Raw genomic sequence first — 60948 nt, forward strand, 5'->3', positions numbered from 1 at the left:
TGCAGCAGTACCCACGCAATCCTCCCAGCAATCAATTCCTCACCCAAGTGACAACCAGTTCATAGAGTTTACCAACTCGGACTTTTACCAAGATGCTGCCCAGTCCACTGTGCCCTTCATCGACATCCAGGAAGTGATCTCGGAGCCGCCAGTTCCGCTCTCCGGTATTGGTTTATATTTCAAGGGTCGTCACGGATATGGCGGATTCCTCGCCCCAAAGCTGATCACCTACGACTTTACACCTTACGTCCAGTTGCCAACATTAGAGAACCCGCGATCCGGGGATTAGGATATATATTTACCATATTTACCAATTCAGCATAGTCGAAGTTATTAAATATGATAATCAGATACAAAGTTCCTTTCAATTTTCTGTACTTTAAAAACGAGAAACATGTTAAGGACACCCCAATATACAACTTCTAGAAGCTCGCCAAAAAGTTGACGGTGCCGCCATCAGGTCTGACTTTTCTGGTGACCCCAGCGAAGTCTTCTCTCTGAACCTTAACCCACTGGCGACCCCATTCCCTTAACCCCTTGAGACTGCACCAGTTTGGCAAGAGGAAAGAGCAAAACTCAGAAAAAAAAAGAACAACCTTTTTGTCGCATGCTCTGCGCGGATTTTGACTGCATAAAATATGAAATTAAATTGCTAGCCAACAAAATGGCGCCTGGGAAAATGACAAAAATATGAGACACAAGTGCAGAAGCCCCGCCTTTTCCCCACCCCCGCCCTCCGCCCCACAAAAGCTCTTTTGGCACTTTGTTGGGAATTCTCTTGGCGCTGTCGAGTTGATGACTTGCAGCTGTCGCATTTCTTTTCAGACTTTAGCAACTGCAGTGGAACCAAACGAAACGGCTTTTGGCACCTGGTTAGCCACCAGGTGGATGTGGATGAGGATAAGGATGTGGATGCGAGAGATAGGATTTTATTTGACGGCAAATATTGCGGAAACTCGCGGCAACTTCACAACGCATATTTGCCAAAATTCGAAGCTCAGTATAAAGAAATGTAGGAAAGAAACTTAAATAAAATATTTAGCTGGTAGCGTAGCTTTTGTGTTATCAATAAAACTATATAAATATCTTAAAAATGTATATTAATCTATAATCCTTTTAGGAAAAAAAAACAACTGCAAATTTATTTCCAATCACAGTAGACTTTGACTTCTCCGCCTCCTCTATTTTATTTTATAGAACTGAAAGTTGCTTATTTCCAGTTCGAGAGCTAAACTTAGTGGTAGCATGGGAGAGAAAAGCTTCCGCAAACTGGGACTGGGCGTGATCCTGACGGCTCTGATCCTGTACGCCCTCCTCTTCATGGACACGCTGATTTACGAGGCTGGCGGCCGGATACACAATGCCTTCTTCGTGAACACGGACGGATGTCGCATTGTAGCCATGGATGCGATGAACCCTACGATCGCCAAGTACACGGATTGGGAGTGGGAGGACAGGAGGTTCTACCTGGAGTGCCGGGAAAAGACCTGGTTCCGAACGGAGGTGGCCAACGGCGAGTGGTATCTGAAGCTGATCCGCGACATCGACAAGATCCTGGAGGAGAACGACCTCGAGCACGACTGGCAGATAGAATGCTTCTGGTTCCGCATAAGAGTCACCAGCAGGTGGCGAACCAAGCTGACCCACCGAACCAAGTTCCTCCTGGAGTTTCCCTATGCCGTCAAAGTTCCGCGGAATTTGAGGCATTTGCGAGTGAGGTGCATTAACACTCTTACAAACAAATCCTTAACCGAGGATGCCCACTTCTTCGTCCAACCGCCTCCGGAAAAGTTGCTGAAGAAAGCTCCTCCGAGTTTAAAACGCTGGGATGGAAAGAGCTTGTCGGGTGATGGAACTCCACCCATTTCCGTGATGATCTTGGGTCTGGACTCCGTATCGCATCTCAATTTGATTCGCCAAATGCCGAAGACAGTGAGATATATGCGCCAAAATATGTCGCATGTGGAGTTCTGGGGCTTCAACAAGATCGGCCACAATACCTATCCAAATTTGATAGCCCTTTTAACAGGTCTCAGTGCCTCGGAGTCCCAGCAGTATTGGATTAAACAGAACTGCATGGATGACCTACCGCTGATCTGGAAGGAGTTCAAGAAGGCCGGCTACAACACCAGTTTCGCCGAGGACATGGCCATCTACTCGATGTTTTACTACGGAAAGCCGGGCTTTAAGCGACCAACCACTGATCACAATTTCCACGACTACATGGTGGAGATGTATGTCCTTCGGGAGAGCAGCTCGGTGGCCGATACCCATTGTGTGGGCGGAAAGACCTTCATAGATGTCCTGCTGGAGATGAACGAGAAACTGATGCCCCACAAACAACGCTATCCATTCTTCTCGTTTTACTGGTGGGCCAATGGATTTCACGAGTTCTTCAATTCACCGCGACTTGCGGATGGGAGATTCGAGCGGTTGCTAAGGAGCCTCGATGAAACTGGCATTACCAACAACACCATTATCCTTTTCATGAGCGATCATGGCTTGAGATGGGGTCGCTTTAGGAGGAGCTTTCAGGGAATGATCGAGGACAGCCAGCCCTTTGTGTCCGTCTTGTATCCCGAGTGGATGAGAAAGGAGTATCCATTGGCCTTAAGAAACCTAGCTGGCAATGCCCACAGTCTGATCACCACCTATGATCTCCACAAGACCATGAAACACATCTTGGATCTAAGCTCTCTGAAGGATGATTCCATAATTAAGAAGTCTGAGGAGCTGTGGAAACTGAAGGGTTCGCAAGCCCCAAAGGCTGTTAGTCTTTTTCTACCCATCCCACCCTGGAGGAACTGCAACACTTCGCACATTCCCAGTGAATTCTGTCTGTGCCACAAGCAAGTTTCCATTCCCGAGAATAACCGAGGGGTCAAGAAGACGGCCAGCATTATAATCGACTACATCAACCAGTTAATGGTGGAGTATCCCGTCTGTGTTCCCCTCAAGTTGGATTCGATAGTGAGTGCCTACTTCGCAGTTCCCGAAAGGAATGACGACTTCCACGTCGAGAAGGGCCACAAGAACGCGTATCCTGAACAGGGACCCTTCTGGGAGAAGCGAACGTACGAGGACAGGGACATCGTAGTTCGATTGAAAACCAAGCCGGGAAACGCCTATTTCGAGGGAATGACCCGAAAACAGGGTAGCAAACTGTCGTTGATTGGAGAAGTGGTTCGGGTTGGTGACGATGGCAACAAGAACAACGACTGCATCGAGAATCCCTTGCTGGAACCCTTCTGCCACTGCGCCCTATAAGTAATGCTACCCCGAAAAAAAAAATAAAATAAGAATAAATACTACAAAGGGTATAACTATTTGTTCCTATTTAAAGGGCTAATACACTTTATGGAATACTACGAACATACTTGCCTTTAAATATAAAATGTTAAAGAGAAAAGAATATCATTCCTTGTATTTTTTATGGGAAACACTAGTTCTAAAACTTCCTGGCTAAACAGCTAAAAAGTAGACCACTGCACTTTACACCCAACTGAAGCCTAACTAACTTTTAAATCAACTATATATTTTTTGCTGTCATCCCCAAGAAAAAACTGCCTTCGAACTGCCCCCATCAATTATCCGTGAGTTATAACTTTCGATCCTGCACGTCGAAGTTCCACCAATTAGTGGCCACTGCCGCTGGGAGGCGAGTCTTTAAAAGTTTGCCGCATGAGTTGGCAAATGCCAATGTTGCACCTGCGGGGGAACTTTGGCCGCCGTCGAGCGGATAGATAGATAGATAGATATAGTACTATAGGCCATGGCCGGTATGCAGGTGGTCCAGCTGCGATTCCGGACTAATGGCATAAGCCGCTTATGTACCATGTACTCGCACTCGCAGTTTGCTCTTACTTTTAACCCACTCACCAGCAAAAACTTTTTTAGGATTATGGCAGATTTGACCAGCGCACACATACATATATCCTCGCAGAGCGGGACAGATAGAGGGAAAATTAGACGGAGGGAGAGAGAGAGGGAGAGGAAAGGCGAACGCTTTATAGTTTCAATATTTGCCCTGTCCTGTTCGGGGAAAATCCCCTGGGCACATAGAGGAGCAAACGCCGCACGGATTTATAAATGGACTGGCAAACATTTGGCCAAAACTTTAAGAGGAACAGAGACGAAAGGCTTGCAGCGGAAAAGAGACGGAGAAGGAGGAGTGGAATGTTTGCTCCGTTTTAAAGGAGTTCAGTTTTATTGTTTTTGGCCAATTAGTCTTGGTCTCTAACCCGTCTCGTCGGCAATCGTCTTGAATCTCTCCCCAAGGTGTCCTTAGCCGAGCGAAATTTATACACACTCTTTTCGGGGCATCCTTGAAATACTTTGGCGCGGCAAAGGGAGCTTAAATATGTTTTATGGATCACCATAAAATGTTGCGTGCAAAAGGAGCTTCAGTTTGGTCAGTCAATTTGTTCTTTTGTGCCTATAAATTTATATTCACAAATTTTAAATATTTAAATATAACTTTCTGCGTAGAAAAGCACACAAAAATTCTTTAGTAAACTGCAAAATAACAAATACCAAAAGTGTAAAGGGTATTTAACACTTCGATCAAACGTACAAATTTTTCAGCTTATTTTATTTTGCGTGTGAAACTGAGAAACTGAAGATAGCCAGCGAAAATTCCATTTCCATGCTTAAGTTGCTGCTAAAATGATTTATGTGCCGAGTTTATTTATTGCACCTCAATGGATCCAAATTTAAATGTTTCGCCAGCGGAGCAGTAAAACCGGTAGAATTCAATGGACGTCAGGAGGTAGATAAACGTCCGGATGGAAAAATTCAGAGATAATCGAATTGGAAAGCGGAAAATGAAAATGGAAGCTGCCGACTAGAACACAAAATCCGCTCAGAGCTTCAATTGTTAAAATGTTCCAAAAAATATGTATATGCTTATGTGGATTATGTTATTTATGGTTGACTGGGAAGGAATGGGATCAGCAAACAAACAAATTTATATATATAAATTTGCCAAACGGATGCTTTGTTGGGCGCAAGAGGATACATTTTGTGCAATCGATTGGAAGGACTTCGGTTCCTCTTTTCCTGTTCAAACAGATTGCGGATAATGCGATTTAAATTATTCAAGGATAAACAGAAAGGAATTTGAGCAAATGAACCCGAATCCGACTAATATATTTTAGAATTGTTTTTTTAATAAGCTCTGCCTGATTGCGCTTCTTAACTTTATGTGAATTGATTTGAATTTAAGTTCATTAGTTGGTTTAATACTTTTTAAAACTATGAGTAATATTTCCTTAATAATAGTCTTCCCTAAAATGACAAATGACCCTGTTTGAAACTTGTCCAGCAAAGGTGATTGGAAAACCAAGTTTGAATTGATATTTATTGATATTGAATTGATATTTATATTGGCCGAGATAAGCATACTGGCTGTAAAATAACTTGATTATAAGCTCAAGTTAACCAAATTAATTACCTTCCTGAAATATTAAACCACATCTGAAAATTGCTTGCATCAAATGAACAAATTATTCCTATTAATTATTAGAAAACCTCACAAAGAAACAACTAACCAGGACAAAGGATAATTGACACAGACATTGACTATTACAGCGAATACAACTGAAGAGGAGTGTCAAGAGTGGGAAGACGACCACAGAAACCACAGCATAAGGATTCTGAAAACAGGACATGGTCAAGAGGATCCTTTGAGGAGAGGAAAACCGTAGGACAAATTGGGGAAGACAGTGCTGACCCAACAGCAAACCTCAGATATCAATAAGGCAACTAATTGTGCAGACTATTTCCAGAATAATCGATGTGATTGGTCAAACATTTTCAATATTTCCTGAAAACAGCAGTTTTTACCTCTCTCCTCTGCATTTCCCCAAAGGAAACCCCCAAGAATGAAGCATTTTCTACCTTTCCCCTTCTTTCTTGGCAATTCCAAACAATAAGTTGCCATTTTACTGCCGAATGCTTAACCTTGTCCTCAATCGTAAAGGGAGCAGCCTTCTCCTGTTTTCCCCGCTTTCCTCCAGATGTTGCCCAAGATTATTTTCACCATTTTCTTTGTGCTTTCAGTGGGTCCCTAGAAAAGGGAAAATTGTGAAGGAAAACAACAAAGAGGAGCAGTGTTTGTGGGCTGAGCCTAATCAGATATTTACGCCACAGGCGGTGGCTCAAAGTAGAAAAATATCCAAAGGAACACACACCACACTTTACAAAAACAACATAACAATTGTAATAATACTTTAACTGCAAGTCTACAAAGTATGAAAACATTTTCTTTTTTTCATGAAAACTTTTCATTAATACAACTCAATAGCAATATAATGCACATAAGTACGAACTTTTTCATTATACAAAGTTATTTCTTCCTATGTAATCGCAATACATTTGAGCTTTGGGCTTTGACTCTCGCTGGGTGTTAAAATAAATGGCGAGCATTTAAGGCCAAATCCCCAATGCGGACCAACATCCTCCATAGCTGAATCCGAATCAGAATCGATATGGGAAACTCCCCCTTCCACCCGTTTCCATCTTATTTTTCTCAGTTCCCTGGGAAATCCGTTTCCTGTCAAGCTTTCACTTAATTGGCGGCATTTATCAAAATATTTCTTAGCAATAATGCTGGTAAGTTCTGCATAAATTTGAGAGTGGCGGTTAGGCTTAAAAGAAGAGGGCATAGGAGGCGTGGCATAATTCCTTGGACACACACATCTGCATCAGAACGTGTCCAAGTAGGAGAAGCCCAGAAATCAGGTCGCAAGTTCCACTTTCTCTCTACTTGGACTCCTTTGTTTCTCTGTGTTCCCTGTTTGATGTGTTGTGTGTGGAAAAGAAAAGTGGGAAAAGGCTGGTCCTGTAGAAGGAGAAAAGTTTGTAGAGCGCATTTCACTTGACCTGCTTGGCGGATTGAGATCCTCGAGAGCGAATGGAAAAGGGAAATGGAAATGGCACGGAAACGTTTGATGGCTGAATAAAGTTTGCTAAACATTTCCATTGTGGGCCAAGGCGAACTCTAAATACCGCTTGAGGGGCATCAGATCGAACTACAAACATGTATGCTTAATTTACCCTCTCCTATTAATTATCTCCCATTATCAGTGTGGGATTAACACTCGATTGCATTTGAGGCGCTTAAATCGCTGCTCAACCGCAATTTCCCCTCTCCGATTTCCGTTTCCCCTCCCCTTTCCCCCCGCAATTGCACTTCCGGTTCAGATGGCCGACCTCGAGAGCGGAAGGATGTTGCGCCTACTGCACAAATTGGGGGCGTGGCCAGCGGCTGTAGTGTATTGTAAATTGAAAAGCCGAGAAACGGGGTTCCTCCTGCACTTCCTCGTATGAATAAATAATTGATATCCCAATTCACTTCGATGTGGAACTGTGCTACGAGCATTTCCACATTCGGGGCAAAAGCTGAAACAGTTATGAGTGGGAGTGCTCCTGCTCCACTGGTTAAATCCCTGCTGCTAGGGAACCAATAATCCCTGACTGCCCGGCGTTAATAGCCGACCCAACCGCATAAGGATTACGGGAGAAATGTGTTCTGGAATTTCCCCACCTATTTCCTGTGCTCGCATATTTAAAGTGTTTGCAAATCACGGCAACGGGAATTAGTCGGGGCTTAAAGGGGAAAGGCGTAAAGGGAAGAGGTGCCTGCGGATTTCATTTGGCCAGCTGCACAGTTCTGACCAAATTGGCAAACATCAGGGCCAAAGGACGAAGGCCTCCATATGGGAATACCATATATGAAATATCGTGCGGGTTTGCTTTGCATTCAAATTGGAATCAGGTGAGCGGGAACTTGGGAAGATAATAATGGTTAAGCCAGAAGAATGCTTCGTCCAGTATTATACTGAAACTATTATTCATTTTAAAGTGTATTAAATTTTATAAATAGGGTTTATTAGATTAGTTTCTTTAAAATGAAGACGTTGAATGCTGTATTTCTTACTTCTTCCCTAAAGAAAAAACTCAAAGCTTGAATACGGAACTGAGTGGAGGAGAAACTGACTAACAATGGCCAGTTTCCAGTTCGCAGTTTCCACGAGGAGAGAGGATGGCACAGGACATCCAACCAGGACAACCACGAGCAATCCACGTCACAAACAGGAGCAGGACAAACAGCGGAGACAGCCGACAAGGACGATAATCAACTGGTAAACAGCCGCAGTTTCCCCACCAGTTTCGTCCTGCCTTCAAGGACTCCTCTTTTATCTCCACTGCAGCAGCAATTAAATTTCCCTGATTCCGTAATTGCGTCAAGAATGGACGGCGAAATCTGCCACGCCCCATTAGCCCCGCCCACAAGCTAGTGGTGATTGCCTATTAAAATATAATAAATTAAGCAGGGGAAACTTTCGCTTACCCTTTTTAATGTCTTCTATTCAGAATACATTTTTGTTGCAAATTAAGTGCTTTTTGATTGCTGTTGGATGTTTATTGTGACTCACTTTCTTTTTATTTCCTGTATTGCCGTCAGAAGAAGCAAAGAGAATGCATTTGCAATCTGCTTTTGAACCAGTTTCATCGCTTTTTCATAGCCTCAATTGTTAATTAATTTCCTCTTCTCTGGCTTTCACTTCTCAGTTTTCCTTTTCTCTTCGCTTTTCAGTTTGGCTTGTTGAATTGTCTTTTGTTGTTTCTTTTGGCTTCCCCTTTTCTCCGGTTTCCTTATGAAGGAAAAACATTTTCAAACTGATTGCACTCAGCTGATGAACTCTTTAACAATTAAGTCAAAGTTGAAAGACCAAAACGATTTGTCGGAGGAAAGATCCTTAGATTTTCCATCTCCGTTTATTTTTGGATTACCAGATGTTTTGACTCTTGTTGCCTTGCATTTGAGTTACACTTTGTTTTTTGTCACAAAATAGTAAAACTAAAATGTTTCGATGGGAGAAATGGGTGGTATTTTTTATATAGTAATATAATACGTTCATGGCATTTATCAGAGAAGGAAAACAGTGAAACCTGTTATATACTCACCTCAGGTTTTCTTCCTATAATATTTAAGCGACCTTTTGGTTACTTTGCCCCATTCATTAATCATTCCCTTTCCCTCGTTTCCACTTTCGTCACATCCCAAACTTCAATTGGAGCAGAAGGAAATTTTGATATATTACTGGGGACTCCCCCTTGATTATTTCTTTAATTAATGCTTAAAGCAAAATCCCATCCCGCTGAGAGGGGAAAATGTGGCGGAAATTTAATAAAAATGTCACAGCTGAAGTGTGCGAAAGGACCTTCTCATTCTCATTTTCAATTTCCCCGAGGACCTTGGCGACCTCCCACGATAATTACGAAATGGAACTCATTTTTTCAGCTGTCGCCGAGCGAAGTTTTCCAGCTGCGAACTGACCACTGGGAAAGCTTTAAGGTGGGAAATTCGTGGGAGTAGGAAAAGAAGGAGATGTGAGTGAGTGATTTGCATGATGACGCTTTTCCTCTAACCACATCCGCATCCACATGAATAAATTCGAATGGCCAATTTCGGACAAACTTTGTGGCATGTGGAGGAAAAGGAGAAATAGTTGAGGTGGTGCCGCATCAGCCAGGAAACATTCTGTCAATTTGCGGAAAACAAATAGGAAAACAGGAGTTTGAGCTTTCCTGCTGAATTATTCATAAATACGTAACGCATTTCCATCTTGTTTTAGGTCCTGTGAAAAATTCACCTAAACCAATGACAAACCCACGAAAAATGCGGATACAGATTTGTCGAAAAAAAAACTTTGCGACAGAGAGCTTCAAGACTTTCCTTGGTTATTTATTGGGTTTTTGCTCTATGCAAATCAAAGGAAGTCAGTTGGAAAGGAATATATTCAAATTATATTTAATATAATTAATGAAATTGGCACCATTTCTTAAATAGGGTTCCTTCGACATATTAATATTATTAAAAAGATTGGTTTGTATTCCCTTTATATTTAAGTTTCTTTTTCTGTGGTTTTATTCAAATAAATGGTTTAATGTGAATGTCCACAACTAGATTCTCGTTTTAATATTTACAGAGTCTTTGAGGTTGGTACTTATAAAACCCACAGTGTAATTCATTTCATCCTCTAAATTCTTCCCCTCCTTTCTATTTAGTTGGCTTTATCCAAAACCCAAACAGTTTTTCCCTCAACCATTTTTTCCTTGCTTCTCGTGAGTCCCCCTCTGTATTCGCTCCACAGCCGTTTTATGGTTTTGCACTTAGCAATTAACGAGTTTACTTTTTTAGTGCTACTCCCAGTACCCGCATCAAGTGGACATATCCTCCTCCACTCTGCTCTGCCTTTTCTCCCCTCTCAAGCTCCCCTTCTCCACCAGTTTCACCACCCAGAAACACCTCCCAGTTGGCTCGTTGCTCTCAATTAGAGTGTCACTTCCGTTTGGAATTCAGTTCTCCGCTGGACAAATTTACCTATGTGCAGGTGCCAGCACCTCCACTTTTCTCCCCCCTTTTTCCCACCCACTTTTCCGCCTTTCCAGCAGCCATAAAAACGGGACTCGGACACGAACTGCATTGCGGTGTTTTTCGCTTTGGGGGATGCCTAATGGAAACTGGATAAGGATGTGGATCTGCAGGGTGTCCAACTTGGAGTCCTCATCGGGATCACTTTAGAAATTATTGCAGTTGAAAGTTGTTAGTTTAGGAGCGAAGTACTGAAGTGAAGTTCAAGGTCCACAAAGAGTTATTTACTCCGATTCACTTTATCAACTTTCGTCCGTCGGAAGTTTAAATTTAAATTTCATTAAAATCACCATTTATTTCTGCTTTGGATACAAATGAATGCACATTATTCTTGAGAATTTGTTTTCCTCACAGACTTATTACCCCTCATGCAATCACCTCTCCATTTGCATCACAGTCTTTGTCGCAAATGCAGCTGAAATTACTCCAATTGAAAAAATCTAAGCCAAACGGAACGGGAAAATTTCAAAGAAATAAAAGAGGTAAAAAAAGTTTGATATTGGGAAAAGCAGGTAATATTTCACTGAGGACTTTGATTGAATTGGTGTCAAGGAATCGGAAACACAAGCTGTTTGAAAACACAAGATGAAAAAAAAGTATAATAGCCTTCCAAAGCAGTTGCTTTTATTTCCGGAAAAGGTTGCAAACATATGTCGCTTTTCACCTTTCAACGGACCTTCCTTTAATTTCCTTTGCGGTTTTCCCCCGGGCTTTTCATCTTCCTGTGGTTCCTTAGCAGGAAGCTAACATTAATTATTGCCAAAGTGCTTGCGAACACATTTTCACATCATTAAAAATTATTTATGGGGCCAAGTCGGGATAACAGGAAGCCAAGGATACTATTTAAACAATATTCTGTCTTCGCTGTCTATCTTATTCGAGGAATACATAAAGGCAAAAAAGTTGTAGCTGCATTATAGGAGCTGTGAAAGATTAGCGAGTCCGCAAGATCGTTGTCCGTTAAACTGAAACTGGCATATATTGCATTCGACTCAATTGGGAAATAAACAAAAAACCAATAGAGTGGCAGCGAGGAGAAGCCAGAAAATAGGAACATTTCATTTGTGGCCATCGGTAAATAATTTAAAATGGTGGCAGCGACCACTCCCGCCGCATTTCCCCGATGATTTATACCCCTATATCCACGACTAGGCTATTTAATCAACAAATTAGAGGAACAAACAATGCGGGAGGTGGAAAATTAAAATTGAAATGGACACGTGGAAAACAGAAATGACAGCTTTAATTCTATTGTTTTGTTGTGTTTAGAATCCTGGGGAAGCTTTTGTTTGAGGGAGATAAATAAAAGCAAGCCAACTTTTTTGGGCTTCAGGCCTTGATGTCACAGGTCGAATTTCATTTTGGCATATTTGGCAACTTTGCAGATACAATTTTTTGGAGCTTACCAATGAGATTCAGACAATATCCTGTCACAATTCTTTTAGCCGATTTTTCAATTTGCCTGGGGGCTTTGTTTGTTTTTAATCGATTATTCTGTAAAGCCACTGAATCGAACAGAAAATGACTTTTATCTCTTTAAAATCTCCATGTGTCTGTTGCTGTGATAGCTATTGGACATCTCTTTAAGTTCTGAATAATGGTGTTAAGGCATTTAGTATCTCAATTCACGAGTTCTAGAGAATTCCATGCCCGTTCATCATCTTCATCATCCCGATAATCATCATTATCTTCATCGATGAATTGGCACGTGACTCAATGCCATACATTCTCCTCCCCTCGATTTCCCGCAACGCTACGCTGGAAAAACAAAGGAATCGGAAAATGTCAGCAAACACAAGCGGGAAAATCGTGAGCAGGATAAAAGAGAAAAGCGAGCGGAGAAGAATGGTCTTAAGTCAATTCGCCAAGTGAATATTTTGTGTCGCTCTCGTATTTTGAATGCGTATTTTCCAATCCCACTGTCAATATGCTAAGAGTGAAAAAGAGACGGGGATACGAGAGAGAAGGAGACAGAGACACACATGCTCGCTTCCCCAAATTTTCTCCTCACGTAGCCGTAAACCATTTTGAACCAAAAAAACGAGAGCTGCGATAAAAGAAGCGAAACCGAGACCAGGCAGAAACTACAAATTTTGCATGCCACAACCACCCTCCCCTCCGGCATTTCCCCCTTTTCACCCAAAAAGAATGGCCTTTCTCCACACTGAAGCGACTTTATTATGGTCGATTCTTCCCCGAGGAAAATAAGAGCAGAGTCGAGTTGCACGCGACATTTCAACGAAATTAAAAGAAGGCAAATGCTGAGAATGTCCTTCAGAAGTGGAGAAAAGGAGGACAAGCCATCGAGCTTGCCAATTTAATTCGTTTCTGAATTCCAAATTCAGATGGCTGGCTTTTTGCCAAAATAATTTACAATATTTACTAGGAGAAGGGGATAAACGAAAATCTTGGCTACCGAATGTGGGCCAAATCGGCAAAAGCAAGGCAAAAGTAATAAGGGATATGGAAAAATTCAAATGCAAACCAAATCAGAAATCAAGTAAATTATAAGTGGACAAGGAGGAATGCCAATGGATTGACAATCCCCCAAAGAAAATTTATAAATTAATTATTATTACATAAAGAGTTTATATATCCTTTCAACTGAGATGTGCATCAAACTGTCAGGTATTTATAACCTTTACTTAATTTCATTTGAAAACTTTCCTCCGAAGTAAAGTTAACTAACATGGAAGTGAAGCCACATAAAAAACTAATTTGTTTCCCGAAGGAAGCCAGAATATGATAACTTCTATAAGTTCCCTCCTCCCTTTCACCTGAGCAGATTGTTTCGGCCGAAGGCAGTTTCTCAGCCCGAATTCTTGGATTCCTGAAGAAGAAGGGAGGACATCAGGAGGAAGTGGAACTGAGCCACATAATTCCTGGACTACTGACAAATTTGAAACTTGCACCGCGAAATTACGCGGACTGATGAGCAAAGTTGGTCCACAGAGACATTCAGCATTCTCCGTTTGGACTCGCATTCATGGAGAAGAGAAATTACCCGCGGAGAAATGGTGAAAGCGGGGGAGGGGGAGGGGGAGGGTGAGTGAAATAGAGGGTTCCTCTGGATGCTCAAGCATCGTGTAAATGGAAACAATTTCTGGTAAAGTGGGCAGCGTATTTTGAATACCACCCACACTAAAACGCATCAACACTGGCAATAATGTTTATAAAAAATAATACATTTATGCTAAAATATTTTATTTGAGAATAATGATAAACTCAACCAACTCGGATTCCTAGCAAGTCTCTTAAAAAATTGTATTCTAACTTAATATACTAACAGATAAGGTAAGAGGATTTACCTTATCTTTTCTTCTGCCTGATATTTTCCAGTGCATAACACACAGTTGAGGTTTTATGAGAATACGGCTCGCATTATTTAAATTTTCATTCTTTCAAATTTATTTCGCCACAGGCTCGTAATTTAATACAACTTTTTCTGTGGCACCTCCCCCTCTCCTTCTTTTTCTATATCTCCTTCTCTTTCTCTTTGTGTTAATGTGTGTGCTTATATGTGTGATTTAATGTGTGTTACTTTCCTCTCAGCGGAAATTTTTAGCTTCCTTTTCTGTGGCTTTTCTGGTGCTTTCAAATTATTCGGTGGCTGAAAATAAGTATCCTTGTCTCTTTCCCCCTTTGTTCCTTTCTCACTTCCCCCAGCTTAGTTTCCTTGTCTCCCTTCAGCGTTGTAAGCCAACCGCTCAGCATACAAAAGCAATTACGATGGGTGTTCCTCTGACTGAGGCTTTAAACGGGTCCTTCATCGCCGCTCTCCGCTTTCTCCTTTCTCCCGGAAAAAAACCGAGACATGAAGTCAAGGGATTGACAGATGCCCCGCCCCTCTGGATGCTTCAATAAGTCAAGGCAAAGGAAAACTGACTGCAGGACCCACGGAAGTTTTCCTCGGCAGAATTGTGGCCAAACTGAAAGCTGGATGAAGGAGGATGAAAAGTCTCGCCACTGCAAACAATGGAAAACTGCTGCCCCTTTCCCTCACTTTTCACTCACTCACTCTGCTTGCATTTCATAATTAAACAGAAGTGGACTGCTTTTTGGGGGAACTCCTACAACATTTGTTGCCAGGAAAAACTGTGACACGACCTCAAATCGGAGGCAAAGAAAACCCATTTAAAAAAGTGAAAACGGAAAGAGGAAAAAATTTACCCGCGACTTTGTTGTCATTTATCGCAAACTTTTCTTTATTTTCCCACGGCTTAACTGAAATCTTTTCTTGTCTCCGAATGCTTTTCTTCTTGTCTCGACTGGGAAGTGAGGAAAAGCAATACAAGTGATGACAAGTGACCCAGAATCAAAAGGAAATATAACTCGGATTTAAGCTGCTTAAGGAAGAATCAAAAGAAATGCTTCACAAAATCTTCAAGTGCTTGAATTAAAACTTTCCACACATTTTGCTGTTTTTCAATTTAAGCAGCAAAAGAGAGAACACAAAAAGTATTTAAACTTAAATTAAATTACATTTCCTGGAATAATCGTCGTTCATCATTTAATGTTCAAAAGGTTACGCCAGGCGAATGAAAGTATTTATTTACTTACAACTCAGTCAAGGATGGAAAACTTTTGCTAACAATTAAACTAAAAGTTACTCATTTTTTATGGCAAGCCACAAGAGCAAACTTTTTGTAAAGCAAAAGGATGGGCGAAAATATTAAATGCAATTACCAAATTAATTTACATGACTGCAGGACTTAAAACACAATTAAAAGTTAACAAAGTTAAAGCCCAAACAAGAAAATATAAAACAAACTAAAAATCAAAGCTCAAGTGAGATTGTTTAATACTGAAAAGTTTGCCAATACATCGAAATTTTGTTAGACAAACTAATTCTAAATTCTTTACATTTCCCCTGAGTGCTCAGATGTTTCAATATAGGTATTCAGTTTGCTCTGCTGATTCTGAAAACCACAAGGGTTTGCTTTTGTACAGTTTCCCCTCGGTTTTTCCTATGTTTGCCAACCATATTCCCCGGTGAAATAAATGGCTCAGTTTTCCCAGCTGCTTATCTGTGAATTCATCGCTTTTTCACTTATTTTGTGGTAAACAAATTAACAGAAACGTTGGATAATTTTCTTCACAAGACAGATGAAGAAAAGAAAGATTAAAAAGTTTTCCTGCTACACAAATCAATTAAAACTTTGTCCCAGTTAAAGCAAAACTCTTCAATCTTCCAACTTCATCAGACTACAGATGTATCTCTGTTTTTCCTAAGAGTGATCTGCTACCCTGAATCTGGATGATATGCTAACATCCGTTTCACATATTTTATTCGTTCCTTGATTGATGGCAGAATATACTTATCGTGTACGTCAATCTCATATAATCAGTTTAAATATATATTTTAATTGGCACTTTTTTTTGCTGTTATTGCAAGGCACTGCCAATAAGTTTTAAATTGAAAATGTTGAAGTCGTTGACATAAATAAAATGATTTTGGAATAAGGACTGAGGACCACTGCCCTCCCCCAAAACTATTGCCCTCAAACGGATGTTGGTCTTAAAATTATGGCAAACGATTGCTGAAGAGAGCAAAAGCTTTTCACCAGAATTATCTGAGCGATACTTTCCATAAACAAGAGAATGTTCTTAGCATCGTGATGTTGACAAAGTCTGGCAACATTTGTTGACCAAGGAAACAAGCATCATCCTCGGTCCTTTGGTTTTCCCATACTTCTCTCCTTTATTGATTTCCCGTTCTGTTTTGGCTTCGATTTAAGGGTAAAAAAGTTAAGGGGTGGGTAGCAAATGGATTTCTGGGTCAATTGCTTTCTGGTTGCCTATTTTGGCTTTGTTGGTGACACTTTTTGGGGGTCCCCTCTCGAAACCACAAACATTCGACAAAGATACCTCGTTCCTGTACCACGCTTTTCCGCACTTCACACACTTTAAACCAATTACGAACTTGGCCAAACGACAAATACTTAATTGGTTTAAAGGCCTTGACACAAAGTTTTCACTGGCAATTTGTGATGGTTGCACTTTTCGAAACAGTCCTCCTGACATGCCACGCCCACAAAATTTATTTGTTTCGGTTTCGCAGAGGAGGAAATTTGCACGGAATCCTGCGGACAAAGCTAAATTAGTGAGCAGATGGAGGTCAAAGTGCACTGGATTCCCCTCCCCTCTGGTTTTTCCATCTAACCCCTGATCATCGAACCGCATTTTTGTGATAGATGATGCAGCCTGATTCTGTTGCTGGCACCCGTTTAAAATTCCGCTCACGCAGGACATCAGCTTGGACCCCATCCCACTGCTCCACTGCTCCTGATTCCGGCTCCGTCCTTCGGCAACGAGTTGCGGTGGCCATGGGTGCAGCTAAGGGGGTTCAAATCGGGGAAAACGGGTGGAAAAACACGGAGCAGTTGCAATTTGGGGCTCGGCTCGGCTCACATTGTCAGCACTTTCATTATTGCCCGCATTTTAAACCCAAAAGAGGTAAAAGAGGAGCAGGTTTAGTAGAGCTGGTGAAAAGGGGGCGTGGCAGTGCATCTGAGTTCAGTTCAGTTGATTGGAGAGAGTTTTTCCACATCACTCGATAAAGTTCCGATGAGGCAGCAAACAAAGCATTTTTCAAGTGTTTTTATCCAGTTTCAGGCTTTTCCTGAATCCCATGGCAACCAAAAGGAGATGAAATCCGATTTGGATGAAAGAGATTGGAAAGGCTTTAATACTATAATGTACAGAATAGAAAAAACTCATATGTATGATTAACCTAGTTTAAGGACAAGTGCTTCGCTGTTTCAACTTCCCATACTTACTTTTTAACGAGACGGTTTTTTCACATCTCGCTTACAGCTCTAAATTCCATTACTCATACGCAACGTTGTCCACACTCGTCTGCCCCACTTGTCTTTTTCATCCGACTGGGGAAATGCTTTTAGCTCCGCTTTCGGAATTTTTAATGAGTTCACAGTCCGAGACAAGTTCGGACACAGATTAGAGGAATGTTTTCCTTCACTTTTGAAACGGTCAAGGTTCCATTCCGACCTTGAACTTACACATAAAGAAACTCAAATGGAAACCGCACTGAGAAAGCATTTCCTTTCCTCTTCTCTTCTCTCTGAAATGAGAACATTCCGCACCAGGGAAATCCCCTCCACCTCCACCTCCTATTCCCTCCTCAAATATATTTCTTGGCTTTGTCTTACGCTTTGGAATTCCTGTGGCCTACAAATGCAAATGGAAACACTCGAGTAGAGTGGAAATTCTTGTGCTACACTACCCCACTTATCCGCTGTTTTTGGCTTTTGTTGGGCGGATGAAGATATTCCTCCGCTTCTCGCGAGCTTCTCCTGACCCCAATGCATCACTAGTGGAGGTCCTGCTATTCGCTTAAATGGAGATGAACACCTTAGCTTCTCCTCATCTTGGGGTCACATCAATTTGAATGTTTCGCCTTGTTTGAGATGCTAATGCTGCGGGAAACACGAGTATCTCAGTTGCCGGGGAACAGGGAACTCAACCGGAGGCCAGGGAAAGCCAAGTTGCAACCTCTGGAGTCACGTTCTCAGTGCCCTGCTCTCAATTGTGCGACAGTTGAATGCTCGGAAATGGGTCGAAGGTGTTGCATGATTTATGGGTGGATGGAGCCGAGGGGAATCTCTGAAGGAGCAGGATATGCACTTGCTGCCGCTGTTTATGTTCCACGTGGTTAACATCCCACGAGCAAGGGAACAACTCAACAATAGGGAAGAGGCACCATTTGCATACGGATAAAGCCGTTCCCTTATCCTTACTCCGGTTCTCTAGCAAGCTACTTGCCCAGCTGAACAATCCGGGGTATCGCGATAAAGACATCTTCCACTCCCCGATTCCCTCACACATTGTTCAGTGAACGCCCATTGAGGCATGCATAAAATATGTTACAAGGCAACCGACCATGCCCTCTTAACTGAAGGGGGCGGTGGATCCTGGGAAACGCCATCCTGCCATCGATAAATTCGTTAAAATCTTCGCTTCGTTCAATTAAAAGAGGAAAACAAAATAAACGAAAAACACGACACCAGAAATTAAGGAAATTTAAGTGGGGAAGAGTAAGGATATGTAAAGTGAAATGTCATCCGTGGGCAAGGACATTTCAGAATCGATTCGAGTTGTATTAATGAAGAAATAAAAGTGATTAACGGTGTAAAATACGAGAGCAACTGTTGCAATGAAAATATCCTGAGGTCAGGATTCCCCTTTCGCAACTTTTGGCTGAAAGTTATTTAAATGCAGTTTAAGCTTAAGTTGAAAATTCCTCTATGGACAATAGAAGGATGATTAAATAACTGATCACAATTTAAGCTTTAAATTTATCTTATATAAGATTTCTTTATTTAATCCTTGGAAGCTCCTTGACCTTTTTCACTTTCAGCTTTTTTACCTTTGCCAAGCTGAACAAATCGAAACCTGTCCAAACGTCTGACAAATCACCGCTATATAAATTGAAGAAATTCAGTTCAACTTCGGCTGCCTTTCGCCCCTTAGAAAAATAAATCAAGTCTATATCTGAAAATACTCTGAGTGTGGAAACTCAATGACAAGAAATTGGAAATAAGAGTAAGAAGCAAAAAGAATTGGACTCAAATGCGCCTTCGCTGAACCGAATGATTCATTAACGAAATTAAATGAATCCGGTGGCATATGAGTAATGGTAATCCGATCTAAGTTCTCTTTTATCCTATACTACGTTTCTAAATTAACGTCTAGTCTCAGTTTTCACTTGCTAATGTATGAAGAGGTTCCTAATTAATTTCGTGTGACTACGCAAATGAAGAGAATTCAGAGTGGAGTTTCTGGGGGAAATTCGGGGATGGCAAGTCATGTGAACTAATGATAAACAACTCAAAAGGGATGTGTGAAAATGAAGGGGGAAACTGGGGAAAAGCGGATGCTGAGATAACTGACAAGGAAAACAGGAAGTGGGAATTGGAAGAGAACATAAAGGAGAGAGGGGAGTGCAAGGACATCATCCTTTTGGGCATGGTTGTTGTTGAGTAAGTAATTTGAAACTTTAATTGAAAAGACAAATAAAATTGAGAAAATCGAAATGTAAACATGATTTTAAAGAGCAGTTAAAACACTTAACTTCATGCTTAAAATAAAACCAAATGAAAATCGATGAGAAATGTTAACAAAGTTAACGAGGGGAATCAAACAATCAAATGTTGCGCTTCATTTGTTTTGGTAAACGGCATGTGGAAAATGAAGCTGTCAATTAATGTGTTTTCGAATAGAAAATCTGAATTATATGTGCTCGGTATAATATTGTGGTAAACTTTGGTCAGGATTCGACCAAATGAGGGAAAATGGCAGCCATGGAAGTAAAGGGCAAGGCAAACTGCCGCAATTTGTTGCAAAAACAAAGAAAGTTTTTCTTGCCGAAAAGGAAATGCAACAAAGTAAAAGGAAGGGAAATCCAGCTGCGGAGATATTCAAATCTCTTTCCCTCTGCATTTTCCCCTTCAGTTGTTGCTGCAATCAGCCACGCCCTTAATCCGCCCACTTTGATGACGCTTAATAAAAACCCTCGGAAAACAGAGAAAAATGTTGGAATCGGGAAGGGAAAAAGTTCATGTTCATGTTTTTCCTTGTCAACTCTTTCTTCAGTTGGCTTAAAGACAGTAGAAGCAAAAAAATGATGGTGATGAAAGGGGTTACAAATGGGGAAAATGGAGGAGGACTAAGGACACTTGCTGCTGCATTTGTGTTGTTTACAACTGGTGAGTGACTTTTATTGCCTGCCATTCGAATTTGCATTTTGGGGCAACTGAGTTCCACCTAATTGAAAGTGGGCCAAATGTAGATACAAATCTGGTATTAAGGGAAATGCAGGGAGTTACTATCTGACTTAGGAGTTACTAACTTCCACTCCAAAAAATCTTTATGGAAAGCCTTCTTCGTATAAAAGGATCCTGGGGTTTCCACAGCCTCATTTTCGTTCTCGCCACATTGAGCAACTCTGAATGTGCGAGGATAAAACTAAGTGCTCCCTTTCAGGATCCCCCTTCCCATATCCTGTATCTGTCTTCTAGCTTCACTTCTTCTCCTGTCTTCCTGAATCCTTTCATTTCATATTTAGCCAAAGGGAAACGCAACAGAAAGGAAAATGCGGCTAGACGAGAACTGGAAAACAAGAAAAGAACCGCAAATGCGATGGAAAGGGGAAGGAGAAGCAGAAGAAGAAGAAGAAAGAGAGGGAAAGAGGAGGGGGAAAGGGACGGGTGACAGGACAGCAGTCAACATTTGCTGACTTAGCTGCAATTATGGCAGATATTTTTATGAACTTGATGGCAGCACACACACTCACACTAAGACACATCCTGCTACACATGACACACACATACACACATGACTATGAAAAAGTAGAAGGGAACATTTAGTTTACTGAATGGAAAAGCTGCGAGCTAAAAGGCCAAACAGTGCATGGAAAATGAAGATGAGAATGCCAGTTGGAAAATCGTCCGCAAGAGTTTATTATGTTGGAAAAGAGTTTTCAAGAGAGTGGGAAAACGTCTTTAAATTAAAATATTGTTTCTTATTAAGTGAGAGGTTCTTTAAAAAATTCTTTTATTAAAAAGTTTTTATAAATACAAACAACAACATTGTGTTAACAAATATTTTGGTACCCTTTGTATTTCCCTCATTTATAAAAGACATAATGGACATTTTCCTGCACGCATTATAACCCCACGTATCATAATTAATTTTTTCTTTGTTGTTGGTTTCACGGGTGGCGCTTTTAACTGAAAAACGTGTACTCTGGAAAAAAAAAACAGGACGACGGCAGAGGCCAGTAAAAAGCAGAAGTTAATTGTTCAAATATTTTCAGAGCACACATGCAACGCCCCTCGACCTCCGCCCACTTAACCCCTTTCAGCACTTTCTCCTCTGACACAATGGAAAAGCCAACCGAAATCAGAGCTCCTTTTTTACCCAAAACTCACTTCGAAATAATTTACGGCGCAGTTAAGAATACAAACATTTTCATTGTTAATTTTTATGGAGGGGAAATGTGCCTTTTTGTTGCAGTCGTTTCACCAGTGGTAGAGCAACAAATTCCAAGAGAGGTTGGCCACCATCACATTTTCAACGCTTTTAATTCGAAACCCAATAAAAATCATCAACAATTCATTTCCCGTTTCATTGCGTTCCCATTTGGCAGGAGAATTTTATTCCTCTTTAAGAGTCTTGCGAGAAAAGCGATGAAATTCTCCGTCGTTAAATTAAATTTGTCTGCTTAATTGCTGCGATCCGATCTGCCCATCCTTTGGGGGAAAACTTTGTGGAATTTTTATCGCTGACCCGAAACAACCTTCCCATCGATTTCATTGCCTCCCCCAGCTTCCCCCGCCTCTATCTATTTTATTTTGCTTTAATTTATTTATCTTATTCGGAGATGTTTCGCCTCGAAGTTGATTTCATGCTCCAGCTAGCTTCGCAACTTCCTTTCTCCACAACTTTCACTCCCCGTTGGCCGACTTTCTGTCGCCTGATAATTGTGCTTAAATTATTGCAAAAATGGGGGATGAAAGTTTCCATTTCTGTTTATCTTTAGAAATTTCCACTAAGTCCACTGAAACTTAGATGGACTTTCTTTAAAATGTTTTACTCCGGAAATTAAAATAAAGCTTACGAAAGTAAGGTTTGGAAAATAAAGGTTTATTTTTAGTTATACCCTTACTAAAAAGATGGATAAGAATCACCAAAAATCCCACCCTTGACCAAATTATCAAAAATAAATCGTCATAAATATTTATAATCTATTTATTGACCTCCACCAGTGAATCGTAAAGCTTACTCCCAAAAAAAAACAACAAGCAAAAATCTACTCTGCAGAAGGATTTTGCCGCTGCGTTTTCATTGCCGATTTTTATCACGGGGCACATTGAAAATTTACGACTTTTCACAGCGCATAAATTCTGCGTCGTTCGCCAATTTTTATTATCTGCAAAACACTTTATGCGCATCCGAGGAATACACGAGAGAAGGGAGCGTCTAATGGATACGTGAACCCAAATTGAGACACTTTGCATAGACCAAAGCAATCATCATCCCCTCGAATGAAGTCACGAAACTTCTCCACGGGGAAAGCTCAGAAAATGAGCCAAGAAATAATGATAAAAGGTGAAAAATGCACTTAGCGGGAAAGGAAAAGGGAAAACGCTAAGCGTAACTTATTATGGGAGGCGAAAGAACGCAAACTTTCCGCGGAAACTTCAGCTGCATGTGTTGCATACTTTGTGGGGCTCCAAAGAAAGCATGAAAAATGAGCAAAGGGAAAATGGAAAACATTGAGAAATTTTTCAGCCCTAGGAAACAGGAAAAACAAATTTTTAATGTCTCTCGTAGGAATAAAAAAAAAGGAAGATGGTTCTTCCTCCGATTGCGATGCAAAATGTTGTCACTTTGTATCCGACAGCTAGGATCATTAATCGCTGTTTTCCTTCTCTTTGTCGCAAAAAGATCCCCTTCAACTGAAAAAAATTTTAATATAAGTAAATACATCCTTAAACGAATCCTTTTTGTCAATAAATTTTCAATTTCCGTCCTGAAATTTGCAATTTATTTCGATGCAACAAAGGTAATTTACCCCCTTTGTAAGTCACTTTCAGGGAGTTTTCCAAGGTGGACAGCAAGGTTTCGTGCAGCTTTCCACACAAGGTGACAAGAGTTTATCGAAGTACATAAACTCGACAGCAAATTGCATTGTTCGCTTACAGGATTGCATTATTTTCAAAAAGGAAAATAAAAGGTTAACTTATGCCGGGATTCCGAAATCCTCTGACAAGTGAACAGCTCAAAAAGTTCGCCCACCATTTTTCCATAAAGCACGGCATTTTAACTGTCAGAAATTTGATTTCATCTTTGAACTCTGCGAAAATATTTCATAAATATTTGGCCCAAGTTTTTTCTCGGATTTTCAACACTTTTTCTGGTTTTGCAACTGTACAAATATTTTTCCCTTTTTTCGCTTGCTTTTTCTTGCTACTTTGTTGTGCAAATATTTTCCACCATTTTTGCACTTCATTTGCCGAGGGGAGTGTCAGTGGGCGTTGCTGTTTGTTTTTCTTTGATTCGCTAAATTGGTGCACCGATTGCATTTGAAATGAGATTTGATCGCCTTGAAATCATGAGAACTTAACTGGAGCTTAAGGGAAATAAAGAGGATGAAATTCCGTATTTTGCATGCTTAAACCTCTGAACACAGATTTGTTTTTTTTCCCCGTTTGGGACGATATCCATTTGGTTTTAACGACTTGCCAGCAAAGTTTCCCCACAGGCAACGCGAATCCTTTTCAAGTGAAACATTAAACTTTGCCCCATCAGAGAAATAAGTATAACAACAACAAGGCGAAGGATATCAGCAGACCCGAAAGGCAGTCGGGATAATGGCCAAACAAGACATGACAGCAATGAGGGAAAACATTTTCAATAATCCCAAGAAAAAGGTTAAGAAAAGACATTTTCAAAGTATTTTTCTGAATTAAATTTAACTTCCCATCTTTTTTGATATTTTTGGGGTCAAAGCATTGATTCAATTACCAAAGGTATAACAAAACCGATGGTAAGCGAAGAATTAATCCCGTTAAAGTATGCCGAGTCATTTTTTCACCCTCCTAATCACACCCAATATAATTTGTCTAATTAACTTATTTGGAGTTTAATCCGTTAACATCCCCTTCCTATCCCACTTTTTAAGCACCATTTCTCCGTTTGAACTTGGCAAAGGATTCCCCTTTAGAGCCTCTAATTATGCCAGTTGGCTAAGAACGCGAGTTGCGTTCCCTAATTGCAGGCGACTGCCTCGAAGGCGGCTCACGTGGCGTATGCGCAACGATGGCAAACTTTTCCGCTTTCGTCTTTAAGGTGTTGTTTTTTGTCGCCTTATTTTTAATGAAATCACGCACGTTTCTTGGGGAGTGAGTAGAGCAAAGGTTGGGCTGAGCAAAAGGGACGAAGTCAGCCGAATTGCGCATTTGACACTTACATTCTGCGTTTAATCAGGGATTAAGTAAGAGAAGGGAGCAGAATATAGACGGTGGATTAGTGAACAAATATCCGAGAGAATAAAGAGGAGAAACCCTGCAGGAACCCCTCACCACAAATATGTTCTCGTCTCCTCAGTCTTCTGCAATCGTTTTGTGGTTTTTGCAGCTCCTGAAGGGAAACGACGTTCCACAATTGTAGACCATTTTGCGTTTAATTAAGCTCGAATTGCAAATGGAAGAAGCCTGCTGCCATTGCCAAAGAGAAGCCGTTTCGTTTAGCCATGCAAATTGGATGAGCCGCAGGATGTCCGAACACCTGAAAGGATTCTCTGTTTACTCCCCGTTTGTTTGCTGTGGTCAGCAATTAAAAATTCAAACTACAGTTGTGTCGAGAGCCGCTTCACTAATTCTAATTGCAAACTGTGTAGCGAATTCCCCCAAAGGACCCACAAAGGACACACCGAGAATGCGGCTCAGCTGCTCTCAATTGTTTTGAAAATGCGGTTTAATAAGGGAATGAATCTGTTTAGGAATTCCCGCAATTTGCAAAAAAGAGTGTCTTCGGAATAAATTTAAATCTTTAGTACAAACTGACCTTAGTTTATAAAAGCTTAAATTTACATTTAATAAAAGAAAAGTATATCGAAAGTTTATGTTTGCAGGAAACTTCTGCTAAAAGGCTAAAAGCTTAGGTGTCAAAACTACCAAGAAGAAACAAAATTGAAAAAGGGTTTAAAGTTGCGACAGTCAAAAACATTTGGAACCCGTTCGAAAGATTTGTTTGCCGTCATTTTTGTTAAAAACGTAGAATTTTGTTTAAGAAATTAAAAGAATTCTTTATTATCTAGATTTGTTTCGATGTTCAAATACATCCAGAAACTTGTATTAATTACATTAACATTTGTTATTACTTTGGCTTTAACTTCAAAGATGTAAGCCTTTAATTAGTGGCAATTTTCCTGATAATTAAGTTTTCTTTTTAGCCCCTGCATTAATAGTCCCTTGAGCAATACTTTTAAGCTTATCTGGCCAACCGTAATTTTTTCATCAACGTGTCAGCACTAATTGTTTGTTTGGCTTCGTCGGAAATTTTATTCCGAGTAGGACTTCAACAATGTTGCAACCGAACAGTGTCCATTCCTTTCGCCAAAGAGTGGCCCACTTCATCCTAAAAGCGAACTTGTATTTATCCTGGGTCCTCGGAATATTTCCCTTCACTTTCGACTCCAGGAAAAGACGACTGCATATTTCAAAGTGGCTTTTGGCATACGGCGTGATTCTGCACCTATGTCTGGTACTATTATTATATCTGCCAACTAGCGATAACCCCAATTTCATGAATGGGGATTTATTTGAGCCTAATCCACTGGTAAGGCAACTTGATTTCATCTTGCGCAGTATCAGCCGCACTGGGATATCAGTGACCCATCTACGAACATTCTGGAAATGTAAGGAGTTGGTTGAGGCTTTAAACGAACTCCTGATGCTGGAGCACCATCACTTCAGAGAGCTCATCCTCAGGGATTGCCCTCAACTCGATTGGTTCGTGATCTTCAAGGGAATATCGCCGCTAGTGGTGACGATGTATTCTCTTGTGATCTGCTGTGGAATACTTGATAATAATAAGACGGTCCATGAGGGTTTTTGCGTATCCGTTGGCATTTTGGCAGTTCTCATGGTCATAATGCACTTTCACCTGTTAATGATCTATATTTATCGGCTGGTGTGGATAATCAATGGGCAACTCTTGGACATGGTCACACGACTAAGGAGAGGCGAAAGTGTGGATACCGAGCTGGTTAAACGACTCCTTTTTCTTTACGGCCGCGTTTCGGATCTTAACACTCGTCTCACCAGAGTTTACGACATCCAAAATACATTTAGTTTGCTTACTCTGATGTCAGCAAACATTTTTTTTAATTTCTTACTAGTCATCTTTTGGTGCAACATCAATAATTTTTCTATGCTAGTCCTTTTTTCGCTCATGCCCCAAGCAGTGGTCATGAACCTCTGTGATCTTTGGCTGACCATAGCCTGTTGTGACTTGCCCGAAAGAGCGTGCGAAAAAACTTCACGGATCCTGAAGTTGTTTAACGATATTGAAGGCATGGACAAGGAACTGGAACGGAGGGTAAGCGAGAATTTTCGCAGAATGACACCTAAGTATTTAAATATGTTTTTAGATATCTGAGTTCACCTTATTTTGCTGTCATCGCAGGCTGAAAATTTGCCAACTCGGAATGTTCGACATCAACTATGAGATAGGCTTTCGCATATTCATCACCAACATTTTGTACGTCCTTTACCTGGTGCAATTTGATTATATGAATCTACATTTTAAATAAAATTGGTTCCTGAATTTAAATGGCATTCTTTACATTTTGTTCTTTTGACAAATATTTACGAAACGCGTTTTAAAAACTTGGCAGCCATTTATAAAAATTTCCTATTCTAATAGCTCACACTATTTTCTATTATTGTGACGGACATTACTCGCCCTTCGTAGGTTAATTCACTTGACTAATTACTTTAAATGTGTTAGCATCGAGAGGATCATTTTATTAGCCATCGTTACCATATTAAGTAACCTTTTATTCTTTCCACTTGTATGGCCAGAAGTTCAGTTGCCATTTTATTCCACTTTCGTTGTCGAAAATGTTCGGTTCATGTCGCGAGTTTCGTCATCGTTCGGCATTGATTATCCTGAAGACGACTTTATATGGATCCTGGCTACTCGGACTATTTCCCTTCTCCTTTGATTCCCGAAGACGACGAATCAGGCGCTCGCGACGGCTCCTATTCTATGGATTATTTCTTAATTATTTGCTTTTATGCACAGTGCTGTGGGGCTTAGAAAACTTGGAAACGAGCAAAATAGAAGCCTAAAGGCATAGTCCTGTGCTTAAAATTATAAATATTTTAATCGGCTCAATCAGCATGTGCTTTGGATTCGTTATTCATTTTATGAATTTTTGGGGAAGCATGAAAATGAACTATTAACTCTGGAGTACCAAGACTTTGATGGTTTGAATGAAAAGGTGTGCAAAGTTAAATTGTTTGTTGATCCAAAAATCCATGACTATTTTGGGACAGTGGCTGTCTTTTTTGACTATGAACTACGGAATGCTTGGAAATGATTGTTCCGTAAAACTGGTATTCATAAGCCTTCTGATAATAATATCCCTCAACATCAACGTAATTCACTTCCATGTCGGGGCTCTTGTAATCTATCGATATCTTTGGCTGATCAACGGACAACTCATGGATCTGGTCAACCAACTGAAACTGGATCCCTCCGTAGACTCCTCTAGAGTCCGCAAATTTCTCTCCGTGTACTGTCGCCTCTTGGCTCTAAAAGAAAAATTAGTGTCGGCCAGCTTTCCATACTTCTAATATCCTGCTTATCTGGCAATATTGCGATGATATATTTTTTGGTTGTGCTTCGAGTAAGCATGCGGATAAATGAAGTATTCTTGGTGGCTTTTTCGCAGGCTTTGCTCACTAATATTTGTGATTTTTGGTTGTGTGTTGTCCTATGTGATCTCACCGAGGCAACAGGAACAGAAACCTCCACAGTTCTAAAGCAATTTACCGATCTCGACTATATTGATGTAGAATTAGAGAGAACTGTAAGTCTACATATATACGCAAATTTTGTAATCATTAGTAATTTCTTTCTCTTTTCAATAGCTGAATGAGTTTGCAATTTTGTGCAGCCACCGAAAATTTAGTTTCCAGTTCTTTGGATTATGTTCATTAAACTACAATACGGGCTTCAAAATGATTATTACAAGTATTCTCTACTTAATTTACTTATTGCAGTTTGATTGTATGAACTTGTGATTTTTTTTTTTTTTTTTTTTTTTTTTTTTTTTAAATAACAAATAAGTTTTATTTACGTCGATCAGCCAACCTAATGGCTATAATACGTAGAGCATAACAAAGAACAGATAACATGAAAACAATAACAGGAGATGTACAGTAACAATTACTGTTTCAGGACTCGGGAAACCATGCGTCCTCTTGTCCAGAGGTCGCCGGGGTGTCTCCGTTTCAGTCTTCTTCGGATAGCTTGATTACGTAGAGACGCTGCTAGGTGGTTTGGGTGCGCTATGAGGCGATCGCTGTAACGACTCGAGTGTCGGTTGATCTGCTCTCTAATGGAGGGAATGTGGAGATCATTTGCTAGGGCGTCGTTTCGAACGTACCAAGGCGCGTTTGCCATCATGCGTAGCGCTCGGTTTTGGGTTCTCTGCACTTTCATGACGTTACTGTCAGAAGCCATGCCCCATATCTGAATGCAATATGTAATCGAGGGCATCACGATCGATTTATACAGCAACACTTTGTTGCCAAGGCTGAGCTTGCTCGTTGGCTTAAGCAACCAGTTCAACTTCCTGAGTTTACTCCGACATGTAGCTGTTATTTTCTTGGTGTGTTCTTTCCAGGTGAGCCGCTTATCTAGGATCAGTCCCAGATACTGCGCCTGGGGTGACTGTGGGATGGTGACGTCGTGGAGTTCGACTCTGGGTAGGACCTTTTCTCTCAAAGTAAAGTTGCAATGTTGCGACTTCCTGCCATTTATGGCAATATTCCACCTGTTAGCCCACTTGCCATACGAGTCCAGAAATTCCTGGGTGATCCTTGATGCCTCGATTCGGCAGGAAGAGTTCACAAGAAAGGCAGTATCGTCAGCATATGTGGCCAAAAGTGTGCCCGGTTCAACAGAACTTGGCAGGTCTGATGTGAACAGGGTGTAGAGAACGGGACCCAGAACGCTTCCCTGCGGAACTCCAGCACGAGCAAATCTAATGCTTGACCTTTCCCCTCTCACCTCGACCATAAAACTTCGATCAAGCAGGTATGATTTCAGTAGAAGGAATTGGCCAGTCGGAAGTAATGACTTCAACTTATGAAGTAGTCCGTAATGCCATACTCGATCAAAAGCTTCCTTGACATCAAGGAAAATTGCAGAGCAGTATTGCTTGTTTTCAAAGGCATTCAAAATGTGATTAACTACTCGATGTGCTTGCTCTGGGGTCCCATGGCGATGCCTAAAACCAAACTGGTGATCGGGAATGGCGGCCTGCACGCTTCTTACTCCCATAATTCTACTAAGAAGTATTCTCTCGAATATTTTAGAGAATGTGGGAAGCAAGCTTATAGGTCGGTATGACTCTACAAGGTTCTCCGGTTTTCCTGGCTTTGGTATCATCGTTATCACAGCACACTTCCATTGGGAGGGAAAGTGTTGGATACGTAGCATTGAATTAAAGAGGAGAACAAGGAACAGGATACCCTTCTTAGGCAGTGCCTTGGCAATTCTATTGTCTATGCCATCGAATCCCGGCGCTTTACTGATATGTAGCTTTCGAATATGAAGACAAACTTCTTCTGGGCTGACATGCGGGATCGGTAGAGCATTCGGTGAAGGTGCATTAATGAAGGCCATTGTTTCTTCGAGATCCTCTGGGCTCGCGAGGTCGAATGGCTGAAAGCGTTTCTCTAGTTCGTCCGCGAAAGCTAAAGAAATCTCTGAGTCAGACCTGCACCATGTATCGTCAGTTTTCTTTATGGGGATCTTTCGGAGAGGCTGTCGTTTAATGTTTCGTGTCGATTTCCAGAGGTTAAAGCCGTACGGTTTGGTGGGATCTGCATTGAGGAGCATCTCATCAAAATATTCGCGCTTGGTTTGATGCAGAAGTTTTTTAAGCTCGTCCTCGGCGCGACGGTAAGCCCTTTTGTCGACTGGGTCTTGGGACCTCAAATATCTGCGACGTAAGGATCTTTTCAGCCTTACCAAGTCCATAACTTCAGGTTTTAAAAGAGCCTGAGGTGGATTGGAGTGGCTTGAAACTTGTCCACAGGTTGAGGACTCGGCAGCGATATGAATACTCCGGACAAACATCTCTACAGCGTCGTTGATTTCCTCGGGAGAGTTTAACACCAGATTGAGGTTAACAAGCTGGTTGACTGCTGCTTGGAAGCGCAGGATACTCGCGTTTCGAGGAAGGATGCGAGGCCTATTACGAATTATTTGTGCAGCTACTCTCAACTTTATTATAAGCGGTATGTGATCAGAGCTAAGCTCAAAGCTTTCTGTGATGGAGAGACACTCGTTCCGTATCCCTCTATAGACTGCAAAGTCAATGGCTGTTGGCGTTCTTTGGCTGTATGGATAATGCGTAGGCCCTCCAGTTGCAAGGACCTGGAAGTTTGATCTTTGTACAACATCAGCGAGTGCTCTTCCTCGGCTGGTAGAGTTTCGGGATCCCCAGAGGCGGTGGTGAGCATTCCAATCACCTGCGATTATGAAATTTGTTCCAAGATCATCAAAGAGTTTTTCAAAGTCGTCAGCAGAACATTGAAAGTTTGGTGGACAATATATAGATGCAATACATACTTCGCCATGGTCGGTTGTAACTTTGACAGAGACACATTGTACATTCGTGCTTTGTAGATTGTAGGACTGGTAGCATTTAAGACCAGATTTAATTATTATTGCAGATCCACCACGTTTACGATCAGCAGGATGAGTTGCTTGATGGATATCGTACCCATGCAAGTTGTAGTACGACCTTGAACAAAAGTGTGTTTCACTGACCAGCATAATGTCAATATTATGACTTTGCACAAAGAGCTCAAGCTCGATGGCTTTATTGGCGAGTCCGTCGGCGTTCCACACACCAATGTTCAGGCCGATTGGGCTCATGGTTGTGACTCATTAACTGGGAAAGATCCAGGGAATGCTTGAGCTGTTCCTGGAGTATTTTGGGGTAATAATCTTGAGACAAGACTCATCATCGACACCATCATTTGGAATAGCTTGTCAATCTGGGCAACAAGGACCGACAGGCTTTCATTAGATTGCAAGAACATTTGCTCTTGGCGCTGCCATTGCTGGTCGTTGACCAATTGCTGTGAGTTGCGTCGCTGTTGTTGTGGGAGAGTCCTCTGGAGATCTGGCTGTTGCTGTTGTTGAGGCCTTTGTTGTTGCTGTGATGGCTGCTGCTGCTGTCGATGCGGTACTTTTTGGTGACTTGGCTGACTTTGTTTCCTGTTGTCACTGCCCAGTGGAGGAAACTGTTGGCTCTGCGTGAGGGTCACAGGGACTTGTTGCCGCTGGGGATGACTAGCTAGACCACGCACAGCATTAGCGTAGGAGTTGGGCGCCGCTGAGTTTGACCAAACATTAGGATCAGTAAACTGCTGGGGGATGGTTCTGCGTTGGGATGTGACACGTTTTCGTTGAGCAACTTGCTGGTATACAACGCAGCCTTTATAGCTAGCTGTATGTCCACCTCCACAGTTAGCACATTTTACTGGACGGACATCCTTTAAGCAGGCCTCCAAGCCATGTTGTAGGCCACATCTGACGCAGTTAAATGGCTTCTGGCAATGATTTTTGGTGTGTCCGAAAGCTTGACAACGGTGGCACTGAACAACATCATCCTTTTTGTAAGGGAGTTCAACTTGGACCCGTTGCCGACAAAGTGTCTTGATCCCGTGGATTTCTTTGTTGTTTGCAGCCGGTTCAAGTTCAACAAAAACTAGGTTAACGAGCTTAGTTTTGTCGAAGCGGCTTCTAGGTCTATTGACAAATCGAACCAAATGACCCGCCGAGGTCAGACTTTCCTTAATGTCTACATCTGGGACAGAATGATGGACACCACGGATGACAACACGATAAGATCTGTCTTCTTTTAACTGCCAGGAATGGTATGGTACCTTTTTAAGGGTCAGCGATTTGGTTATGGCTCTGTATGTGTCTGAATCTGATGCGAGAATGGAGACAGAGTTGTTGGGATGGCATTTCAGGGAGTATTTGGAAGGGTCAACTATCTTGTCTGTGGATCTTATGAGTCCGTTTATATTCTCACAGTGATCAACCACAATTGGGGGTGGTTTGTGGGAGGGTAGTTGCTCCTGGCTACCAGACGGTCGGATGACATTTTTGTTGTTGCTTTTGCTGTTGTTGCTAACTTGTCTTAAGCTGAAAGAAGAACTGGCTTCTTCAGAGACATTGGGGCCCATCGTTTGTGGGACTTCGACGGGTTCGGTGGCTGTGTCCATGTCCGACAGATCCGAGAATCGGTTGGCAGAGACATTGGTTTTAGGGCTATTGGAGTTTCTCAAGATTTTGGAGACAGAATTTGGTGATCTGGAGTCAAGACGGCGTTTGTTTGCCGGTCTTGGGGACCACCAGACCTCTTCGTCTCCATTTATGACTTCTAGTTCCGGTTCAGGATCATGGCTTGAAGGTGAGATGCTGTGGGAGGATGCAGGAGGTGGGGTAGCCTTAACTGACCTTAAGACCTGCTGGATTTTTCGCTGTTGTCTCGTCACAATCTTTCTGATGTTAAGATCATCATCGGAGTCCGAAAGGTCAGACATGGTTTGAGTATTGGGCACAGATGTGCACTGCTTTACCGACTTCTTGAATGTATCAGCTCCTTGTCCGGCTACCTGCAAGGTGACCGTGGCTTAGTGGGCAAGGCGCAAGCCCCGCAGTCGGGCAGCACCCGGCTCGAACCCACCAAGTGACGGAGCAATTGAAATTTATTTTTCTTTTATTTGGGATGAAATTATTCTCAAACTCAATTTGGCCTTGAATTTGATTTAAATCTTCACAAAACCTTCACTTGTTTTGTCTTTTCGAATCACTTGTTATCGCGTTAGTCAAAACTAACGGAGGTGGGAATCACAAGGGTAACAGTTCTTGCCACTGAGCTGGACTTGTCCATAGACTCTTCACAGTGAAATTCGCAGCGATGCAAAAACGCGTCTGCACTCCATGATCGAGACTGAGTAGCCTAGTCTGCCGCACTTTTCCCACTCACTGGTGGGTGCACAATTCACAAATCGAGTGTCTCGTAGACTTTTTAAGGGTTTTTTTAAAATTCAATTTTATGACTTGCAATTTTCACTTGTAAGCTCCAGTGTGACCATGAACTTGTGAAATGTGTTTCTGACTTTTAGATTAAAAAAGGATCATTTTTTATTCAGACCAGCTACAGACTTAATCCATTTTTAAAACACATCACTTTCTATGATTTACCACCGTAAACATTTCAATTGATTAAATTTTCTTTTGACTTATCCATAAGCATTTTGCAGTACTTTAGTGGCAATAACTTTTCAAATATAGACCTTTAATTTCAGGCAATTTATTCTGACAGTACTATATTTTCAGTATACTACATTTTCAATAGCTGCAGAACGAGCCCATCGATTAATAATTTTGTATAATTAGTTTGCTTATCTCGCACACTGTAGTTTTTCCATCAACGCGTCAGCAAACAATATTTGTTCGGCTTTCATGGGAAAATTCCATTTGACAAACTATTCCGAGTTGGGCTTCGAAAATGTTACAACCGAATAGTGAGCATCGCTTTCGCCGGAGTTGGGCCCACTTCACCCTGAAAGCGGCCTTGTATGGATCCTGGGTCCTCGGAATATTTCCCTTCACTTTCGACTCCAGGAAAAGGCGACTGCATATTTCCAAGTGGCTTTTGGCATATGGCTTAATTCTGAACATAAGTCTGGTAGTTTTATCTCTACTGCCAGCCACAGATGAACACAATGCCATAAAGATAGAGGTGTTTCAAAAAAATCCACTGGTAAGGCAGCTTGAAACTTTCTTGGACTATGTAAGCTCCGTGGGCGTATTTTTATGCCATCTACGATCATTCTGGAAAAGTAAAGAGTTGGTGGAGATATTGAATGAGCTCCTGACGCTGGAGCACCACCACTTCAACGAGCTCATCCTCAGGGATTGTCCTCTGTTCGATCGGTACGTGATCCTCAAGGGTCTGACGGTAATTCTGGAGATGGCATCCTCCCTTGTGATCTACTTTGGAATGCCGGGTAGTAATGCGACGGTTCTCGAGGCCGTTTGCATCTACCTTTCCCAGTTGTCGATTCTCATGGTCGTGATGCACTTTCACCTGGCATTGATCTATATTTATCGGTTGGTGTGGATTATCAATGGGCAACTCCTGGACATGGCCACTAAACTTAGAAGAGGCGACAGTGTGGACTCCGAGCAGGCTAAACGGCTCCTTTTCCTTTACTCCCGTGTTTTTGACCTGAACTGCCGCCTCGCAAAAGTATACGACATCCAGATTACAATTTTTATGCTCGTTATAATGTCAGCAAACATAATTTTGAGCCACGTGCTGGTCATCTTTTGGTTCAACATCAATACTTTCTTTATGCTTATCCTGATTTTGTTCTTTCCCCAAGCATTGATTATAAACTTTTTTGATCTTTGGATGAGCATAGTCTCCTGTGACTTGCCCGAAAGAACGGGCAGGAAAACCGCACTGATCTTGAAGTTGTTTAACGATATTGAAGTCATGGACGAGGAACTTGAAAGATAGGTGAGCGATATATTTTTCTGAGCAAATCCTAAATGATCATTTTTTCAGATATCTGAGTTTACCTTATTCTGCAGTCATCGCAGGTTGAAAGTGTGCCAACTCGGAATGTTCGACATCAACTTTGAGATGGGCTTTCGCATAATCATCACCAACATTTTATGCGTACTTTTTCTGGTGCAATTTGATTACATGAATTTGAAGTTCAAATAATATTAGATCATGATTATGAATTATAGTCTTTACATTTAGTACTGAAGACAAGCGTATTAAAATATTTATATTAACATTAAAGCATGTCAGACTTTTTCTTCCCTCTACTTCCCAGTTTTAATTATTTAGAATTATTTTGAATTATAGGGACGGACATTGCTCGCCCTTAAGTTGTTTGATTAACCTATCAAATTACTATAAAAGGAAATAAATCTGTTTAGGAATTTACATTGGCAGCAACTTCACAGATGTAAGTCTGTAATTTGTGGTAATTTTCCTTTCAATGAAATTAACATTTCAACCCCTGCATTAACAGTCTGCTGATCAATACTTTTAAGCTTATCTGGCAAACCGTAATTTTCCCATCAACGTGTAAGCATTAGTCGTTTGTTTGGCTTCGACGGAAAACTATTCCGTGTTGAACTTCGACAATGTTGCGACCTAACAGTGTCCAGTCCTTTCGCGAAAGATTGGCCCACTTCATCCTGAAAGCGAACTTGTATGGATCCTGGGTCCTCGGAATATTTCCCTTCACTTTCGACTCCAGGAGGAGGCGACTGCATATTTCCAAGTGGATTCTAGCATACGGCGTGATTCTGCACCTGAGTCTGGTAATATCAGTCTATCTGCCAGTCACAGATAATCTTAAGCCCATCAATAAGGAATTGTTTGACCGTAATCCACTGATGAGGCAGCTTGATTCCATCTTGAGCAGTATGAATGACATTGGGGTACCTGTGACCCTTCTACGAACATTCTGGAAAAGTAAGGAGTTGGTTGAGGCTTTAAACGAACTCCTGATGCTGGAGCACCATCACTTCAGTAAGCTCATCCTCAGGGATTGCCCTCAATTCGATTGGTACGTGATCTTCAAGGGAGTAACGCCTCTCTTGGTGACGATTTCTTACGTTCTGATCTACTTTGGAATACCGGATTATAATCCAACGATTCAAGAGGCCTTTTGCATACACGTTGCATTGTTGGCAGTTCTGATGGTCGTGATGCACTTTCATCTGGCAGTGATCTATATTTATCGACTGTTGTGGATAGTCAATGGTCAGCTCTTGGATATGACCACAAGACTAAGGAGAGGCGAACGTGTGGCTCCCGAGCAGGTTAAACGACTTCTTTTTCTATACAGTCGCGTTTCGGATATTAATACTCGTCTCGCCAAGGTTTACGACATCCAAAATACATTTAGTTTGCTCGTTCTGATGTTAGCAAACATTTTTATGAGTTACTTACTGGTCATCTTTTGGTGCAACATGAATAATTTCATTATGCTGGTTCTGATTTCGCTCATACCCCAAGCACTGGTCATAAACCTCTGTGATCTTTGTCTGAACATAGCCTCTTGTGACTTGCCCGAAAGAACGTGCGAAAAAACCTCACGGATCCTGAAGTTGTTTAACGATATTGAAGGCATGGACAAGGAACTGGAACGGAGGGTAATCGTACATTTTTTTCAAATTGCATCTAAATTATTTAAATTTGAACTTGCTTTTAGATATCTGAGTTCTCCTTTTTCTGCAGCCATCGCCGACTCAAAATTTGCCAACTCGAAATGTTCAACATAAACTTCGAGATGGGCTTTCTTATAATTATCACCAACATTTTATACGTGCTTTTCCTGGTGCAATTTGATTATATGAATCTACAATTAAAATAAAATTTGATTCTGAATTTGAATTGTACTCTTGACATTTTGTTCTTAAGACAAATGTTTACATACCTGTTCTCAAAACTTGGAAACCATTCTCTTCCCTCCCCATTTGTAATTCAGAAAGCTCTCATTATTTTGTGTAAGAGAGACGGGCATTGCTCGCCCTTGGTAGGTTAATTCACCTGACTAATTACTTTAAAAGGGTTAGCATTGATAGGATCATTTTAATAGCCATCGTTACTTCGGTAAGTACCCTTTCACTATTTCTCCTTTTATGGTCAGAAGCTCAGTGGCCATTTCATTCCACTCTCGTTGTCTAAAATGTTCGGTTTAAGTCGCGAGTTTCGTCATCGTTTGGCATTGATTATCCTGAAGACGACTTTATATGGATCCTGGCTACTTGGACTATTTCCCTTCACCTTTGATTGCCGAAGACGACGAATCAGGCGCTCACGATTGCTCCAAATCTATGGATTGTTCCTCAACAATTTTCTTTTGAGCACAATGCTGTACTGGGGCTTTGAAAATTTTGATAAGAATGGCGTAGAAGCCTTTAAACGTAATACTGTGCTACAAATTATAAATATTTTAATTGGCTCAATAAGCATGTTCTCTGGATTCGTAGTATATTTTATGAATTTTTGGGGATGCATGAAAATTCAGCAGATTGTCAATGAACTTTTAGCCCTGGAGTATCAAGACTTTGACGGTCTGAATGAAAAAATTTGTCCCAAGTTCAACAGTTTGCTGATCCAAAAATCCGTGACTATTTTGGGACAGCTGCTTTCTTTTTTGACGGTGAACTACGGAATACCTGGAAATGATTCTCCCCCAAAACTAATGCTCATAAGCCTTCTGATGATAATATCCCTCAACATCAACTTATTGCACTTCCATGTCGGGGTTCTTCTGATCTATCGATATCTGTGGCTGATCAACGGACAACTTTCGGATCTGGTTAACCAATTGAAGGTGGATCCCACTGTAGACTCCTCTAGAGTCCGTAAATTTATCTCAGTGTACTGTCGCCTCTTGGATCTAAAAGAGAATTTAGTGTCGGCCTTTCAACTTCAACTGACCATTGTTCAAATGTCCTGCTTATCTGGCAATATTGTGATCATATATTTCTTTGTTGTGTTGCAAATAAGCATGCGGCAAAATGAAGTATCCTTGGCTGCTTTTCCGCAGGCTTTGCTCACTAATATCTGGGATTTTTGGTTGTGTATTGTCCAATGTGATCTCACCGAAACAACCGGTAAAAAAACATCCACAATTTTAAGGCAATTTAACGACTTCGTCCATACAAATGAAGAATTGGAGAGAAGTGTGAGTATATTAATGCAAACTTTGTGATCTTTAATAACTTTTTTTCTTTTAAATAGCTGAACGAATTCGCAATGTTGTGCAGCCACCGAAAATTTCGTGTTCAGTTCTTCGGATTGTTTTCGATAAACTGCAATACGGGTTTCAAAATATTGATAACAACGACTCTCTACTTTATTTGTTTATTGCAGTTTGATTATATGAATTTGTGAAATATGTGTTGCTTGAATAAACTATTAAAAAAATTTCAAATTAAAATTTTCAATTAAACATTTATTTTATTAAATTTACATATGGTACTTTTGACTAATCTATCAAAAGTTTAGTTTAACTGGTAATAACTTCTCAAATATAGCTCCATAAAGTAAGGCAATTTTTTTGACAGTATACTTAATTTTCTAATAGCTGCAGAAAGCGTGCCTCGATCGATAATTAGTTTGCTTATCTGGCTTATCTGGCAAATCGTTACTTTCCCATCAACGCGTCAGCACACAACATTTGTTCGGCTTCAAAGGGAAAATTCCGTTTGGCAAACTATTCTGAGTTGGGCTTCGAAAATGTTACAACCGAATAGTGAGCATCGCTTTCGCCGGAGTTTGGCACAATTTATACTGAAGGCGACTTTGTATGGATCCTGGGTCCTCGGACTATTTCCCTTCTTCTTCGACTCCAGGAGAAGATGTTTGCAACGATCCAAGTGGCTTTTGGCTTACGGCGTTATTCTGAACCTAACCCTGATAGCTTTGTCACTGCTGCCAGCCACAGATGATCACAATGCCATAAAGGTGGAGGTGTTTCATCAAAACCCACTGGTAAGTCAGCTTGAAATCCTCTTGGACTTTATAAGCTGCGTGGCCCTGGTTGGTTGCCATCTACGAAATGCCTGCAAAAGTAAAGAGTTATCTAAAATTTTGAATGAGTTCCTGATGCTGGAACATCGTCACTTCAGTGAGCTCATCCTCAAGGATTGTCCTCAGTTTGATCGATACGTGATCTTCAAGGGACTAACGGTATTTCTGGAGATAGCATCTTCCCTGGTGATCTACTTTGGAATGCCGGATAGTAATGGTTCGGTCCTCGAGGCTGTTTGCATCTACGTTTCCCAGTTGGCGGCTCTCGTGCTCGTAATGCACTTTCACCTGGCAGTGATATATATATATCGGCTGGTGTGGATAATCAATGGCCAACTCTTGGATATGGCCACAAGACTAAGAAGAGGCGATCGTGTGGATCCCGAGCGGGTCAATTTGCTCCTTTTCCTCTACAGCCGCGTCTTGGACCTCAACTCTCGCCTCGCAAAAGTATACGACTTGCAAATTACAATTTTTATGCTGATTATGATGTCGGCAAACATTTTATTGGGCCACGTGATGGTCATCTTTTGGATCAACGTGAATAACTTCTTCTTGCCAGTTCTGATTTGGCTCTTTATTCAAGCACTGATCATAAACCTTTTGGATCTTTGGCTGAGCATTGCCTCTTGTGACTTGCCCGAAAGTGCGAGCAGAAAAACCTCACTGATCTTGAAGTTGTTTAACGATATTGAAAACATTGACCAGGAAATGGAACGGAGGGTAAGAGAGAATTTTTCCAAGTGAGCCTTTATTATTCAAATTTGTTTCTAGATATCTGAGTTCACCTTATTCTGCAGTCATCGCAGACTAAAAATCAACCAACTCGGAATGTTCGACATCAACTATGAGATCGGCTGTTGTATATTCATCACCAACATTTCATACGTCCTGTGCCTCGTGCAGTTTGATTATTATAACTTGAAGTTCAAGTAATGTTTGATTCTGATTATGAAAAATACCCTTTACATTTTGTATCTATGAAAAGCGTATCTAAATATATATGACATGACAGCCTTTCTCTCCCTCTACATCCCAATTTTAATATCTCTAATTATTTTCCATAACAGTGACGGGCATTGCTCGCCCTTAATTTGATTAACTCACCGCCTGTCAAATTACTATAAAAGAGTTTTCACCGATAGGATCATTTAATAGCCCTCAGAACTTCGTTTAGCTAGGAGTGGAGTGGCCCTTTCATTCCACTCTCGTTGTCGAAAATGTTCGGTTTAAGTCGCGAGTTTCGTCATCGTTTGGCATTGGTTATCCTAAAGACGACTCTGTATGGATCCTGGTTCCTCGGAGTATTTCCCTTCACTTTCGACTCTAGGAAAAGATGTTTGCATCGTTCCAAGTGGCTTTTGGCTTACGGCGTTATTCTGAGCATAAGTCTGGTAGTTTTATCACTGCTGCCAGCCACAGATGATTACAATACCAAAAAGGTGAAGAAGTTTCATCAAAATCCTTTGGTAAGTCAGCTTGAAGGCCTGTTGGACTTCATAGGCTGCCTGGGCATAGTTGGTTGCCATCTACGATATTCCTGGAAAACTAAAGAGTTAACTAAAATTTGGAATGAGTTCCTGAGGCTGGAACATCATCACTTCAGTGAGCTCATCCTCAGGGATTGTCCTCAGTTTGATCGGTACGTGATCCTCAAGGGTCTAACGCTGTTTCTGGAGATGACATCTTTCCTGGTGATCTACTTTGGAATGCCGCATAATAATGCGAAGGTCCTCGAGACTGTTTGTATCTACGTTTCCCAGTTGGCGGCTCTCGTGCTCGTAATGCACTTTCACCTGGCAGAGATCTATATTTATCGGCTGGTGTGGATAATCAATGGTCAACTCTTGGATATGGCCACAAGACTAAGGAGAGGCGATCGTGTGGATCCCGAGCGGGTCAATTTGCTCCTTTTCCTCTACAGCCGCGTCTTGGACCTCAACTCTCGCCTCACAAAAGTATACGACTTGCAAATTACAATTATTATGCTCATTCAAATGTCGTCAAACATTATTTTGGCCCATGTGTTGGTCATCTTTTGGATCAACGCGAAAAAACTCTTTGTGCCAGTTCTGATTTTGCTCTTTATCCAAGCACTGATCATAAACCTTTTGGATCTTTGGCTGAGCATAGCCTCTTGTGACTTGCCCGAAAAAACGAGCGATAAAACCTCACTGATCTTGAAGTTGTTTAACGATATTGAAAACATTGACCAGGAACTGGAACGGAGGGTAAAAGAGAAATTTTCAAAATGGGCCTTCATTATTCGAATTCTTTTCTAGATATCTGAGTTCACCTTATTCTGCAGTCATCGCAGACTAAAAATCAACCAACTCGGAATGTTCGACATCAACTTTGAGATCGGCTGTTGTATATTCATCACCAACATTTCATACGTCCTTTGCCTCGTGCAGTTTGATTATTATAACTTGAAGTTCAAGTAATGTTTGATCCTGATTATGAAAAATACCTTTTTTCATTTTGTATTTATGAAAAGCGTATCTAAATATATATGACATGATTGCCTTTTTCTTCCTTCTACATCCCAATATTAATATCTCTAATTATTTTTCATAATAGCGACGGGCATTGCTCGCCATTAATTTGATTAACTCACCGCCTGTCAAATTACTATAAAAGAATTTTCAACGATAGGATCATTTAATAGCCATCAGAACTGCGTTTAGCTATGAGTGGAGTGTCCCTTCATTCCACTCTCGTTGTCCAAAATGTTCGGTTTGAGTCGCGAGTTTCGTCATCGGTTGGCATTGATTATCCTGAAGACGACTCTGTATGGATCCTGGGTACTTGGACTATTTCCGTTCACCTTTGACTCCCGAAAACGTCGAGTAAGGCGCTCGCGATTGCTCCAATTCTATGGATTGTTTCTGAATTGTTTTCTGCTGATCCCACTACTATACTTGGGCTCACAACATTTTGAAAAGAACAGACTAGAAGCCTATAATCGGAGTCTTGTTCTTGAAGTTATCAATATTATATTTAGTTTCGTTAGCAGCGGCTCTGCATTGATTATGCACTTAATGAATTTTTGGGGATGCATGAAAATTCAGCAGATTGCCAATGAACTTTTAGCCCTGGAGTATCAAGACTTTGACGGTCTGAATGAAAAGAATTGTCCCAAGTTCAACAGTTTGCTGATCCAAAAATCTCTGACTATTTTGGGCCAATTGCTGTCTTTTTTGACGGTGAACTACGGAATGCCTGGTAATGAGAATTCCCCAACTGTGGTACTCATTACCCTTGTGATGATCCTGTCCCTCAACATCAGCATAATGCACTTCCATGTTGGGGTTCTGCTGATCTATCGATATCTCTGGCTGATCAACGGACAACTCTTGGAGCTGGCCAGCCAACTGAAAGAGGATCCCACGGTAGACTGCTCCAGAGTCCGCAAATTTCTCTCAGTGTACTGTCACCTCTTGGAGTTAAAAGAGAAATTAGTATCCGCCTTCGAATTCCAGATTACCATACTTCTACTGTCTTGCTTTTCTGGCAATGTTGTGCTCATATATTTCTGGGTTGTGTTCGGAGTTACCTTGCGGACAAATTTGCTCTCTTTGGTGGCTTTTCCGCAGGCTTTTCTGATCAGTGTTTGGGATTTTTGGTTGAGCATTGTCCTATGTGATCTTACCGAGACAACCGGCAATAAAACCTCGACAATTTTAAAGCAATTTACCGATCTCGACCTTAAAGATGTGGAATTAGAGAGAAGTGTGAGTAAATAAACCAAATTATTGTGATCGTAATTAGCTTACATATTCTTTTTATAGCTGAATGAATTCGCAATGTTGTGCAGCCACCAAAAATTCCATTTTCAGTTCATTGGAATGTATTCGTTCAACTACAATGCGGGACACGAAATGGTTATATCAAGTATTTCCTACTTTATTTGCTTGATACAGTTTGATTATATGAACTTGTAAAATTAGTTTGGCTTGTCTTCTTTAAATTTATATGTTTTCGTCTTAAATAAACTTGTAAGTATCCAGGCTTTTAATTAGTGTGGATTTCCCTTAAATCGGTAACTTGGCTTCCCAGAAAGACAGACATGAGATGCAATATTAAGCAGCTGACATCATGGCGATAAAAGCTGATTCACCGGCAGTTGTCGTCAAGTGAATGACTTGCAGTTGGAAAATGTGAGGAAAATCGGAACGGGGCCGCAGGGCATCGGTTGCAGTAAAAGCCAAACTCCTTTTTAGCCAAAAGCTAAGCTCACAGAAACACACAAGTCAAAAGCCTCTGATGTGGTTGTGAAAAGAAGTGCAGCTAAGGCCAACAAATGAACGAGTTTTCTGCTCTCCAGCTGGCTAAGAATGCAGGGACTTCCCTTTTTACTTTTCTGCACTCACAATGGAACTTACCTACAAAGGCAACTTTACGAGCCTTTTTGGTTTTGCTTTTACATAAGAAAAACCTGCAAAATCAAGAAAAAGTGAGACGTAATGCTTTTCATTATTTCCTATCTAATAATTAGAACTTTTAATGCTTTAAACATTTAGTTCTTTGACAGCATTCTATTAGATAGATTTAAGATAATAAAAATGATTAGCTAGTGCTCTGATTAGCTTGATTTATTTTGTTTTCCTGTGAAGACACCTGCGCTTGATTTATGCCGATATCTCTATAGGTTTTATGTATTTCATATTCGACCAGACATCGGCAACATTTGGGCCAAGTTACTGCAGAAAACTACAGCTGACAGGCAACAATTAGGCCAACAGCGCGATGCCGGGGAAAAATCAGACAAAAGATACCCACACACACACACTGGGTCCTTCGTCCTTGGCTGTCAGATTCAGGCCTCTGGTCCTTTTTCGCCTCGTCGAGGGAGACCCCCATTATCTTCGATTATCGAGGGCACAAAGCCAGCAGCGATAACAGGCCCAGCAGCCACACTCGACACAATCGCGTAAATTGATTTTTATTATCCTGTGCAAAGGACTCCCCACCTCCTCGTGGGCATCCTCGAGTTTCTGGCAAATTTCCTGCTCATCTGCACGGCGGGCAAACAAATATAAACTCGAGTGTACACAAGCATTTGATTTATTGCCCTGGCCCAGGACATCCGCCAATTGTTTGGGCCACGTGGCATCCATCCCCCAGATCCTTTTGGATCCTTTGTTTACACAATAAAATTCCAGCAGTGAAGTCAGCATTAGGTCAACATCGCCTCGGCACGGGCGACTCGTCAACGTTTACAGATTATTCGATTCGCTCATTTCGATTTGTGCCAGCTTTCAATATATTTTTATTAAAACGACAGCATCTGGTTATCGGCTCTGCTGAACGAGGCACATTTTCCCTATTTTGCACGGAGGCAGGAAAATTCATAAAAATATTTTCGTTTTATGATGATTTGCCCTGTCAGCAGAAATTGGCTCCAAATGGATTTCGTTTATAGTGATAACTTCGGTTTTTCTTATTTTCGGCTTCATTATTGGGTTATCTTGTTTATTGTATGGCTTTGTTTATTTTGAATCGATGTTAATGATTGCTAAATAGACTTTTAACCTTTTTAAGTATATATGTACTTGGAACTTTGTTAAATTTCTTATTTCAACATTCTTAGTTGACATTAATCTGGTTTCTTTCCCGCTTTATACACATAACCCCCTTTCTTTTATTTTCAAAGGAGATCAAAGCTCTCATTTGTCTTTCTGCCAGCTTCCTCAGCTATTCTTACTATCAATCCCAACTTATTTCCCGGCCAAGTGTAATTAAAGTTTCGCCAAACGAAAATTTCCACAGCTACAATATTTAGTCAGTCTCTCCACTAATTGCCCGGCTTTCCTTGGCTTCCCTCCACCCGCTTTTCTTCTTCCGCTAGTTTCATTTTATCCGAAGACACAAATCGGCTTTGCTCGTCGCTGAATTGTTGTTTAAACTGCCAGCAACTTGCAGCAAATTGGCAATTATTTAATTTCGCCAACTTTTCTGAGCCAAACTTTCGAGCAGAGCGACTCACCCTCGATCGGCTTATATAAATTGGGGGCTCGAGGCCAAAATTATAACGCATTGGCAAACTAATTAAGGCAGTCGACTCGAATCAATGGAACAATTGGCGGGCATTTGTTGTAATTAGGAAAAGGGCTGAGGGCCGCCTTTTCATTAACTGCTTCCCTTGAAGTTCAAAGTCCCCTCTGCACAAACCCTCAAAAGTTTATCAAATTTACTCCTCAATTTGAGGCTGCTGGAAAACATATAAATTTAAATTAAAATCTGCTGATGAACTTTGACCTTTCATTTGCAGCCGTGGGCAATCCTTTTGGGTCATCGAACGACTTCTACCTAAGCAGAGGCAGAAAAAAGTTTCGCCTGTTCCCTAATTACAATAAATGGTCAGTCAGCTCAATTTTGCGGAAAGCCTGGCGGCAAATTTTAATTAATTTACTGAGCAAATTATAAATTGAGGTGGACTTTGGCGGCAGGAAAGTGTGAAGGGATGGAAATAACTTTTATCGGATTTAAGACAAGGAGCTCTGGTCCTTTGAAGTGTCTTATTTTTGGATTTACCAAGTGCAAACTTTTCTCGTAGCCATACACATCCATAAATTAACCATACGTACGTAATCATTTGTGTAATTCGAATGCTTAGCATTTAATGTAGGTGCCCAATAAAATATATGCTCCCCGTCCTGAGTGATTTTTATACTGTCATAAAATAATGGCGAAACGAATAAATATCCTGCAGACAAAAACAGAATAAGAGCGGAAATTATCGATGAGATTTACGAGCCGAGCTCATGAGCATGCGATGGAACATTTCGGCGAACTAATGCGTCCATCAGGATTTTTATGGTGTAAACAAAGCAATGAACAATTTGCGCGCATTCCGGATAAAGCCAATAAATCAAATATATTGGCCAACGCGGACGGGCAGGAAATGTGGCCCGAAACTTTTTGCTGAGCCAACTTGAATGGGAAGCGAAAAAAAAGTGGCCAAGAGGAAAATGGCGGAGCGGAGGGGCGTTGGACTTGGGATAATAAAAATCAATTTACGCACTTTTGCTGCGAGCGACGTGTCCTTTGTAGTTTTTTTTATTGCCCCTGCTCCTGCCAATGTTGTCGATGTCCTTCGGCATTGTCTTGCCCCTCTCGACTTCTAATCGAAGCTAATGTTGGCGTTTGATGGGTGGTGGGTGGCATTGGGTCTTGGCCTGCTCCTGACAGCGGTTGGCCTTTGTCATTAAGTGGCTAAGGGTCAGATTAGCCGAAACCTCAAGTGTTGATTTTTTAACAGCAATTTATCCTTGCACTCAGCAGTTTAATTGCTACTTCCCACAGGGATTTACTTCCTGTGCAGAGAAGCTTGAGCTTTTAAAGTGTATTCGATTTTATGATGTTGCTTTTTAGCTGCTTAAACATCTGATATATTTTTTTACAGAATGAATCCCTTTGGATATATTTAGTTCAAGTGGTTTCTCTAATTTATACGAATTAGCGAGTCGAAAAAAGATAACAACACGCCATTATTTGAGTAAAAAACCCGCAACAAAAGCGGAATTCAGAGCACAATAAATCAGGGAAAGCGAGCAGCCAGAAAGGGAAGTTTGGAAACAGCTGGAAAATCGCAGCCAGGGAAATTAGCGGAGCACACACTGAGCAACACATAAGGGGCGGACAAAGGAAATGCGCCAAAAGCTGGAGCTTTGTGCCACCATTTTATCCACAGCCATTGTTCGCCGGAGAATCCAGCTGCATCCTTAGCCAGCCAAAAAATACAGAATACAGAAGGCACAGAGCTCGTTCATTTGCTGGCCTTAATTGCACTGCTTTTCACAGCCACTCCATTTCTCCGGATCCTTTTGACTTGTGCATGTTCTCTCCGCTTGGCTTTTGCATAGCCCCTCGTTTACGGGGAAAAGCGAAAAGTGGGTGGAAAATACATCTGGTTTTATTGCTGCATTTTTACCCCCGATGTCCTGCGGCCGTGTTCCCGTTCTCTCAGCTGAAAAGTCAACAGGGCTTTCACTTAGACACGACTCCTTGTAAGCCCGGGGACATATCCTACTTGCTCGGCCACCCCTCTTAGAATCCCCTGACATCTTGAGCTGTCACTCGTAAGTCCTGCGAGCTCCCCTCTCAAGGACCCTCGGCTCCAGACGACACAAAGAAGTGCGAACCAATTAGAGGACTCTTCCAGCTGCTGTTTTAATATGCATTCTTCACAGGTTCCAAAAATCAAACTGAATGAGGAACAGCAAGTACAGGAAACTGGCGATGGCCATCCGAAATCCCATCTCGTAGTTCACGTAAAACAAGCCACAATGTCGAAACTTGGGCCTTTGATGACTGCAGAAAAGGGCAAAGTCGGTTATCTAAGGGGGAAAAAATATCTTCAAACTCAAAATAATCAACATAAAGTAGTTAGACTTACGCTCCTCTCAAGTTTCTCATCCAGGTGTTCGAAATCATTGAACAATTTAAGAATGGACGACGTTTGTCTTCCTGTTCTTTCCATCAACTCACAAACTTCAATGCTGAGCCAGAAGTCTATCACATTGATTAACACTGCTTGGCAAAAGATTAACGTTTTTAAGTCCGGTTTGTTGTGTAGACTGATGGTGTAGATGATGAAGAAGTAAATGGCCATAATGTTGGCCAGTAGAAAGTTGACTATCACCCAGACCATTTGATAGTCGTAGATGTCAATCAATCGATTACTGATGCTCAAAAGGCGATGGTAAAGATTCAGCAGATAGTCTATTCTGGCTGACTCCACAGTTTCTCCATTTGCCAAATTATTTACGAGCCTGAGTAGCTCCCTATTGACGATCCACACGAATCGATAGACGAAAAGCACTGCCAGGTGAAAATGTGAGGCTCCCAGGAGGACAACAAGTAACAATGTGCAAATGCTAGTCACTCCCAAGAGAAACTGGCGACTGTAATTCGGAGACATTCCCAGGTCCAAAATCAACATGGAGATGAATTCCAGAGCCACCGAGCCGCCTTTGTACAGGATAAACCGATCGAAGCCGCGGCACTCCTCCAAAGGATAATGCCGGAAGTGGCGATGCTGGAGGTCCATCAGTTCGTTCAGAATGTTTGCTACATCCCCGGCCTTCCAAAACCCTCTCAGCAGCACCAAGGACACCATCGAAAGGCTCTGGATGTCGTGGATTCGGTTGACCAGCTCCGCCAGTGCGTTCCTATGGAACAGCTCCACCTTCATCGGCGTTTCGCTCTCCGTGTCATTGAAGACCACCAGCAGGAAGAGGGCCGCATTCAGGATTAAGCCATACGCAATTAGCCACTTGGAGCGGTGCAACTTCCGCGTCCAGCTGTCGTATGTGAAGGGGAACACGCCCAGGATCCACGACCCGTAAAGGGCACCCTTCAAAGTGAGGTCCGTCAACCTCTGGCGGAAGCCACTTCCGCTCGGGCGGAACATTCCGGACCGGAGAATCAACCTCAAATGGCCGAGAGTGGAGTGGCCGAGACGAGTGCCAGCTGCGATAAGGTTCGTCGGTCGGAAGAACAAATGTTTTCCGGCTTTGTTGGGGGCACTGCTGATGAAAGGATTAATTAATGTACATGTACTGACCAACAAACATAATCCCAACCCAACACAGAAAAAAAAACTTATGCGCTTGAGTCCAAAGATTCAGTAACTCCAAAAAATATTTAATCATAAATATATTTATAAAATTAAATAAACATGCTTATACAACGCAGGTTTTCTTTTAGTTTTTAATGAATTTAATACTTTAGCATATGGAAACCCACTTTTGCACTTGTTTTTTGATTAGTGTACAATCGTTTCATAGGCTCAGTGTGCTCATAACGCAAGCAACATTTGCAGCGATTAAATCATTTAATTAATTGGATGGACATGGAGTTCAACTTCAGTTGAAGTTTTCCGCCCCCAATTTTCCCGGGGCGGTTGTTGGGTCATTCCTGATGGCAGGCTCTTAAAAATAATTTCGAGAGGCCAAAAGGAAACCTGAAAACGTCCTCGAGAGCGGCCTCTCATTGTAACTCAAGCGAAATCGGTGAAAGGCATCGAGTGCGATAATATCCCCGGCATATTTCACTTCACATCTGGAGAGTTCTCCTGGAGATTAAAGGGGAGTACGAGTGCTCGAATTGGGGGGAAATCCGCTCGAGAGGCCTTGCTGATAGCCTGCATTGCTTCGGACATTTTCCGGAGTTGTGCAAATGAAATTTCATTCAATTAGTGTGGCAGACGACAAGACTCATGCCCCAATGAGCTGCTGAAATATGAGCGGGCAATCCGATAAGTGGGCGAGAATGTGGGGAATAATAATCGATGTCCAGTCAGGCGATTTAGTCCTTCTATTTTCAGATAGATGCTCGGACCTCTGATTGATTAGGCTCAAGTGATGCCTGAGACAGCCAATAACCGAGTTATCTCCACCGAAGCGGCATCTCTCTGTCGGACACATTTTCCCCAGACATCCAAGTATTTTTACCTTTCCCCGAAATGTTGGCAACAAACTTTCGAAATGGTTCCAACTTGCTTTCCCAGCGCGGCTGCAGTTTTTGACACTGTTGCAAAGTTAACACTTCTCCGTTCCTCTTTGGCAGTTATGTCATCTGGTAAACTTTTAGCTGCTGTCACCTGTAAAAGCCATTTTCGCCGGAACTTTCCCTGTTTTTCCCCTTTTATTATTAGTGCCCTTTTGACACTTTTTAAAGTGTGTTTATGGGAAAACCCTAGTGGACACTAAGGAGCTCTTTTTTCCAATTTTCCGTTTACAAATAAAAGTTTTGACACTTGAGAAGCTGGCACCTGAATTGAACCGCTCTCGAAGCCGAATTTAATGTATTTTCTAGACTTTTGCTTGTAAGTTCCCAAGCAGATTCATTCCATTATCAAACCGCATTCTCACAACAATTGAGAGCAGCTTGCCGCATGCTCGGTGTGTACATTGTGGGTCCTTTTGGGAAATTCGCTACACAGTTTGCAATTAGAATTATTGAAGCAGTTCTCGACACAATTGTAGTTTGAATTTTTAATTGCTGACCACAGCAAACAAACGGACAGTAAACAGAGGGCAACAAAGCAGAACACCAAAAGTCCTTTTAGGTGTTCGGACATCCTGTGGCTCATCCAATTTGCATGACTAAACGAAGCTCCTTTCTCTCCTCTTTAGAGGAAAGTGACTGCAGTTCGACCTAAATAAAACACAAAATAAAACAAAAAATGATTGCAGAAAATCAAGAAGACATACTTTCAATTGCTGTATAAGTTTATCTTTATTCTGTGAAGGTTTTAAGTTCTTGTAAGTTTGTTAATTTCTCGTCATAAGGATCCACTCCCCTGGAGTGGATATATTTTCATTAAAAATATACAACAAGAATCAACGCTCAAAAACAAAAATTTAAAAGTTATCTGCCATTGTTCATACGCCACGTGATCCGCGTTCAAGTTAGTCGCCTGCAATTAAGCAACGGAATTCGTATTTTTAAGGCAACTGGAATAATTTGAGGCTAAAAAGGATTCTCTTTGCCAACAAAAACCCTCCAAAAAGAGGCTTTAATAGGAAGATAGGATGGGGGTGTAGAAAATCAACGCAAAACGAGTTAATTAGGCAAATTAAATTAGGAATGGTTGAGGAAAGTTGAAATGGAAAAGTGGCTGCTTGAAGTGCCTATTTTTAAAAGGTTTGTGATTTTTTGTGCCCTTCTGCTTAACATTTTTGTTTTGGTTTGACTTAAGCAAAGTAGATCAAGGCCTATAATAACAAATGGCCTAAAAAATATCAACAAAAAAGATTTGCCCATTATGAATTTATTTTTAATCCAAAAAGCGAAAGTAATACGCAATGAAATGTCGTGCCCTTAACCTTTTTCTCGGGATTATTGAAAATGTTTTCCCTCATTGCTGTCATGTCTTGTTTGGCCATTATCCCGACTGCCTTTCGTGTCTGCTGATATCCTTCGCCATGTCGTTGTTATCCTTATTTCTCTGATGGGGCAAAGTTTAATGTTTCACTTGAAAAGGATTCGCGTTGCCTACGGGGAAACTTTGCTGGCAAGTCGCTTAAACCAAATGGATACTGTCCCAAAGGGGTGGAAAAATAAAAATGTATGTTCCGAGATTTAAGTATGCAAACTAAGGATTAGATTCTTAACCCGAAGATAAGTTTTCATGGTTCAAGGCGATCAAATCTCATTTTAAATGAAATCGTTGCACCAATTTAGCACATCAAAGAAAAACAAACAGCAACGCCCACTTCTGACACTCCCCCTCAGCAAATGAAGTGCAAAATGGTGGAAAATATTTGCACTACAAAGTAGCAAGAGAAAAACAAACGAGAGAAGGAAAAAATACTTTTGCAGTTGCAAATATTCATTCCGCGATAAGGAGAAAAAGCCAGAAAAAGTGTGGAAAATTCGTGAAAAAAAAAACTTTGAGTAAATATTTATGAAATATTTTTGCAGATTCTGCAGATCAAATCAAATTGCTGTCAGCGAAAATGGCGTGATTTATTTGGCAAAATTGTGGGCGAACTTTTCGAGCTGTTTACTTGTCAAAGGATTGCAAGGCAATCACTGCGGATGTTTACCTTTTGTTTTGCTTATCTAATAAAGTGCAATTCTGGCAGCAGACAATGCAATTTGCCGGCATATTTATATACTTTGATAAACTCTTATAAGCTTGTGGGAAAATGCAAGGAACCTTTGCCTTTTGCCTTGAAAAACTTTCAAAGGAGCAAAGTGTTCATAGAGCGGAAAAGAGAGCTCTGCTGCAGTGTAATAAATTGCAAATTTCAGGGCGGAAATTGAAAATTTATTGGCAAAAAAAGATTGCGGATACCCGAATGTCTCTTTTTATACACGTTACCTGCAACGTATACCCATTAGAGTCTTCGTTGAAAAGAAGGACTTGCTCCCGGTGAAGAATATATTCTTAATCGGGATCTCAGACGAGTCGATCTATGTCTGCTTGCCTGCCTGTTATTTGTACGCAGCGCAAGTTGGTTACATTTTTGTGCCACGCCCACGATTACTTTTACCTCCTCCAGCCCATAGGGCGTTTCAGCCCTGCTGTCTGTATTGATTTTATTAAGTTTCAACATTTTCACACCTTTTCTTTAACTGAGTAATGGGTATCTGATAGTCGGGTCACTCGACCATTATGTTCTCTCTCTTGCTTTTATTCTAATTTCTGAAGTTTTCTTGGAGAGATCCCTTAGCGACAGAGAATTAATGATCCTGGCTGTCGGTTACAAAGTGACAACATTTTGCATCGCAATCGGAGGAAACAACTTCTTCCCTTTTTTCGCTTTCCTATGAGAAACATTAAAAATTTGTTTTCCCGTTTTCTTGGGGCTGAGTTTTCGCAATGTTTTTCATTTTCCTTTTGCTCATTTTTCATGCCCTCTTTGGAGCGCCACAAAGTATGCAACACATGCAGCTGAAGTTTCCGCAAAAAGTTTGCTTTTCCCGCCACTCCTTCGCTTCTTATAATAAGTTTCGCTTAGCGTTTCCCTCTTCCGTTCCCGCTTAGTGCATTTTTCACCTTTTATCATTATTTCTTGGCTCATTTTCTGAGCTTTCCCCATCGAGAAGTGACCCGACTTCATTTTTGGGGGAGATGATTGCTTTGGTCTATGCAAAGGGTCTCAATTTGGGTTCACGTATCCATTAGACGCTCCCTACCCTCGTGTACTCCTCAGATGCGCATAAAGTGTTTTGCAGATAATAAAAATTGGCAAACGACGAAGAATTTATGCGCTGTGAAAACTCGTAAATTTTCAATGTGCTCCGAGATAAAAATCGGCAATGAAAACGTAGAGACAGAAAATCCGCCAGCTGAATTCAGCCTGTTGTTCTTTAGGAAAAAGTTTTATGATTCCTAAATCTCCTGGGCGGAGTTCAAATATGTAGCAAAACGCATGGAAAAGGTCAATGATTGGACTATAAGTCTTTAATAAATTTTCTTTAATCGTAAACAAAAGTTACCTCGGTTAACTTTTATCTATCCTAATGATTTTAATTTAGTACATTCCCGAGAGCCATTTTCCTTCGAAAACTTTTTTAATTTCCGGGGCAATAAATTTGCAGGAAATATCTTCAGTTCTAGTGAAAATTGCCATAGATAAACACAAATCGAAGCTTCCATTTCTGCCCTGCTCTTTGTTTATTTAAACACAATTAACAGGCGACGAGAAAACGTAAAAGTTAAAGACAAAGAGAGACAGAGTGAGCTGAAGCATGAAATCAACTTCAAGGGAAAACATCTACGAAAAGATAAATAAATTAAATGAAAATAAAATACGAGAGAGGAGAGTCGGAACTGGCATTTTAATCGATGCAAAGGTCATTCAGGGTCAGCAAAGAAAATTCTTCAACAGAAGAAGGGAGATCGGAATTAATAGCCGGGAAAACTTAATTTTACGATGGTGGGTTTCTCGCGGGGGTCTTAAAGGGGAATCAAATTCTCCTGCCGAATGAAAATCATTGTCAATTATTTTTTTCCAGCCTCATCTTATGCTTTCTTGGATAAAAGCTTACTATAAAAGTAATTACTTGCTTAACAGCGCAGTTAAATGTTAAAGTAGCAGCGGTATTTTCCTATTGGAATATTAGTTAACTTATATTGATTTCCTTCATGAAATAAGCAAAACAAAAAGAAGATTCTTTCCTCTTTTAAAAGCCCAGAAGAAGCATAATAAACTCTTGAGGACAGGCATTCTCATCTTCATTTTCCATGCACTGTTTGGCCTTTTAGCTCGCAGCTTTTCCATTCAGTAAACTAAATGTCCCTTTCTACTTTTTTATAGTCATGTGTGTATGTGTGTGTCATGTGAAGCAGGATGTGTCTTAGTGTGAGTGTGTGTGCTGCCATCAAGTTCATAAAAATATCTGCCATAATTGCAGCTAAGTCAGCAAATGTTGACTGCTGTCCTGTCACCCGTCCCTTTCCCCCTCCTCCTTCCCTCTCTTTCTCCTTCTACTTCTGTTTCTCCTTCCCCTTTCCATCGCATTTGCGGTTCTTTTCTTGTTTTCCAGTTCTCGTCTAGCCGCATTTTCCTTTTTGTTGCGTTTCCCTTTGGCTAAATATGAAATTAAAGGATTCAGGAAGACAGGGAAGTGGAGCTAGAAGACAGATACAGGATATGGGAAGGGAGATCCTGAAAGGGAGCACTTAGTTTTATCCTCGCACATTCAGAGTTGCTCAATGTGGCGAGAACGAAAATGAGGCTGTGGGAACCCTAGGTTCCTTTTATACGGAGAAGGCTTTCCATAAAGACTTTCTGGAGTGGAAGTTAGTAACTTCTTAGTCACATAGTAACTCCCTGCATTTCCCTTAATACCAGATTTGTATCTACATTTGGCCCACTTTCAATTAGGTGGAACTCAGTTGCCCCAAAATGCAAATTCGAATGGCAGGCAATAAAAGTCACTCACCAGTTGTAAACAACACAAATGTACGGCAAGGCAGTGTCCTTAGTCCTCTTATATTTTCCCCATTTGTAACCCCTTTCATCACTATCATTTTTTTGCTTCCACTGTCTTTAAGCCAGCTGAATAAAGAGTTGACAAGGAAAAACATGAACATGAACTTTTTCCTTTCCCGATTCCAACATTTTTCTCTGTTTTCCGAGGGTTTTTATTAAGCGTCATCAAAGTGGGCGGATTGAGGGCGTGGCTGATTGCAGCAACAACTGAAGGGGAAAATGCAGAGGGAAAGAGATTTGAATATCTCCGCAGCTGGATTTCCCGTCCTTTTACTTTGTTGCATTTCCTTTTCGGCAAGGAAAACTTTCTTTGTTTTTGCAACAAATTGCGGCAGTTTGCATTGCCCTTTGCATTGGCTTTGCTTTCATTTCTGTTATTTTCCATATATATTCTTTCTCCTCATTTGGCTGTGCTGAAATACTTTCCCTAAGCAAAGTTTTCCACATTTTTATTCCGGGCACAGATTTCTTGGATTTTATATAAAAAACACATTGATAATTGACAGCTTCATTTTCCACTTTCCGTTTACCGAATCAAATGAAGCGCAACATTTGATTGTTTGATTCCCCTCGTTAACTTTGTTTACATTTTCCAGCGATTTCCATTTGGTTTCCTCTTGAGTATGATTGGCGTATGCCTCGTTAGTCAGCAAAGTAAATTTGTGGTGTCTGTCACTGATGGGAAATGTTTTAACCGCTTTTTGCAAATTACGACTCATATTCATGACATTAAATATTATTTTATGCACTTTGATTTTAATTTTTTCACCCAAACTGATGATGTCCTGGTTCCATTTTATTCTCCTTCATCTCTTCCAGCTTCCATTTCCTATCTAACCATCCACTTTTCCACAGATACCCCCTTTAGATTCAAAAATGGCTTTCGTTTATCATATTTTTACATGACTTGCCATCCCCGAATTTCCATTAGAAATTCCACTCTAAATTCCGCTCATTTGCGTAGTCATATGAACTTATTCAGGGGTCAATTTTGCTTTACTAAATTACTTAAGTTTTGAGTTTGCTTGGCATGTTTTTCGATAAGTAACAAAAAGTTATGAAACGAGCGTCCTGACCCTAGGTTAATTTGATTGCAACAGTTGGTCTTGACATCATCCTTCACGATTCACCAATCAATCATTTTATCCTTTTACTCCGAGTAAATCGAAACTTTTATTTCTTCATTAATACAACTCGAATCGATTCTGAAATGTCCTTGCCCACGGATGACATTTCACTTTACATATCCTTACTCTTCCCCACTTAAATTTCTTTCATTTCTGGTGACGTGTTTTTCGTTTATTTTGTTTTCCTCTTTTAATTGAACGAAGAGAAGATTTTAACGAATTTATCGATGGCAGGATGGCGTTTCCCAGGATCCACCGCCCCCCTTCAGTTAAGAGGGCATGGTCGGTTGCCTTGTAACATATTTTATGCATGCCTCAATGGGCGTTCACTGAACAATGTGTGAGGGAATCGGGGAGTGGCAGATGTCTCTATCGCGATTCCCCGGATTGTTCAGCTGGGCAAGTAGCTTGCTAGAGAACCGGAGGAAAGATAAGGGAACAGTTTTATCCGTATGCAAATGGATCCTCTTCCCTATTGTTGAGTTTTTCCCTTGCTCGTGGGATGTTAACCACGTGGAACATAAACAGCGGCAGCAAGTGCATATCCTGCTCCTTCAGAGATTCCCCTCGGCTTCATCCACCAATAAATCATGCAACACCTTCGACCCATTTCCGAGCATTCAACTGTCGCACAATTGAGAGCAGGGCACTGAGAACGTGACTCCAGAGGTTGCAACTTGGCTTTCCCTGGCCTCCGGTTGAGTTCCCTGTGCCCCGACAACTGAGATACTCGTGTTTCCCACAGCATTAGCATCTCAAACAAGGCGAAACATTCAAATTGATGTGACCCCAAGATGAGGAGAAGCTAAGGTGTTCATCTCCATTTAAGCGAACAGCAGGACCTCCACTAGTGATGCATTGGGGTCAGGAGAAGCTCGCGAGAAGCGGAGGAATATCTTCATCCGCCCAACAAAAGCCAAAAACAGCGGATAAGTGGGGTAGTGTAGCACAAGAATTTCCACTCTACTCGAGTGTTTCCATTTGCATTTGTAGGCCACAGGAATTCCAAAGCTGGTTTTCTGGTTTTTCCATCTAACCCCTGATCATCGAACCCCCTTTTTGTGATAGATGATGCAGCCTGATTCTGTTGCTGGCACCCGTTTAAAATTCCGCTCACGCAGGACATCAGCTTGGACCCCATCCCACTGCTCCACTGCTCCTGATTCCGGCTCCGTCCTTCGGCAACGAGTTGCGGTGGCCATGGGTGCAGCTAAGGGGGTTCGAATCGGGGAAAACGGGTGGAAAAACACGGAGCAGTTGCAATTTGGGGCTCGGCTCGGCTCACATTGTCAGCACTTTCATTATTGCCCGCATTTTAAACCCAAAAGAGGTAAAAGGCGAGCAGGTTTAGTAGAGCTGGTGAAAAGGGGGCGTGGCAGTGCATCTAAGTTCAGTTCATTGGAGAGAGTTTTTCCACATCACTCGATAAAGTTCCGATGAGGCAGCAAACAAAGCATTTTTCAAGTGTTTTTATCCAGTTTCAGGCTTTTCCTGAATCCCATGGCAACCAAAAGGAGATGAAATCCGATTTGGATAAAAGAGATTGAAAAGGCTTTAATACTATAATGTACATTAAAGAAAAGTCCCATATGATTAACCTGGTTTAAAGATAAGTGCTTCGCTGTTTCTATTAATGTGATTTAAACACTCTCTTCCAACTTCCCTTACTTACTTTTTAACGAGACGCTTTTTTCACGTCTCCCTTACAGCTCTAAATTCCATTACTCATACGCAACGTTGTCCACACTCGTCTGCCCCACTTGTCTTTTTCATCCGACTGGGGAAATGCTTTTAGTGCCGCTTTCGGAATTTTTAATGAGTTCACAGTCCGAGACAAGTTCGGACACAGATTAGAGGAATGCTTTCCTTCACTTTTAAAACGGTCAAGGTTCCATTCCGACCTTGAACTTACACATGAAGAAACTCAAATGGAAACCGCACTGAGAAAGCATTTCCTTTCCTCTTTCTCTCTGAAATGAGAACATTCTGCAATAGGGAAATCCGCTCCACCTCCACCTCCTATATATATTTTGACCTCCATCTGCTCACTAATTTAGCTTTGTCCGCAGGATTCCGTGCAAATTTCCTCCTCTGCGAAACCGAAACAAATAAATTTTGTGGGCGTGGCATGTCAGGAGGACTGTTTCGAAAAGTGCAACCATCACAAATTGCCAGTGAAAACTTTGTGTCAAGGCCTTTAAACCAATTAAGTATTTGTCGTTTGGCCAAGTTCGTAATTGGTTTAAAGTGTGTGAAGTGCGGAAAAGTGTGGCACAGGAACGAGGTATCCTTGTCGAACGTTTGTGGTTTGGAATGGGGACCCCCAAAAAGTGTCACCAACAAAGCCAAAATAGGCAACCAGAAAGCAATTGACCCAGAAATCCATCTGCTACCCACCCCTTAACTTTTTTACCCTCAAATCGAAGCCAAAACAGAACGGGAAATCGATAAAGGAGAGAAGTGTGGGAAAACCAAAGGACCAAGGATGATGCTTGTTTCCTTGGTCAACAAATGTTGCCAGACTTTGTCAACATGCTGAGCGGAAAATTCTCTCTTCGCTGGAGAGTTTCCCTCAGATAATTCTCATGAAAAGCTTTCGCTCTCTTTTGAAATTCTGGTGCCATAATTTAAAGACCAACATCCGTTTGGGGGCGACAATTTGGGGGAGGTCAGTAGTCCTTAGTCCTTTCTCAGCAGACAGTCCTTCGACGTGGTCGAAAGTCTTATTATTCATGTCAACGACGTGCACATTTAAAATGAAAGGAAAGGAAAGGACGAAGGATACTGGGAGGTTATCCACCCGGGACACCCGAATTTAAATTTATTTGTCCGGGAGGATGGCTAACTTCTGTGAATGTATTTGCATTGCGAGAGCAGCAAACAAAAGTCTCAATTTAAATATCAATTAGAATATTTATCGAGGAAAGAGAAAGAGGATGGGCGAAGCAGATCGTGCCATCAATCAATGTTCGAATTGGAAATAAATGTATACGAAGGAGATGCTTGAGTTCCATCCTGATTCATGGTGGCAGAATCCTCTTTTTGGGAAAGAAGAGATTTTCTTTAAGTGGTGATGAAGATGGAGGAGTTTTGTCTGAGCTCTTGGGCAAACTTTTAATTGATTTGTGTGGTGGGAAAACTTTTCTCTCCGTCTTTTCTCCATATCTGTTAATTTGTTTGCCACAGAATAAGAGAAACAAGGAAAACAAACAAGAATCAACAGATAAGCAGAATGAATAACTCCCCATTTTCAAATTTATTTCTCCGAGAAATATTTCCGGAAAATTAAAGAAAAACCACGGAAAAACTGCAAAGCAAACAAACCTTTGTGGTTAAAGAATTCCGCAAAGCAAACAGAATATTCGATTGAAATATCTGATCAACCCAAAAGGAGTTAAGCTATTCAGGATTAGTTTGTCTAACAACAATTCGATATATTGGCAAACTTTGCAACGCAAAAATCTGACATATTCTCATTTGTAGTTGTTTTAATCTAAGCTTGCTAAAACCCAAACTTTTGTAACTTTTAATTGTTTTTCAAGTCCTGCAGTCATGTAAATTAATTAAATAATTGTATTTAATATTTTTCCCCATCCTTTCCTTTGCAAAAAGTTTGGCTTTGGGCTGGCTACAAAAAATGAGTAACTTTCAGCTTGATTGTTAGCCGAAGTTTTTCATCCTTCACTGAGATGTACGTACAAAAATATTTTTGTTTGTATTTCATATTATTTACAGCATGAAAAGATGAAAGAGCTTAAACTTTTTATTCAAAAATTACCATTATGTTAAGCTATTTATGTTTTTTTGGTATATTCTAAAAAAGGATACAGATGTTTACACTGACACATTTTTTTTACAATTTTGAAGAATTTCCATTTTAGTTACATTATTTTTGACCCCTGTCACTTGTTTTTATGAATCACATACCCAGATATACCAAAAAACACAAGAAAACAATGCAGTTAAATGCAATGCAAATAAAAACAATAAAAAGTTCACGATAAATGAAAACAAAGTCCGCAATAAATTTTCTGCAATCCGATTCCGTTTGGCACTCACATTTATAAATAGGTTTTCTCTCCTTCCGATTTCAGGTCGTGGCACAGTTTTTCCTGGCAACAAATGTTGTAGGAGCTCCGCCAAAAAACAGTCCACTTCTGTTTAATTATGAAATGCAAGCAGAGTAAGTGAAAGAAAAGTGAGGGAAAGGGGCAGCAGTTTTCCATTGTTTGCAGTGGCGAGACTTTTCATCCTCCTTCATCCAGCTTTCAGTTTGGCCACAATTCTGCCGAGGAAAACTTCCGTGGGTCCTGCAGTCAGTTTTCCTTTGCTTTGACTTATTGAAGCCTCCAGGTGGGCGGGGAAAGCGGTGAGAAGGGGCGGGGCAGCTGTCAATCCCTTGACTTCATGTCTCGCGTTTTTCCGGGAGAAAGGAGAAAGCGGAGAGCGGCGATGAAGGACCCATTTAAGGCCTCAGTCAGAGGAACACCCATCGTAATTGCTTTTGTATGCTGAGCGGTTGGCTTACAACGCTGAAGGGAGACAAGGAAACTAAGCTGGGGGAAGTGAGAAAGGAATAAAGGGGGAAAGAGACAAGGATACTTATTTTCAGCCACCGAATAATTTGAAAGAACCAGAAAAGCCACAGAAAAGGAAGCTAAAAATTTCCGCTGAGAGGAAAGTAACACACATTAAATCACACATATAAGCACACATATTAACACAAAGGGAAAGAGACGGAGAGATAGAAAAAGAAGGAGAGGGGGAGATGCCACAGAAAAAGTTGTATTAAATTACGAGCCTGTGGCGAAATAAATTTGAAAGAATGAAAATTCAAATAATGCGAGCCGTATTCTCATAAAACCGCAACTGTGTGTTATGCACTGGAAAATATCAGGCTGAAGAAAATATGAGGTAAGAGGATATTAGGACACTGCTAATATACAATACAATTTTTGAAGAGATTTTCTTGGAATCGGAGTTGGGTGAGTTTATCATTATTCTCAAGTGAAATATTTCAGAAAAATGTATTTTTTTTTTTGTAAACATTATTGCCAGTGTTGATGCGTTTTAGTGTGGGTGGTATTCAAAATACGCTACCCACTTCACCAGAAATTGTTTCCATTTACACGATGCTTGAGCATCCAGAGGAACCTTCTATTTCACCCACACTTCCACCTCCCCCTCCCCCGCTTTCTCCATTTCTCCGCGGGTAATTTCTCTTCTCCATGAATGCGAGTCCAAACGGAGAATGCTGAATGTCTCTGTGGACCAACTTTGCTCATCAGTCCGCGTAATTTCGCGGTGCAAGTTCCAAATTTGTCAGTGGTCCAGGAATTATGTGGCTCAGTTCCACTTCCTCCTGATGTCCTCCCTTCTTCTTCTTTTTCTTCTTCAGGAATCCAAGAATTTGGCTGAGGAACTGCCTTCGGCCGAAACAATCTGCTCAGGTGAAAGGGAGGAGGGAACTTATAGAAGTTATCATATTCTGGCTTCCTT

The 60948-nt window shown here is 41.1% G+C and overlaps 10 protein-coding genes and 1 pseudogene across 10 annotated transcripts in view; 10 read left to right on the forward strand and 1 right to left on the reverse strand.

Moving 5' to 3' along the window:
• The window catches only part of LOC108094100, a 2184-nt gene extending 1895 nt beyond the window's left edge, over nt 1-289 (forward strand). The window contains exon 5 of the mRNA XM_017194522.2: nt 1-289. This exon is cut by the window's left edge and continues 21 nt beyond it. Within this exon, the coding sequence (XP_017050011.2) occupies nt 1-289 (289 nt within the window).
• Nucleotides 290-1182: 893 nt separating this feature from the next.
• Nucleotides 1183-3412, forward strand: LOC108094181. Its single transcript, XM_017194642.2, has one exon. The coding sequence runs from the start codon at nt 1246-1248 to the stop codon at nt 3265-3267; it is 2022 nt and encodes a 673-aa protein (XP_017050131.1). The 5' UTR covers nt 1183-1245; the 3' UTR covers nt 3268-3412.
• Nucleotides 3413-25549: 22137 nt separating this feature from the next.
• On the forward strand, nt 25550-26780 carry LOC108094101 (putative gustatory receptor 22a). Its single transcript, XM_017194523.2, has 3 exons — nt 25550-26318; nt 26406-26566; nt 26619-26780. Exons 1-3 carry the CDS (start codon nt 25550-25552, stop codon nt 26778-26780), a joined length of 1092 nt encoding a protein of 363 aa, XP_017050012.2.
• A 310-nt stretch (nt 26781-27090) lies between these two features.
• On the forward strand, nt 27091-28278 carry LOC108094134 (annotated as a pseudogene).
• Nucleotides 28279-33800: 5522 nt separating this feature from the next.
• On the forward strand, nt 33801-35027 carry LOC108094104 (putative gustatory receptor 22a). The gene is given in 2 exon segments (XM_017194526.2): nt 33801-34817; nt 34866-35027. Coding segments are annotated over 2 exon segments (1179 nt in total).
• A 431-nt stretch (nt 35028-35458) lies between these two features.
• LOC108094105 (putative gustatory receptor 22a) lies at nt 35459-36696 on the forward strand. The gene is made up of 2 exons (XM_017194527.2): nt 35459-36475; nt 36535-36696. The coding sequence occupies exons 1-2, from the start codon at nt 35459-35461 to the stop codon at nt 36694-36696; spliced, it is 1179 nt and encodes a 392-aa protein (XP_017050016.2).
• A 315-nt stretch (nt 36697-37011) lies between these two features.
• On the forward strand, nt 37012-38225 carry LOC108094133 (putative gustatory receptor 22b). The gene is made up of 2 exons (XM_017194555.2): nt 37012-38016; nt 38073-38225. The coding sequence occupies exons 1-2, from the start codon at nt 37012-37014 to the stop codon at nt 38223-38225; spliced, it is 1158 nt and encodes a 385-aa protein (XP_017050044.2).
• A 345-nt stretch (nt 38226-38570) lies between these two features.
• LOC108094135 (putative gustatory receptor 22a) lies at nt 38571-39800 on the forward strand. Its single transcript, XM_017194556.1, has 2 exons — nt 38571-39587; nt 39639-39800. Exons 1-2 carry the CDS (start codon nt 38571-38573, stop codon nt 39798-39800), a joined length of 1179 nt encoding a protein of 392 aa, XP_017050045.1.
• Nucleotides 39801-40084: 284 nt separating this feature from the next.
• LOC108094107 (putative gustatory receptor 22a) lies at nt 40085-41308 on the forward strand. The gene is made up of 2 exons (XM_017194529.2): nt 40085-41095; nt 41147-41308. Exons 1-2 carry the CDS (start codon nt 40085-40087, stop codon nt 41306-41308), a joined length of 1173 nt encoding a protein of 390 aa, XP_017050018.2.
• Nucleotides 41309-41923: 615 nt separating this feature from the next.
• Nucleotides 41924-42808, forward strand: LOC108094108 (putative gustatory receptor 22b). The gene is made up of 3 exons (XM_017194530.2): nt 41924-42256; nt 42347-42598; nt 42656-42808. The coding sequence occupies exons 1-3, from the start codon at nt 41924-41926 to the stop codon at nt 42806-42808; spliced, it is 738 nt and encodes a 245-aa protein (XP_017050019.1).
• Nucleotides 42809-47053: 4245 nt separating this feature from the next.
• LOC108094136 (gustatory receptor for bitter taste 22e) lies at nt 47054-48282 on the reverse strand. Its single transcript, XM_017194557.1, has 2 exons — nt 47266-48282; nt 47054-47206 (listed from the first exon to the last, which is right to left on the reverse strand). Exons 1-2 carry the CDS (start codon nt 48280-48282, stop codon nt 47054-47056), a joined length of 1170 nt encoding a protein of 389 aa, XP_017050046.1.
• Between the last annotated feature and the right edge of the window lie 12666 nt (nt 48283-60948).

The sequence above is a fragment of the Drosophila ficusphila genome, unplaced genomic scaffold, assembly GCF_018152265.1.
Source record: "Drosophila ficusphila isolate 14025-0441.05 unplaced genomic scaffold, ASM1815226v1 contig_412, whole genome shotgun sequence".
NCBI classification, from domain to species: Eukaryota; Metazoa; Arthropoda; class Insecta; order Diptera; family Drosophilidae; genus Drosophila; species Drosophila ficusphila.

Coding starts and splice junctions, on each gene's coding strand:
- LOC108094107 (XM_017194529.2), top strand. CDS start 40,085: ATGTTCGGTTTAAGTCGCGAGTTTCGTCATCGTTTGGCATTGGTTATC. Junction 41,096..41,146: donor ACCAGGAACTGGAACGGAGG/GTAAAAGAGAAA, acceptor ATTCTTTTCTAG/ATATCTGAGTTCACCTTATT.
- LOC108094181 (XM_017194642.2), top strand. CDS start 1,246: ATGGGAGAGAAAAGCTTCCGCAAACTGGGACTGGGCGTGATCCTGACG.
- LOC108094133 (XM_017194555.2), top strand. CDS start 37,012: ATGTTCGGTTTAAGTCGCGAGTTTCGTCATCGTTTGGCATTGATTATC. Junction 38,017..38,072: donor ATGAAGAATTGGAGAGAAGT/GTGAGTATATTA, acceptor TCTTTTAAATAG/CTGAACGAATTCGCAATGTT.
- LOC108094108 (XM_017194530.2), top strand. CDS start 41,924: ATGAAAATTCAGCAGATTGCCAATGAACTTTTAGCCCTGGAGTATCAA. Junction 42,257..42,346: donor AACTGAAAGAGGATCCCACG/GTAGACTGCTCC, acceptor TTCGAATTCCAG/ATTACCATACTTCTACTGTC. Junction 42,599..42,655: donor ATGTGGAATTAGAGAGAAGT/GTGAGTAAATAA, acceptor TTCTTTTTATAG/CTGAATGAATTCGCAATGTT.
- LOC108094105 (XM_017194527.2), top strand. CDS start 35,459: ATGTTGCGACCTAACAGTGTCCAGTCCTTTCGCGAAAGATTGGCCCAC. Junction 36,476..36,534: donor ACAAGGAACTGGAACGGAGG/GTAATCGTACAT, acceptor ACTTGCTTTTAG/ATATCTGAGTTCTCCTTTTT.
- LOC108094136 (XM_017194557.1), bottom strand. CDS start 48,282: ATGTTCCGCCCGAGCGGAAGTGGCTTCCGCCAGAGGTTGACGGACCTC. Junction 47,207..47,265: donor ATGAGAAACTTGAGAGGAGC/GTAAGTCTAACT, acceptor TTTCCCCCTTAG/ATAACCGACTTTGCCCTTTT.
- LOC108094101 (XM_017194523.2), top strand. CDS start 25,550: ATGTTGCAACCGAACAGTGTCCATTCCTTTCGCCAAAGAGTGGCCCAC. Junction 26,319..26,405: donor CGACATCCAAAATACATTTA/GTTTGCTTACTC, acceptor TTTCTATGCTAG/TCCTTTTTTCGCTCATGCCC. Junction 26,567..26,618: donor ACAAGGAACTGGAACGGAGG/GTAAGCGAGAAT, acceptor ATATGTTTTTAG/ATATCTGAGTTCACCTTATT.
- LOC108094135 (XM_017194556.1), top strand. CDS start 38,571: ATGTTACAACCGAATAGTGAGCATCGCTTTCGCCGGAGTTTGGCACAA. Junction 39,588..39,638: donor ACCAGGAAATGGAACGGAGG/GTAAGAGAGAAT, acceptor ATTTGTTTCTAG/ATATCTGAGTTCACCTTATT.